The sequence below is a fragment of the Hyla sarda genome, chromosome 10 (genome assembly GCF_029499605.1).
Source record: "Hyla sarda isolate aHylSar1 chromosome 10, aHylSar1.hap1, whole genome shotgun sequence".
Taxonomy (NCBI): domain Eukaryota; kingdom Metazoa; phylum Chordata; class Amphibia; order Anura; family Hylidae; genus Hyla; species Hyla sarda.
In genome coordinates this window covers 121,155,177-121,227,265 of record NC_079198.1, presented here as the reverse complement: position 1 = coordinate 121,227,265, position 72,089 = coordinate 121,155,177, and the positions used below count along the sequence as shown (strand labels likewise).

The 72,089-nt window shown below is 45.0% G+C and overlaps 2 protein-coding genes across 4 annotated transcripts in view; one reads left to right on the top strand and one right to left on the bottom strand.

The window, feature by feature from the left end:
- MFN2 (mitofusin 2) overlaps nucleotides 1-28,483 on the bottom strand; it is a 71,422-nt gene extending 42,939 nt beyond the window's left edge. Inside the window, exon 1 of one of the 2 annotated variants that reach the window (XM_056541834.1) lies at nucleotides 28,232-28,483. The gene's annotated coding sequence lies outside the window, so the exon portion shown is untranslated. The remainder of the gene's footprint in view (nucleotides 1-28,231) is intronic. The other variant, XM_056541833.1, reaches the window with a different exon arrangement.
- Nucleotides 28,484-35,065: 6,582 nt separating this feature from the next.
- Nucleotides 35,066-70,559, top strand: SLC25A33 (solute carrier family 25 member 33). 2 transcript variants are annotated; one of them, XM_056541837.1, is made up of 7 exons: nucleotides 35,066-35,296; nucleotides 55,984-56,181; nucleotides 60,740-60,817; nucleotides 62,812-62,912; nucleotides 66,673-66,739; nucleotides 66,839-67,122; nucleotides 70,090-70,559. In XM_056541837.1, exons 1-7 carry the CDS (start codon nucleotides 35,253-35,255, stop codon nucleotides 70,290-70,292), a joined length of 975 nt encoding a protein of 324 aa, XP_056397812.1. In that variant the 5' UTR covers nucleotides 35,066-35,252; the 3' UTR covers nucleotides 70,293-70,559. The 2 variants fall into 2 exon arrangements, with proteins under 2 accessions (XP_056397812.1, XP_056397811.1); XM_056541836.1 differs by lacking the exon at nucleotides 35,066-35,296 and adding an exon at nucleotides 52,980-53,156.
- The last annotated feature ends 1,530 nt before the right edge of the window (nucleotides 70,560-72,089 follow it).

The following is a 72,089-nucleotide window of genomic DNA, read 5'->3' as shown; positions in this document are numbered from 1 at the left end:
TCAAAAAGAAAAGAATTTCCTCTGTAGCATAAAGCTGCTAAAAAGTACTGGAAGGATAAAGATTTTTTTTAATAGAAGTAATTTACAAATCTGTTTAACTTTCTGGCACCAGTTCATAAAAAAAAAAAAAAAAAAAAAAAAAGTGTTTTCCACCGGAGTACCCCTTTGAAGTTGCAAAATTGCAGTTTTCTTTTCATTTCCGGCCTCAAATAATATTTTTTCGGTGTTGTGACGTACATTTTATGGTAAAATTTAAAATATATTCACAAAGTACAAATGGTCGTGCAAAAAAACGAGCCCCCCATATCGGTCTGTGGATGAAGAGAAAAAAGGTAACATATCGTATTCCCTATCACTGTAGACACAGTGTGTAATGATGTACAGACCCTAAACCAGTGTTTGCCAACCAGGGCGCCTCCAGCTGTTGTAAAACTACAACTCCCAGCATGCCCGCACAGCCAAAGGCTGTGCGGGCATGCTGGGAGTTGCAGTTTTGCAACAGCTGGAGGCCCCCTGGTTGGAAAACACTGCCCTAAACATCCGAGTTAGCCTAGGTTAGTGATCTCATCACCCCTGTAGCTCTCCAACTTTTTGGTAACAAATGCTCCTGCAGTACCTATAACCTACCACAAGGTGTCCTACTGTACAAACAATGAACTTACATGAACTTGACTACTTTAGAATTCCCAATTCGAAATGTTGTCCCTTAAAGGGGTACTCCGGTGGAAAACATTTTTTATTTTATTTTTTTTAAATCAACTGGTGCCAAAAAGTTAAACAGATTTGTAAATTACTTCTATTAAAAAATATTAGTTCTTATTAGCAGCTGTACAGAGGAAATTCTTTTCTTTTTGAATTCCTCTTTTGTCTTGTCCACAGTGTTCTCTGCTGACACCTGTTGCCCGTATCAGGAACTGTCCAGAGCAGGAGAAAATCCCCCATAGCAAACCTATGCTGCTCTGGACAGTTCCTGACACGGACAGAGGTGTCAGCAGAGAGCACTGTGGACAAGACAAAAAAGAAATTCAAAAAGAAAAGAATTTCCTCTGTAGTATACAGCTGCTAAGAAGTACTGGAAGGATTAAGATTTTTAAATAGAAGTAATCTACAAATCTGTTTAACTTTCTGGCACCAGTTCATTTAAAAAAAAAAAAGTTGTTTTCCACCTGAGTACCGCTTTAATCCACAGAATAGGGGATGTCATTTTCTGAGGCTACATTCACACTACAAAATCTTCCGTCCGAAGATATTCCGGGAGAAGGTTCTGTCAGCTGCAGGCTTCGCCAAAATCCATCAGTGCTAAAACACATTCATTCTTTTGCTGTCCGGGTATGCTGGGAGTTGTAGTTTTCCTACAGCTGGAGGCACCCTGGTTATGAAACATAGTTCTAGGGCAGGGGTCCTCAAACTACGGCCCGCCGGGTGTTTTTGCCTTAGGACATCCCTGTGTTCCGAAAGATGCTTTCGGAACACAAGGATGCCTCTGTGAAGTCCCTGCGGCCCGCGTTTACTTAAAAAACGCGGGGACCGCCGGGAGCAGGCGCACGCAGCGACGTCACTGACGTCCCATGCGTGCGCCCATGGAAACCGAGCGCGGAGCAGCGGAGAAGAAGAAGCAAGGACGCGCACGCTGGTAGTAGGTAAGTGTTTACCGGCGGCGCGTCCCTTCGGTGTTCTGACCACCGACCCTCCGGTCCTGCTATGGCCGTAGCGGTAGTCGGAACACTGAAATGGGGCAGTACACAGGCATACAGTATCCAATTTGGGGGACTATACTGCCAGCCTAATGTGGGGGAACATACTGCACCTAATGTGGGGGAACATACTGCCAGCCTAATGTGGGGGAACATACTGCACCTAATGTGGGGGAACATACTGCACCTAATGTGGGGGAACATACTGCCAGCCTAATGTGGGGGACTATACTGCCAACGTAATTTGGGGGACTATACTGCCAGCCTAATGTGGGGGACTATATTGCACCTAATGTGAGGGAACTATACTGCCAGCCTAATGTGGGGGACTATATTTCACCTAATGTGGGGGAACTATACTGCCAGCCTAATGTGGGGGACTATATTGCACCTAATGTGGGGTAACTATACTGCCAACGTAATTTGGGGGACTATACTGCCAGCCTAATGTGGGGGACTATACTGCACCTAATGTGGGGGAACTATATTGCACCTAATGTGGGGGAACACACTGCCAACGTAATGTGGGGGACTATATTGCACCTAATGTGGGGGAACTATACTGCCAGCCTAATGTGGGGGACTATATTGCACCTAATGTGGGGGAACTACAACCTAATGTGGGTGAACTATACAGCACCTAATGTGGGGGGGAACTACTACCTAATGTGGGAGAAACACAAAAACAAATATAGGAGAGCGGACAGGATCGATATTTATATGCAGCCACTTTTCAACTTTCCAAGCGCAATTTTACTTACTTCGGTGAGAGGGGTTTTTTCGTCCTTAAACCCCCCTCAATCCGGCTAGCCTTCGAACAAGTTTGTTTCCACCACGCTGTCCAGATGTATGGCACACCGTCAATCGATCACTTCTTTTTCGGATCCGTCCGAAATTTTTCTTTAAAATCACTGCAATGCACTTAACTTAATTCAAAATTTCTGGGGGCTCTGCTGCCAGGAAATGGTTGTATTTAAGGGGGTGTCCTCCGCCGGGTCTGGGGAGGGCAGCTCACACACACCGGGATCCCCAGTAATCAGGCCGCTCAGGCGCGGTGTCCCCGGTATATATAGAGAGGCAGGGCTCCGGCAGCTGACAAGTGTATATCCCGTGAGGAGGAGCTTGTCAGCTGCCGGAGCCCTGCCTCTCTATATATACCGGGGACACCGCGCCTGAGCGGCCTGATTACTGGGGATCCCGGTGTGTGTGAGCTGCCCTCCCCAGACCCGGCGGAGGACACCCCCTTAAATACAACCATTTCCTGGCAGCAGAGCCCCCAGAGATTTGCGAAATTTTGAATTAAGTTAAGTGCATTGCAGTGATTTTAAAGAAAAATTTCGGACATATCCGAAAAAGAAGTGATCGATTGACGGTGTGCCATACATCTGGACAGCGTGGTGGAAACAAACTTGTTCGAAGGCTAGCTGGATTGAGGGGGGTTTAAGGACGAAAAAAACCCTCTCGCCGAAGTAAGTAAAATTGCGCTTGGAAAGTTGAAAAGTGGCTGCATATAAATATCGATCCTGTCCGCTCTCCTATATTTGTTTTTGTGTTTCTTCATTATATTATTCGGAGTGACGAGTCACTTGCCGAAGAGGATTGATGCGGAGAAAGGACTGATATAAGAGATCACTGGTTGTATCTACGGGCTTTTTAAAGTGTGTGAGTGGTTCTAGTAACCACTCACCAAGTGTAAGTGTGAATTGTACTGCACCTAATGTGGGGGAATTGTACTGCACCTAATGTGGGGGAATTGTACTGCACCTAATGTGGAGGAATTGTACTGCACCTAATGTGGGGGAATTGTACTGCACCTAATGTGGGGGAATTGTACTGCACCTAATGTGGGGGAATTGTACTGCACCTAATGTGGGGGAATTGTACTGCACCTAATGTGGAGGAATTGTACTGCACCTAATGTGGGGGAATTGTACTGCACCTAATGTGGGGGAACTGTATTGCCAACACTAATGTGGGGGAACTACAACCTAATGTGGGGGATCTATACTGCCAACCTAATGTGGGGGGAACTGTGCGGTGTACTTAAAGTGGTAGTCCACTAATAAGATATATAAGTGTGCATAGGAATTTATTCATGTTTTGTTATCTATAGTCCGGCCCTCCAACGGTCTGAGGGACCGTGAACTGGCCCCCCGTTTAAAAAGTTTGAGGACCCCTGTTCTAGGGCATACATCAGCTGATAAGTACTGGATGGCTTGACATTTTTAAATTAAAGTAATTTACAAATCTGTATAATTTTCTGACACTAGTTGATCCCAATTTTTCCCCCCCTTTTGAGTACTCCTTTATGATATATGCTTGCTGTCAGTGAATGGAATCATCTGTACAGAAGAAGAAGAATGCTGCTGACGCAATGTAACAAGCCCTGAATCTGTGGTATCAGAGCTGGCTCTCATGTTCTTAATGGAAGGTTTTCTCATTTCCAAGCGGAGTCTGGCAGAAAATTTTATTGCAGCAGAGTCCCATTGTTTTCAAAAGGATTCTTCTGCACCGTGCACATGTCAGAATTTCCATGGCAGAAACATCTGCCGCAGAATTCTTTCTGTGGAATCCGCACGGAATTGCATGGCATTACTAGCACCAGCATGTTCTGCCAGTGCCCCCAGGTCTGCGCAATGACTGCCGGAAATATTTCGGCCGGACATACCGCAAAAAAATAGCATAAGATTGGAGCCGGCTCTCATGTTCTCAATGTAAGTGTTCTAGTCACTGACAGCAAGCAAACTAATGCAAAAAAAAAGTAAATCGATTAATGTTTCATTTTATGAAAAATGTTATAATTTTTTTTATCTTAAAAGGTTGCACAGAAGAACACCGCACCTGTTCTATAGTTAGGCCGGGTTCACACTACGGAATTTCCACCTGCAATTCCGTTTTGAATTTGCAGGCAGAAATTCCGCTTACTAAAATGTATGGTGTAGTGAATGGTTTTTCCGTTCACAAATTCACACTTTGAAATTTGTGAAGCGGAATTTGTGAACGGAAAATCCGCTTGGAAATTTCTGCCTGAAGAATGGCATTGTTCATTCTTCAGGCAGAAATACTCGCGGAACACATTGCAGTCTATTGGAGACTGCAGTGTCCGCGCGGGTCCTGGCGCCGGCTGGCCGCACTCGGAATCTCCAGGTGGAAATTTTGAATTGATAAGACGCTAAGGCTAGGTTCACACTACGGAATCTCCGGGCATAAGGTTTCCTGCCCGGAGATTCCAAGTGCATCCAGCACCGACTGATTCAGACGGCGCCAGGACCGCGTGGACATTGCAGTCTCCAATAGACTACAATGTGTTCCCCGAGTATTTCCATCTGAAGATTGAGCAACGCCATTCTTCAGACGGAAATTTTAAAGCGGATTTTCCGTTCAGAAATTCTGCTTCCAAAATTCTGGAGTGTGAATTGGTGAACGGAAACCCATTCACTACACAGTACATTTTAGTAAGTGGAATTTCCGCCTGCAATTTTCAAAGTGGAATTGTAGGCAGAAATCCCGTAGTCTGAACCTAGCCTAAGATTTGTCGGGGTTAGGTTAGGTTCACACTATGGAATTTCCCCCTGCAATTCCTCTTTGAAAATTGCAGGCAGAAATTCCGCTTACTAAAATGTATAGTGTAGTGAATGGGTTTCCGTTCACAGATTCACACTCCGGAATATGTGAACGGAAACTCCGCTTGGAAATTTCCGCCTTAAGAATGGCGTTGCTCATTCTTCAGATGGAAATACTCGGGGAACACATTGGCCCTTATTTAGTGTGTTGTGTAGGTTTCTTTGTGGGTTTTAATTCCCTACAATTTATTTTCCACGGTATTTACTAAGGTTTCCCTACATTTTCCACTTTCCCTACACTTTGCTTTTTTTACACATGTTCTAATCTGTCAGGTTTTCCTCAGATCCAATCCACCACATTTTCTGCGGAAACCTTAGTAAATATGTTGGGTTTTTGTGAAAATGTCGGGAACACGTCCCTTTTCTGATACCACGCCCCCTTTCCCGGCGGTCACGCCCCCTTTTTCGGGTTTTCTTAGCAAAATGGAGTGTTAGTCGGGTTTTTTTAAATTCTGGCGCAAATTCTGGCGCAGACAGAATTTCTGGCGCAATGCCACAGAATCTGGCGCACAACCCGACAAAACAACCCGTCGGGTTTGCAATAGTAAATGAGGACCATTGCAGTCTATTGGAGACTGCAGTGTCCGCACGGTCCTAGTGCCGACTGAGGCTGGGTCCACACTACGTTTTGTCCCATACGGGAGCGCATACGGCAGGAGGGAGCTAAAACCTCGCGCTCCCGTATGTGACCGTATGCGCTCCCGTATGTCATTCACTTCAATGAGCCGACCGGAGTGAAACGTTCGGTCCGGTCGGCTCATTTTTGCGCCGTATGCGCTTTTACAACCGGACCTAAAACTGTGGTCAACCACGGTTTTAGGTCCGGTTGTAAAAGCGCATACGGCGCAAAAATGAGCCGACCGGACCGAACGTTTCACTCCGGTCGGCTCATTGAAGTGAATGGCATACGGGAGCGCATACGGTCACATACGGGAGCGCGAGCTTTTAGCTCCCTCCTGCCGTATGCGCTCCCGTATGGGACAAAACGTAGTGTGGACCCAGCCTGATTCAGTCGGTGCTGGCCGCATTTGGAATCTCCAGGCGGAAACTTTCTGCCTGGAGATTTCGCAGTGTGAACCTAGCCTTATGATTACACAGGGTTATTTGTCAGGTTCTCACCATGCGACATTCTCAAGCAAAACAAAGGCACACACAGAAGAAAAACACTCCATAAAAAATATACTGCATGTTCTTCCACACAACAAACCATAAATGCACTGTTCTTCCTGGTAGAATAGAATAAAGGTCATCCATACTTCTCCTCACTGTACACTATTCTTACATAACACTGACATTTCCAGGCTATCCTGCAGGGCCATAGAAGCCGCTTAACAGGGGTGGAACTATAGGGGGGCCGGGGCTTTGGTCGTACCTGAGCCCTGGACCTGAGGGGCCCAAAGTGCCCCTGTCCATGAGGAGACCTGTGCTACCAGTGTAAGGTTAGGTTCACACTACGGAATTTCCGCCTGCAATTCCGCTTTGACATTGCAGACAGTATATAGTATAGTGAATGGGTTTCCAATCACAAATTCACACTTCGGAATTTGTGAACGGTAAATCTGCTTAAAAATTTCTGCCTGAAGAATGGCGTTGCTCATTCTTCAGGCAGAAATACTCCCGAAACACATCGCAGTCTATTGGAGACTGCAGTGTCTGCGCGGTCCTAGCGCCGACTGATTCAGTTGGCGCTGGCCTCACTCGGAATCTCCACACGGAAATTTTCTGCCCAAAGATTCCGCAGTGTGAACCTAGCCTAAGGGTCTATTTACACAGTGGAATTTCCACCAGCGGAATTCCGCCTCAAATGAAAGCCCAATGGGATTCCGCACTCCCATTGACACTTCCGAATTTCCGCTTGCGGAATTCCGCAAGCGGAAATTCCGAAGTGTCAATGGGTGTGCGGAATCCCATAGAAGTGTATCGGGCTTTCATTTAAGACCCTTAGGTGACCAATAGATTCAGAATTGGGGCCCTGGAGCTTCAAATTCCACCTCACTTTTTATTAGATAGCACATTGTTTTGTTAGGCCTCATTCACACTACGGAATCTCCATGCGGATCTCATCTGGAGCAGGGCAACGTCAAAACAAGCCGACGCTAGGATCACTCGGAAAGTAGGTGGCAATGCATTTTAGAGGGGATTCCGCCGAAAGAATAAAGGGCGAGATTTATCAAAACCTGTGCAGAGGAAAAGTTGACCAGTTGCCCATAGCAACCAATCAGATCGCTTCTTTCATTTTTGAAAAGGCCTTTGAAAAATGATAGAAGTGATCTGATTGGTTGCTATGGGCAACTGGTCAACTTTTCCTCTGCTCAGGTTTTAATAAATCTCCCCCAATGGGAGGCTGCTGCACCATATTTTCCAAGCGGAATTCAAATTCGTAGTGTGAATGGGCCCTTAGTTTTGTGGTTTTTGGTATTGTGCATGCTTTCAGTAACGGTAGGTTTACATCTATACCACACATGGATGTACCAAAAAAGACCAATTTGGCTCAATGTCTTTGTGGTATACACTTTTGTCTGTGTTATACACTTGTATCCGTTTGTGTATGTTTGCGGACATTTTAAACATATCCTTTTTTTTTTTTTTTTTTCGTGGCGTATTAGAGTGGTATAAATGTGAACAAGCCCTAACAGAGAACAGCATAAAGGAGTGTATAGGGCAGTGTTTCCCAACCAGGGTGCCTCCAGCTGTTGCAAAACTGCAACTCTCAGCTATCCGGGCATGCTGGGAGTTGTAGTTTTGCAACAGCTGCAGACACACTGTTTGGAAAACACTGGTATAGGGATACCTTACCTCAGAGAACAGGTTGAATTTTAACCTGTTTGGTCTTTTGTTTGGTCAGAGATAAGCGGCACCACTTGTGCACGAGTCACTTATCTCAATCCCTTCTATTTATATAGCAAGTAAGCTGTAATTGCAATGGCAACTGAATGAAACCCTCTAAGAGAATCCAAACCAAAATGAACAACAAAATCCAAGTGGATTTCATTGAGGGTATCTGGTGCACAGAAATGTTCAGTAATCCATGCATGAGGTGTTTATCCCATAAGGGTACGTTCACATGAGCAGACCCACAGCGTATTTTACGCTGCGGTTCCGCTGCTGAAGGACCGCTGTATGGTGGCTTTACATGTGCCTGCTCGGAGTGGCAATACGCCGCTACGAGCAGACACACTGCGACGTGCGAGTCACCACGCGCGTGCGCAGTATACTCGAACATTACAGCTGCTCTCTGCCTAGCTCATGGAGCAGGGGGAGCGGCCGTGATGCGTGCGAGTACACCGTGCATGCGCGGTGACTCGTACATCGCTTCAGTGTATCTGCTCGTAGCGGCGTATTGCCACTTCGAGCAGGCACATGTAAAGTCACCATGCAGCGGTCCTTCAGCGCCGGATCTGCAGCGTAAAATACGCTGTGGGTCCGCCTGTGTGAACGCACCCTAAAGGAGTGTTTTCCAATCAGGGAGCCTCCAGCAGTTGCAAAACAAGTTTGCTCATTCTTTAGGCGGAATCGGCACCGAGTTATGGTCTGTGGAATGGTAATGTCGGGGTGCTCGGAAGCTCTTTATGGAATTTTTCCATCTGGAGTTTCCTTAGTGTGAACCTAGCCTAAGACTACATTTTTGGAGGCGTCTTTGGATTTCTCCTGACATTTGCCAAACCCAGACCACAAGATAGAGAAGTGTGATCCGTGGCTCCAGAGAACATATTTTAAGCAGTGACCTCTTACACTGGAGCAGTGTTTCCCAACCAGGGTGCCTCAAGCTGTTGCAAAACTACAACTCCCAGCATGCCCAGACAGCCAAAGGCTTGCTTTTTATGTCTCTGTGTCAGCAATGGGGTCCTCCTGGGTCTCCTCCATAGTGGGGTCCTCCTGGGTCTCCTCCATAGTGGGGTCCTCCTGGGTCTCCTCCATAGCGTTTCATTTCATTTAAATGTTGACGGATAGTTCGCTCGGACACTGATGCTCCCTGAGCCTGCAGGACAGCTTGAATATCTTTGGAACTTGTTTGGGGCTGCTTATCCACCATCCGGACTATCCTGTGTTGACACCTTTCATTCATTTTTCTCTTCTGTCCTCGCCCAGGGAGATTAGCTACAGTGCCATGGGTTGCAAATTTCTTGATAATGTTGCGCACTGTGGACAAAGGCAAATCTAGATCTCTGGAGATGGACTTGTAGCCTTGAGATTGTTGATATTTTTCCACAATTTTGGTTCTCAAGTCCTCAGACAGTTCTCTTCTCCTCTTTCTGTTGTCCATGATTAGTGTGGCACACACAGACACACAATGCAAAGACTAAGTGAACTTCTCTCCTTTTTATCTGCTTTCAGATGAGTCTGAGGTACAGTCAAGTGAAGACCTGAGAGTTGTCTGGTGTTCCTGAGGGAGACCAAGGCCTAGTCACTTTCCGTGGAACCCCCTACACGTTTTTGCCTGCGGTCGGGAAACCGCATACGGCCGAAAATGCAGCCGACCGGAGGCTGCGGTTCACTCCGGTCGGCTCATAGACATGCATTAAATACGGTTCCCCTATACGACTGAGTGCGGGCGCCGCTATTAAGCCCGCCCCCCCCCCCCCTCCTCCCATCCGTATACGGGAACCGTAGTTCAAATCGTAGTGTGAACCCAGCCTTAGTATTGTTTCTGCAAATTCAGCCAAAGGGTGACAAATTCTTTTAAGCGTCATATAGTACAGCTTGGAGGTGGCTTACTGGCATAAAATTGGCACCTCTAAAATCCCTGCACAAGGTGTTCTCCCTGTGCCCCGTACTGTGTATGCTCCCGGAGAGCTAACCATTAACTCAGGCTCATGTCTCCACTTCACTGCACAACGATCAATCTACCTGAAACACTGAAAACGAATCCTGCCTATTGTGTGAGGCCGAGGGCAGAACTGAGAGGTGCTGCAGCAGCCTGGTGAACCGTGTCCTTACCATGCTGAGAAGCGCTGGCATATTGCTAAGACTGGTGCATTCTATGCAGGAAATGGCAACACAACACCACTCATACTGTAAAGAATAAATTATGATGGTAACCGTCTACAGCAGTGTTTACCAACCAGGGTGCCCCCAGCTGTTTCTAAACTGCAGCTGTCGGCTGTCCGGGCATGCTGGGAGCTGTAGTTTTGCAACAGCTGGAGGAACACTGGTTGGAAAACACTGGTCTACTGGCAGGCTTTAGCTATTGTAACATTATTATTATTTTTTTTAACAATAATAGAAAAGCATGTTAATATGTGGTGTCCCAGCACCAAAGGCAGACCTGCAGCAAAGGTATTGTGCCTATTGAGGGACTTATGGCTGTGTTTATTATGTCCCAGAACATATGTATGTTGTCTGTGTGGTTGTAGCTTTGGGAGAGGAGCAGTGCACCCCATGTGACCCTGCCTGCCAATAGGAACCCTTAAATTCTTGTCCATATGGTATAGTGGGGGGGAGTTCCAAGTACCTCAGATCGAGTATAGGCTAACGGTGCCCTGGCGTCACTAAATGATAAAGGTATTTCCCTACACCAACCGTGGTACCACAAACATGGGTATCATTATAATTGTATTGGCCTACAGCGGTGGTCTTCAACCTGCGGACCTCCAGATGTTTCAAAACTACAACTCCCAGCATGCCCGGACAGCCGATGGCTGTCCAGGCATGCTGGGAGTTGTAGTTTTGCAACATCTGGAGGTCCGCAGGTTGAAGACCACTGGCCTACAGAATAAAGAGAACTTCTCAGTTTTACTGTATATATAGTGGCATTGAGGCAGGTTTGAGGGAAACAGGGAAGGAAACATAATAGTCTGGGTTCTCCCCAGAAGACAGCAAGGTGGCTGTGGGGGGAAGCAGGGGTCCTTGCGAGGAGCACACAGCCAGGCACGGTGAGTGACCCAACAATATATATTGTTGCACTGTACATTTTAGGGTTAAATGAAAGGTGTCATTAAAAAGTACAGTGACCCCCCCCCCCCCCGACCTACGCTGGCCCCGACATACGATCATTTCAACATACGATGGCTTCTCAGAGGCAGCATCAACATGCGATGCTTTTGTATGTCGGGGCCATCGCATAGACGGTTATCCGGCAGCGCAGACTGCTTCAGCTGCCACCGGATAGCCATTTACGGTGCCCCGTGTGGTCCGCTGACGATCACTTACCTGTCCTCGGGGCTCCGGCGCGTCCTCTTCGGGATCCCCTGCATCGTCGGCGTGCTCCATCGTCGTCATCACATCGCTCCAATAGGAGCTGCGTGGGTAGCGATGTGATGGCGGCGACGGAGAGCGAGGATGCCGGGGAAGCAGAGGCCTTGCCAGAGCGGCGGAGACACCCCGGGGATGCGGCGACAGCGATGGAGGGCGACATCCAGGGCAGTGGTGACGGTCCGGAGCGGCGGGGACACGTGAGTATAACCTCCAATACCAGTGGTCTTCAACCTGCGGACCTCCAGATGTTGCAAAACTACAACTCCCAGCATGCCCGGACAGCCGTTGGCTGTCCGGGCATGCTGGGTGTTGTAGTTTTGCAACATCTGGAGGTCCGCAGGTTGTAGACCACTGTCCTAAACTTTACAGTGCACCAATCCCTCAACATACGATGGTTTAAAAAAACGATGGTCCATTTGGAACGGATTACCATCGTATGTTGAGGGACGACTGTACAATTGGTCATGCAAAAAAAATAAACAAGCCCTTATGTGGGTCTGTGGATGGAATAACACGAGTTATGGCTCTCGAAAGGTGAGGAGAAAAGGGGCGAAGACCTTCTGAGGATCGAATTTTTTATGTCCTGGTAGAGGAAACCATAGTATTCATATAGGGTGTATTTTCTTTTTCTATACGTCAATGGTTTCTATATGTCAACACTATGTTTGAGTAAACCTAATAGTGGAATCCTGGGTGATAAACAATACAGAGGACAGATACAAAGTGCAGAGAGAAGCGACGGCCCATAGAAGCGGATGCATTGTTTATGTCGCTTCTCTGCAGGTTTTTAATAGCCGGAGGGTGTGCAGCTCCTCAGCCAATCACATCCCAACAAACAGCGAAGCAGATCAGGGTTCACACTTGTTTATCGCACTGCAGGGTCGTGGACGTGACCATAATATACAACTGGTTTTTCAGCAGTTGGGTTGTAACTTAGGTAAAAGTCCCCCGGGCAGCTTAATAGAGAAGCGAGAAAACATTGTGTTAAAAAAACACAAATTCCCAGATATGTGACCTATGACAGTGCTGCAAACAACACATGGATGCGTCATCAATAACATGTTTATCAGGCGACTAGAGAGCTGGGTCATTCACATATAGGAGAAGGCAGGGTTAGGCAAAAATTTCTACTTGAAAATTTCGAAATTCGAACTTTCCTGCTGTCTGCAGAATGTCCGCCCAGACGTTCCGCCGTGTGAACATAGCCTAAGCCGGTTAGGACCCTATTACACGATGCAATTAAAAGGAGATATCCAGTGCTGAAAAATGTTTCAGATCGCGGGGGTCCGATGGTTGGGGCCCCCCGTGATCTCCTGTATGGGGCCCCGGCAGCCTGCGGGAAAGGGTCGTGTTGACCACCGCACAAAGCTGCGGCTGACACGCCCCCTCAATACAGCGCTATGGCAGAGCCGGAGCGCTGCCTTCGGCAATCTCCGGCTCTGCCACAGAATTGTATTGAGGGGGCGTGTCAGCCGCGCGGTGGTCGGCACCCGCTATCTGGCCAGCGAGCCGCAGCCCCCGTACAGGAGATCGCGGGGGGCTCCAGCGGTCGGACCCCCCGAGATCTGAAACTTATCCCCTATCCTTAAGATAGGGGATAAGTTTTTCAGTACTGGACTACTCCTTTAATGGCCGAATTCGTCCGCCTGGCGCTCAAGCCATGTAAGGGCCCCTCTAAACAAGTGCCAAACTATGAGATTCGCTTACTTACTATAGAGCCTAAGTCTTCAAACTTTGGACCTCCAGCTTTTGCAATACTACAACTCCCAGCATGCCCGGACAGCCAACTGTTGTCCAAGCATGCTGGGCGTTGTAGTTTTGCAACAGCTGGAGGCACCCTGGTTGGGAAACACTGCTGTAACCCCATAGACTTCTATTAGTTAAATATTACAAATCCATTCAACTCACAGGGGTATAGCTAATTTATTTATTTTCTCTGCACTCATCTGATTGGTTGTGGTGGGTAACTATACCATTTCTCCATTGCACCAGTTTTGCTATGCTTTCCCCCTTGCTTATTTAAAGGAGTACTCTGATGGAAAACTTTTTTTTTTTTTATCAACTGGTGCCAGAAAGTTAAACAGATTTGTAAATGACTTCTATTAAAAAAATCTTAATCCTTCCAGTACTTATTAGCTGCTGAATACTATAGAGGAAATTATTTTCTTTTTGGAACACAGTGCTCTCTGCTGACATCTCTGTCCATTTTAAGAACTGTCCAGTGCAGGATAGGTTTGCTATGGGGATTTTCTCCTACTCTGGACAGTTCTTAAAGGAAAACTGTCAGCTTGCTCCCCCGCATTAACCAGTGGTACTATCTGGTAGTGCGGGGAACGCTGATCAGTTTGATGTTTACTGTGCTTGGATCCACAGCACCGATCGGCCGATATCTTCTGTTTTTGGTATATGCTAATTAGGTGCTAACTTGCACCGGCCAGGCTAACTGGCACTCTGACGTCAGCGTTTTTGTCCGCAGTGCCGCCCAGCTCATCAGTATTCCTCCCCTCCCTCCGCCTCTCCCTCTACTCCCCGCTTTGTAATGAAGAGAGAGGAATATTGATGAGCTGGGCGGCGCTGCGGCAAAAAACGCTGACATCAGAGTGCAAGTGTTAGGATTCGGCAGGCTGGATGTGGATCCTCTGTGTCAGAGAGGGATGGGCGTGGACCGTGTCGGTGGACCGGTTCTAAGTTGCTACTGGTATTCACCAGAGCCCGCCGCAAAGCGGGATGGTCTTGCAGCGGCGGTAGCAACCAGGTCATATCCACCGGCAACGGCTCAACCTCGCTGACTGCTGAGATAGGCGCGGTACAAGGGATAAGGCAAGAGCAAGGTCGGCCGTAGCAGAAGGTCAGGGCAGGCAGCAAGGATCATAGTCAGGGGCAACGGCAAGAGGTCAGGAACACAGAAATGGCAAACACAGTAATAGCTTTCTCAAGGCACAATGGCAACAAGATCCGGCAAGGAAGTGCAGGGGAAGTGAGGTAATATGGACAGGGAGGAGGTGGAAGCTAATTAGGCTGATTGGGCCAGGCACCAATCACTGGTGCACTGGCCCTTTAAATCTTAAAGAGCCTGCGCACGCACGCCCTAGGGAGCGGGGCCGCGCACGCCGGGACAGCACAAATGGGGAACGAGTCTGGTAAGCGGGCCGGAATGCGAATCGTGAGCGGGCGCGTCCCGCATCGCGGATCGCATCACGGCTAGGGACATTATCGCAGCGCTCCCGATCAGCGGGTCTGACCGGGGCGCTGCGAACAGGAGAACGCTGCGAGCGCTCCGGGGAGGAGCGGGAACCCGGAGCGCTCGGCGTAACAGCAAGTTAGCACCTAATTAGCATATAACGGAAATAGACGATTATGGCCGAACTGCGCGGCGGATCCGGGCACGGAAAGCATCAAACTGATCAGCGTCCCCCGCACCACCAGCCAGTACCGCTGGTTAGTGCGGGGGAAGCAAGCTGACAGTTTTCCTTTAAAATGGACAGAGGTGTCAGCAGAGAGCACTGTGCTCGTTATGTCAGCAGAGAGCTCTGTGTTCCAAACTGAAAAGAATTTCCTCTGTAGTATTCAGCAGCTAATAAGTACTGGAAGGGTTAAGATTTTTTAATAGAAGTAATTTACAAATCTGTTTAACTTTCTGGCACCAGTTGATTAAAAAAAAAAGTTTTCCACCGGAGTACCCCTTTAAGTCTCATTATTGGTTTTGTATCAGGCAAGCTTTGTGGGATTTAAGGAAATTGAAATAATATTTGAGCAAGACTCTGTTCACACTTATGTAGGACGCTCTGCAATGTCATCAAATGTAATGGCAAGAATAGGCGCCATCGCTATGAGAAGTACAGAGCTCTGATGGACACCATTAGAAGGTAATAGGGCACATCTGACACTGTAGAAATCTGTTGCACGATATCTGGCACAATGTTTTGGCTTCCACCATAAATATGAGTCTCATCATATCATCATAAGTCATAGAATCTGAATGCTACAAACTGGTGACTGCCGGTAGAGGCTTCGACTGCCACCTTTGCTCATATCACCCTATAATCCAATGGGTCCAGCACATACACTGTATGTAGGCTCTCTATGGTAGATTACAATTACTTATTCGGATACACGATAGGTAAAGAAGTGCACTGTGCAACTATTAGGCTAGGTTCACACTGTGGAATTTCTGGGCAGAATTTCCTCCGGAGATCGAGCCAGCGGCACTAGGACCGCACGGACTGCATTGCCGTCCCCATAGACAGCAATCCATTTCTGGTGGATCTTTTGGGAGATCTGTTTAGAAATGCATTGACATCTATGCAGTCCGTGCGATCCTAGTGCCGCCGACTCAATCTCTGGCAGAAATTTTGCCAGAGATTCCACAGTGTAAACCCAGCCATAGGGTCTATTCACATGGGGGAATTCCGCCTCAAATTAAACCCATAGACTTCTATGGGATTCCGCACTCCCATTCACACTTCTGAAATTACGCTTGCAGAATTCCGCTAGCGGAATTCTGCAAGCAGAATTTCATAAGAGTGAATGGGAGTGCAGAATCCCATAGAAGTCTATTGGCTTTAATTTGAGGCAGAATTCTGCAAGCGGAAATTCGGCCGTGTAAACAGACCCTTAGACTAGGTTCAGACTACGGAATCTCCAGGCAGAAAATTTCCGCCCGGAGATTCCGAGTGTGGCCAGCGCCGACTGAATCAGTCGGCGCTAGGACCATGCGGACACTCCAGTCTCCAATAGACTGCAATGTGTTCCGCGCGGATTTCCGCCTGAAGAAAGAGCACCGCCTTTCTTCAGGCGTAAATTTCTAAGCGGATTTTCTAAGCGGATTTTCTAAGCGGATTTTCCGCTTCACAAATTCCGAAGTGTGAATTTGTGAACGGAAACCCAATCACTACACTAGACATTTTAGCAAGCGGAATTTCTGACGGAAATTTTACGACTGAATTTCTGTCGGAAATTCCGTAGTCTGAACCTAGCCTTAGGCTGGGTTCACACTACGGAATTTCTGGGCAGAATTTCTGCTGGAGATCGAGCCGGCGGCACTAGGACCGAGCAGACTGCATTGCTGCCCCCATAGACTGCAATGCATTTCTGGGTGGATCTTTTGGGAGATCTGCTCAGAAATGCATTGCCATCTATGGGGACGGCAATGTAGACCGCACGGTCCTAGTGCCGCCGGCTCGATCTCCGGCAGAAATTCTGCCCAGAAATTCCACAGTGTGAATCTAGCCTAAGGGTACGTTCACACGCGCGGATTTTTTAGCGGGTTTTCCGCTGCGTATTTGAAAGTGGGCGGGCTTTTCTCGGCTGTCCGCACCCGATTTTCCGCGGCGGAATGTACACTGTGGAAAATCCGCCGCAAGCCCCATTGAAGTCAGTAGGGAATGTGGCGGATTTTCCGCAGCGGAAATTCCGCCGAGGAAAATCTGCTGCGGACAGCCGAGAAGAGCCCGCCCACTTTTAAATACTCAGCAGAAAATCCGCTAGAAAATCCGCGCGTGTGGACGTACCCTTAGGCTAGTTTCGCACTACGGAATCTCCGGGCAGAAAATTTCCGCCCGTAGATTCCAAGTGCGGCCAGCGCCGACTGAATCAGTTGGCGCTAGGACCGTGCAGACACTGCAGTCTCCAGTATTTCCGCCTGAAGAATGAGCAACGCCATTCTTCAGGCGGAAATTTCCAAGCGGATTTTCCGTTCACAAATTCCGCTTCACAAATTCCGAAGTGGGAATTTGTGAATGGAAACCCATTCACTACACTATTCATTTCTAGTAAGCGAAATTTCTGCCTGCAATTTCAAAGCGGAATTGCAGGCGCAAATTCCATAGTGTGAACCTAGCCTAAGGCTAGGTTCACACTACGGAATCTCTGGGCTGAATTTCTGCCGGAGATTTAGCCGGCGGCACTAAGACCGCACAGACTGCATTGCCGTCCCCATAGACGTCACTGCATTTCTGGGTGGGGCTTTTGGGAAATCTGCACCAGTACACTCTGCTCCATGCTGGGAGTTGTAGTACCTGCATTAAGAGACAGATCGCAGCGAGTATAACTTCTGACACCTGCTGCGATCTGTCTATTAATGCAGGTACTACAGCTCCCAGCATGGGCAGAGTGTACTCCATGTTGGGAGTAGTAGTACTTGTAGTTAAGGAAAGATCACTGCGGGTGTCACTCCTGACACCCGCTGTGATCCTCCGGTATAATGTACGGATGCAGCGGCCGGCGCTCTCCTATGGTCCCCTGCACGGCCGTATATATACACATTCTGATTTCTCACAGAGAGCTGTGATTGGCTGGAACCATGTGACCAATCACAGCTCTGCGGAAAATATGAATATGTGTATATATACCTCAGTGCAGGGGACCATAAAAGAGCGGCCGGGCCGCATCTATACATTATACAGGAGGATCGCAACGGGTGATCTGTCAGTAAGTACAGGTAACTACTACTCCCATCATGGAACAGTGTGTTCCATGCTGGGAGTAGTAGTACTACCTAAAAAATGTAAAAAAAAAAAAAGTGAAAAACACGCACACACTACATTTTTATTATTGTCGGCTACATTTTTAGCGCTTTACCCACTCACATAAATTGATCCCTGTTTAAAAATTTATAAACATTTCGTAATAAAAAAGATACATTTCGTTAGGTACAATTTTTTCCATCACTACTGTCTCTTTTTTATTAATTTTTTTTATGGTACCCTACGAAATTTTTATAAAAAAGATATCTCCCTAATTTTTTTGGATCGCTAAAGTCCAAAAAAGAATAAAAACCGCCTGCAAAAACGCTAAATTTAAAACAAACATGGCGTTTTTCTTGGCGATTTTGCTCTCCCATATACTTCTATGGGAGGAAAACGCCACGATTTCAGGGCAAAATACGCCAAACTAGGTTTTTGCAGGCGTTTTGAAAATCCAGCCTCTGAGACAGAAATTGCTGAAAAACGCCAAAAGGATTAAAAAAACGCCAAACTGAAAAACGCCAAGTGAATCTGGCATATTGCAGTTTACCATTGACTTGCACCTAACATCTGGACGCAGCGTTTTATCACTGAAAATTGGCGTTTTTGACAAAAAAAATCCTCAGTGGAGTTCCAGCCTAAAGACTCTTTTCTCATGGCCGCCCTGGTCCACATCACCGTCGTGTCTTCTCACCAGTCTGGAAACCTGACCTGTACCTGTTAGAATAACCCTACAGACTGTTGGTAGTGATGGGACGAGGTGACGTCGGTGCCCCTCCTCTCTGACATGCATTTTCTATATATAAACCCACATGTGAATAACATGCCGTGACCTATATAGACATTCCTCACTCTTCTAGGTGTGTCATATTCCTGCTCAGATCAACTTTCAAGGGAGAAAGACGAAAACAGCCAAAATAAGCAACACGCAGGTCACTATAGGTTACAAAATGGTATTAGACATATTATATAATAATGGCAGCATTTCCCATGAGCGATAATCTGGAATATGTGATCATTTTTACTTTATTGATGCTGGAGTGAAGAAATATACTTGGAGTATATAGGCAGAAACTACCAGCAATAGAATGGATGGAGACAGTCATGAGGAGGTCACATGGTGGGGAGAAACCGGAAGCCCCAGCAGAAGACCGGAGAATAAACATCATCATAATGAAAATAAGAATATACGAAGAGACAATAACATCACATGTGCAGATTATAATGTGACCTAGTTTAGGTTGAGCAGATGTGAGGATTATTTTAATATTTTTTAGAATTCCTCCTTTTTTTTAATCAGCTGAACAGACCCTGAATGGGCCGGAGCACAACTAACACCACCAGGTCCCAACAGATCCCATTTACTTGAATGGGATCCGTCAGGCGTCCAAAATTTTAGATGAGTTAAAAGTAAGTTAAAAATAGAACATGCAGTATTTTTGTCTCCAATGAACTCCTGTCCTTCCGATGGACTCAGCGGCGGAGCTCCCTTTAGCCTAGCATGGCGGCAACGTAAACAAGGCCTAAGGTTCGCAACACACAGCCACTGGCCATCACATGCAGAAATGGTTTCGCCCACATGTGGCAGCCACCGCGGTAAAACATGCCCTTAAAGGGGTACTCCACTGGCCAGCGTTTGGAAAATGTAGTTCCGAACCCTGTGTGTGCAATGCGGTAGTCGGCCACGCACCCTCATGACGTCATGCCACCTCAATGCAAGACTTGCATGGGGGGGGGGGGGCACAGCCGACTACCGCAGCGCACACACAGGGTTCGAAACTAAATGTTCTGAACGCTGGCCAGTGGAGTACCCCTTTAAGGGTATATTTACACATACTATATACGCTGCAGATTTTATGGTAGTAAATAAATAATAAAACCTACAGCATATATAGCATGTGTGAACATACCTTACAGACAGACACAGGGGAAGCTGTATAGGACCTCGGTGCAAGGATCTTACATACAGCATCCCAAATCTCTGCCTTCTGGACCCCTATAGCTGGTACTTTCCAGCACATTGGCTATTAATCCTCGCTTATTTTTACAGTTTGGGAGGTACACATATTTCCTGTACCTTGCACTCCATTGTGTCATCTTTCTTGGACCCGTTCTCTGGTATTACGCAGATAGAAGGTCCCCAACGTCACTTGCTCTATTGTTCTGTATTTCTGCCAGTGACACATTGTGACCCCTCTTCGGGCCATGCTGATCTATTCATGGTGTTATATACTTTCATGGGAGCTTTGCCATTGATCAATTGGCGCAACACATTGACCAACGTCCCTGGCAGAACCATGGGTGCGGGTTACACAAGACAATTTGATCCATGTTGTAACTTTTGCTACAAGGTGCAGTGATCTTTATCATATTTGTTCTATAGTTTACTTTTTAAGTAACAAGGCTGGCACCATGGGGCAACCAGGTGATTATGCCAGTTCATGGGCTTTCTTTTATATAACTAATAAATTAATCGTAATCATACATTATGCAAATGTTCACAAAATGTGGTGGCCCAGTACAGGAGGTGTTACCCCGTGCTCCTGCTGTCCTGTCAGGCAGCCTCCTTCTGTGTCCCCAAGGCCCCTGCACTTGTTTCCCCATTGTAAATATGTTTTACCATGTAAAGTGTTATAAAATATAATGTTGCTTTAAGAGTTCTACTGTACCATGTGATATGTCATGTGATTGTTACCCAGGAGGTACCAGTGACCAGGTGATCCCAAGAGTGACCTATAGGCTCCCTGCTAGTCTCCCCATATAAGCTCTGGGTGGAGCTTCTCTCTCTTGGCTCTTCGCTCTTCTGCTGAGGTCCAGTGCAGTCTTGTCTAGTGTGTGCGTCCAGAGTGTCTAAGACCTCAAAGTCCAGTCCTGCAGCCGCCATCAAGTCAAGTAAGATAAAGTCACAGCTTTATGAGTCAAGTCAAGTCAGTCCCTGTCATCTGTCAAGTCAGCATGGTCTGCATTTAATTATCCAGTCCTACTACAAGTCCCAGCAAGCCCTTAAGGTCTCTGAGTCACTGGTCACCTCCTTGGGCCCTGGCTGAACTGTATAGACTTTACCATCTGTCTACCCTCAGTAGAGCTACCATTGTCCGTAACTTGGCGTTGGAGTCTTTATTGCCCCCGTGCGTAGCCCAGGATCCAGCGGTATACCTTCGGGTGGTTATAGGCTAAACCACACCCTGGTGTCACAAATACAAGGGGTTAATGCCATCTGCCCCTAGGGTAACAACATCTGCCCTCATCACACCCCACCACCACAAATACATTTCTCCTTTTACAAAGCAAAGGGTCAAATCCTTGGCAAATTTCTGACAAAATCCATATGTAAAATATTTGCAGCAAAATCAGCAATGGATTTTTTTTTTGGTCCCATGTAGATGTGACGGCCACTGGGTGTTAGTAAGAGTACCGCTTCACATCGTAACGCCAGGGTACAGTTTTTCCGATCCACGGTCCTAAGGTTGGAGACAGCTTCTCCTGGGCCAGACACGATGAGCGAATAAACACACCGACATCCGGTTACGGATAACTGTCCTTACTGAGCTCGTGCAGATGGTAACACACAGACAGCTGGCCTTGGTGTGAGAGTGCAGGGTACCCCTTGTGAGCCTTGAAGCCTTGCTGAGACTTGTGGTGCTTTCACCAGATGAATTATAGACTGTAGGTTCTGGTAGCTAGGGTCCTTCCAAGGCACTGTAAACATTTCTGCAGGGTCCTGTATTCCTCCTGCGAGTGAACCTTGTAGGATGATCAGTAGAAAACTTGAAGCTGAAGTAGGCCTCTGCTCTTTTAGGGTCTCATTGACTCACATGGTCTCAAGGGGTTCACTGCTCACATTTTAAAAGCACAGTACACGTATTACAACCTATCTACATATACATAACAAAATTAATTTATAAAAATATATTACTTGATATGTTAAAGGAAATCTGTCACCAGTGTCACCTGCACCAACCCGTCGGTACCGACAGGTAGTACAGGTGACACTGATGACAACAGTACTTACCTTGTCCCGTTCCATGGCAGGGATCTCCGGTAATCTTCTCCGGTATCTTCGCACCGGGCACCGGCTTGGGGCACGGGCAGAGCTTAATGATGTAACCACTGCTGTTCCCAGGACCCAGCAGAGAGCAGCAACGGTGACGTCACTAAGCTCCGCCCATGCCCTAAGCCGCTGTTGCTTTCTGCAGGGTCCCGGGCAGCAGCGTTTACGTCATTAAGCTCCGCCCATGCCCCATGCCGGTGCCCAGAGCGAAGATACCGGAGAAGATTACAGGAGATCCCCGCCACGGACCGGGACAAGGTGAGTACCGTTGTCATCAGTGTCACATGCACTACCTGTCGGTACCTACAGGTTAGTGCAGGTGACACTGGTGACAGATTTTCTTTTAACATCATCTCTTGGGTAACTTGTGTGGGCTTAACAACCTGTGGTGACAAGCTGCCCGAGACAGTACAAAGGCCCTAGAGAGTCCAAAGGCCCGGGAAAGCCTGGTGCTGGGACACCACATTGTGTCAATTTGTGCCCTTCTGTTAACCTAGAAAGGGTTGTTCAGAATTAAAAAAAATAATATGACATCCAAAAACAGTGCCACACCTGTCCACAGGTTGTGTGTGGTACTGCATCTTAGCTCTATTCACTTTGATGGAACTGTGCTGTAATACCGGAAACAAACCAGAGACAGGTATAGAACTCTTCTTGGAAGGGAGAAGTCATGTTTTTCTAATCGCTTTAAAGGAAAATGGTCATCCCGTTCACCCACACTAAACCCAATACACTGGGTTATAGTGCGGGTGAACAGGAGACCGATGTGGGGTCTCTGACTACCATATGTACCTGCAGCCCGGAGCAGTGTCCCTAGGAAGGGCAGCTTCTTTCTTTGGTGAATTGTGCACTGGAGGCGGGCCCGCCGGGTGAAATTGAATATTTATGTGGCGCTGGTCACATGAGCGCTTGTGCCTATTGTGCCCTTACGTAACCAGCGCCCATGAATATTGAAATTCATCTGGCAGTGCGCAATAGGCAGAAGAAAGAAGCAGACCTTCAGAGGGACACCGCACTGGGTTGCAGCAGGTACGTATGTTAGTCAAAGACCCCGCATCTGTCTCCTGTCCACCGCACTATAACCCAGTGTATTGGGTTTAGGGTGGGTGAATGGGGTGACCGTTTTCCTTGAAATACAGTGACCCCCCGACCTACGATTGCCCCGACATAGGATCATTTCAACATACGATGGCCTCTCAGAGGCCATCGCATGATGAAGGCAGCATCAACATAAGATGCTTTTGTATGTCGGGGCCATCGCATAAACGGCTATCCGGCAGCGCAGACTGCTTCAGCTGCCACCGGATAGCCATTTACGGTGCCCCGTGTGGTCCGCTGACGATCACTTACCTGTCCTCGGGGCTTCGGCGCGTCCTCTTTGGGATCCCCTGCATCGTCTGCGCTCTCCATCGTCGTCATCACGTCGCTGCACACGCCGTCCCATCATCCAATAGGAGCGGCGTGCATAGCGACGTGATGGCGGCGACGGAGAGCGAGGATGCCGGGGAAGCAGAGGCCTTGCCGGAGCATCGGGAACACCCCGGGGACGTGGCGACAGCGATGGAAGGCGACATCCAGGGCAGCGGTGACGGGTCCGGAGCGGCGGGGACAGGTGAGTATAACCTCCAATACCCGTGGTATTCAACCTGCGGACCTCCAGATGTTGCAAAACTACAACTCCCAGCATGCCCGGACAGCCGTTGGCTGTCCGGGCATGCTGGGTGTTGTAGTTTTGCATCATCTGGAGGTCCGCAGGTTGTAGACCACTGTCCTATACTTTACATTGCACGGATCACTCAACATACGATGGTTTCAACAAACGATGGTCCATTTGGAAAGGATTACCATCGTATGTTGAGGGACCACTGTACTGTATTTAGCCATTTATATGCCTTTCCAACTTTCCAGTAAATCAGTATAGTTATGCAGCAATACATTAATTTTCCATCAACCCTTCAGAAAAAGACATATTATGCAGAATGTGTAACACAATTCCTATGTACTCCTATTTCTAGGAACATAAAGACTCTTACATAATTTAGAAAACTGACTTGTATGTGCGTGTACAACACCTGACTTAAGATACTCATAGGAATTAGAGAAATTATACTGGACTATGTCCTTGTGTCAGGGCATGCTAGCAGTTGTAGTTCTGCAATGGCTCTTGAGTAAGGCCGGGTTCACACTACGGAATTTCCAACCAGAATTCCGATCAGAAATTCCGATGAAACCGAATCCCATTGCTGGCAATGGGATTCTGCTGCACAGTACGGATTTTCAGTAAAGGACGTTGCGCCGCTGAAATTTCGGCACCAAAAAAAACCACCTCGCCAACACTGCCGTCTATGGGGACAGCAATGTTTCGTATTGCCAACTGAATCAGTCCAAACTCGGAATCTTCAGCCTAATTTTGTCTGGCCTGAAAATCCTGTAGTGTGAACCCAACCTACCTGAATGATATCAGGAATATACCATGTGATCAGCATACCCTCAAACACTGCACAATTTAATAGATTCTCCCTCCACACAATGGTTGGATTTGTGATGTCCCAGTACAGGTACACGGTCCTGTTCTACCTGTAGGCCCTGTCAGGTTGAGTCCCTCAGTGACCTGGGGGCTGTCCTGCAGGGTCTCCCCTTGTTCTCCTGTTGGTTTAATAAATGTGCGTATGTTCTTTTAATGCATAGACAGGATCCTATGTCTAGATGGTCTCAAGGACCTGTGGGAGGTCTCAAGGACCTGTATGTAAGTTGGTCACATGTTATGTTAAGTCACATGATCTATTATCACATGTACTCCCAGAGAGCACCAGCTTTAATCTATGACCCACAGCTTGACCAATGGGCTTTAGTCCAGCTCCCCCACTATATAAAGGGGGTGCCATCTGCAATTCCCTCTCTTAGCTGCCAGCTCTCTTGCTGTAAGCAGCTGTACCACCAAAGTCTTTGCTGAAGCAGCTACCAGTGATCTCAGGACAAGTGTTCAGCATCTGGAGTACCACAAAGCTACAAGTCTCCAGTAAGTCTACAAGTCTATGTCTGCTGTCACTGAAGTTAGTCAAGTCCTGCACATAGTACAAGTCAAGTCCTGCACATAGTACAAGTCAAGTCCTGCACATAGTACAAGTCAAGTCCTGCACATAGTACAAGTCAAGTCCTGCACATAGTACAAGTCAAGTCCTGCACATAGTACAAGTCAAGTCCTGCACATAGTACAAGTCATGTCCTGCACATAGTACAAGTCAAGTCCTGCACATAGTACAAGTCAAGTCCTGCACATAGTACAAGTCAAGTCCTGCACATAGTACAAGTCAAGTCCTGCACATAGTACAAGTCAAGTCCTGCACATAGTACAAGTCAAGTCCTGCACATAGTACAAGTCAAGTCCTGCACATAGTACAAGTCAAATTACAAGTCAAGTTTATTACAAGTATTGGTCGAGCAAGCTGCGAGGTCCACTGGGTCCTGGCCACCTCTCTGGGAATTCTGGCCTTAGCTGTGAAGATAATTCCATCTGTCTTCTATTCAGTAAAGCCTCCGTTTGACCATAACTGGTTGTGGACTCTTCATTCACTACGAGCCCGTGGGATAGCGGAGAATCTGAACGTGTGGTGTTCCGGAACCCAAAAACCACACTGGCGTCACAAACACATAGGGGTTAATACCATGCGACCCCCGGGGTTAATAACATCTGATCCCACCACTCTCACTATAACACCCGTGGTCCCGCCATTCACCCGGTGGGTCACCACAAATTATGTGGCAGTAATGTGCAGGCAATGTTCAGGTCACATTAGGCTATATTCACATGAATGTTTGGAAAACCATTTGCTCAATCCATTGAATCAGGGGGCTTTCCGCAGCTAAAATCATGAAAAATAATGGGGCATCTAACAGAACCCCGACATATTCTATTCAAAGTGACTGGTTCCATTGAGGCCCGCTGTCTAAACCTCCATCCCAGCCCCGTTATCAGCCGTTTTAACGGAGCTCTCTAACACTGATATGACGATAGCCGTACATTGTACAGTGGTCCCTCAACATACGATGGTAATCCGTTCCAAACGGACCATCGTTTGTTGAAACCATCGTATGTTGAGGGATCCGTGCAATGTAAAGTATAGGACAGTGGTCTACAACCTGCGGACCTCCAGATGTTGCAAAACTACAACACCCAGCATGCCCGGACAGCCAACGGCTGTCCGGGCATGCTGGGAGTTGTAGTTTTGCAACATCTGGAGGTGCGCAGGTTGAAGACCACTGGTAGAGGAAGTTGGACTCACCTGTCCCCGCCGCTCCGGACCGTCACCGCTGCCCTGGATGTCGCCCTCCATCGCTGTCGCCGCGCCCCCGGGGTGTCCCCGACACTCCGGTAAGGCCTCTGCTTTCCCGTCATCTTCTCTGTCTGTCGCCGCCATCACGTCGTTACGCACGCCGCTCCTATTGGATGACGGGACGGCGTGCGCGCGAAGTGATGACGACGAAGGAGAACGCCGACGATGCAGGGGATCCCGAAGAGGATGCGCCGGAGCCCCGAGGGCAGGTAGGAGACCATTACTGGAGCACACGGGGCACCGTGAATGGCTATCCGGTGGCAGCTGAAGCAGTCTGAGCTGCCGGATAGCCGTTTATGCGATGGCCCCGACATAGAAAAGAATCGTATGTTGATGCTGCCTTCAACATGTGATGGCCTCTGAGAGTGATCGTATGCTGAAATGATCGTATGTCGGGGCCATCGTAGGTCGGGAGGGGGGGGGGTCACTGTATTTATATGAGTTATATTTGTTGCTGTTTTGCCACAATGGAAACACTGCAGAAAAGAAAAAAAAAAAATAATGAATTTTGTGAATATATACAAATTTAATGCACTTCGCAATATTCACAAAATATCCTACAACTGTGCAGCCACAGATATCCCATAAGGACTCACAGAACCCTTATGGGACACACAAAGTTCACACACAGCGGCCCATTTTGCAGTTTTTGAACAGTGGCAACTAAGCATGGCTTTATCTTTATAGGTGTGCTCCAAAGGTACCTCAGCTACATATGTGGCCCCACAAGTGTCTCAGTCACAGATGTGCCCTTATATGTGTATTTGTCACAGGTGTTTTTCCTTTTAAAGGGATTATTCACAATTAGAACATAAACATACCATATATACTCGAGTATAAGCCGAGTTTTTCAGCATGATTTTTCGTGCTGAAAATGCCCCCCTCGGCTTATACTCGAGTGAACTCTCCGCCTGTCAATCCCTTCTCAGTGGTCTTCAACCTGGGGACCTCCAGATGTTGCAAAACTACAACTCCCATCATGCCTGGACAGCCATCGGCTGTCCGGGCATGCTGGGAGTAGTAGTTTTGAAACATCTGGAGGTCCGCAGGTTGAATACCACTGAGAAGGGATTGACAGGCAGTGATGATGAAGGGGGGATGATGACGGGGTGATGATGAAGGGGGGGGGGGATGATGACAGGGGGCGGTGATGACGGGGGTCTGGATGATTACAGGCGATGATGTATTTCCCACCCTAGGCTTATAGTCGAGTCAATAACTTTTCCTGGGTTTTTGGGGTGAAATTAGGGGCCTCGGCTTATATTCGGGTCGGCTTATACTCGAGTATATACGGTATGCTGATTTTTACCAGAAATTGTGACATTCTTGTCCTCCAGTCGTGTGTGGTATTGCAGCTCAGCTACCTTGAAGTAAATGGAGCAGAGTTGTAATACCACACATAACCTGAGGACAGGAATGGCGCTGTTATGGGAAGAAATCCAGAATAACCTCTTGAAGTGCCTTAGCCACAGATCTTCCTCACATGAGCACCTCTGCCAGAGTGTGAGGGTGTGATGCAGGGCAGATGGAATTACCCTAGGGGCAGATGGCATTAACTCCTTGTATTTGTGACGCCAGGGGGCGGAGTTTAACCGCTTTACCACCCAAAGGTATGCCGCTGGATCCTGGGCTAGGCGTGTGGGCAAATAATGACTCTGACACCAAGTTACGGAACAACGGCAGCTTTACTGAGTCAGACAGATGTAACAGTCTATACAGCTTGGCTAGGCCCAACGAGGTGACCAGTGACTTCAGAGACCACAGGGCTTGCTGGGACTTATGGTGGACTAGGACAATTTGCTAGCTGACTTGAGACAGATTGACTTGGAATGACTTGACTGAGACTGACTATATCCCGTTTGTAGCTTACCAGGTTTTGACTTGGACCTGGGGGGTAGTGGACTTGTGGATCCGTGGCTGCGTGGTAGACGTTAGGCCTCTTCTGGACTCCAGACACTCTCTGACAGGACTTGACCTTACTGCAACTCAGCTAAGCAGTAAAAGAGTGAGCAGAGGCTCCATCCAGGGCTTATATGGGGGAGACTCTGGAGGGATCCCATAGGTCACCCTGTAGGTCACATGGTCACTGGTATCTTCCTGCGTTATAATCACATGACAACAGGTCTTAAAGGCATAACACATTTTATATGCAATACACTACACAACACAGGCACTTAGGAATATACATAGGGTACAGGTGCAGAGGGGGCACAGGGGTCACTGTATGGAGGCTGCCTGACGGGGCAGCAAGGGTACAGGGGTGCAACTCCTGTACTGGGCCACCACACAATGTCGCCATTAGTTCCTCAGTGAAAGCTGTTCTCCATGGGGGAGATTTATCAAAACCTGTGCAGAGGAAGAGTGGTGCAGTTGCCCATAGCAACCAATCAGATTGCTTCTTTCATTTTGAAAGAAGCGATCTGATTGGTTGCTATGGGCAACTGCACCACTCTTCCTCTGCACAGGTTTTGATAAATCTCCCCCCATGAGTGTATTTGTTTACAAATTTGTCCCCCTCATAAGTACCACAGTTACACCTGTGCCCCCATAAGTGTGTAAGCCACAGATATAACCCCATATGTGTCATATGTATGCCCACAGGTGCTTCAAGTTAAAAATGTGCCCTCATAAGTTTCTCAGCCAAAGATGTGCCCCCGTAAGTGTATCAGCCACAGATATGACCCCGTAAGTGCCTCAGCAAGGGTAAAATCACAACAGTGACCCCGATTTACTAAGTTTTAGTAGAAAGTGTCGGTTTCTACATTAGTAAATCTGGGCCACTGGCGGCAAGAGATTGGCGCCGTTTTTTTTAGTCAGCAGTCACGATGTGTGGTTTTACGCTTTCAAGTGTGCCCCCATAGGTGCCCCTCAGATGGCTCTCCTTTAGTTCCTATTTTCCAAACTATGTTAAATAGAAGCAGGGAGGGGGATGCTGTTTTGCTGTTGGAATTCAGCCATAACAGGACACATTGATAAATAGACTGAAAGTATTCAGCCCTCAAGGTCCTCGGAGTCTCAGGGTACCTATGGCAACCAATCAAAATTCAGCGCTCATTCTTTCAGCAATGGTTTAAATATGAAAGTGGCAATATGGCTTCTATGGGTTACAATGCTAGGCCTGGTTGCTATGGGTTACCACTCTAGGCCTTTGGTATTTTTGCACGCCTAGGGCAGTGTTTTGAATATGAAAGCAGCAATATGGCTTCTATGGGTTACAATGCTAGGCCTGGTTGCTATGGGTTACCACTCTAGGCCTTTGGTATTTTTGCACGCCTAGGGCAGTGTTTTGAATATGAAAGCAGCAATATGGCTTCTATGGGTTACAACGCTAGGCCTGGTTGCTATGGGTTACCACTCTAGGCCTTTGGTATTTTTGCACGCCTAGGGCAGTGTTTTGAATATGAAAGTAGCAATGTGGCTTCTATGGGTTACAATGCAAGGCATGGTTGCTATGGGTTACCACTCTAGGCCTTTGGTATTTTGCAGGCCTAGGACAGTGTTACCTAGCTAGTGACACTCTAGCTCAGTGTTTTCCAAACAGTGTGCCTCCAGCTGTTGCAAAACCAAAACTCCCAGCATGCCCGGGCAGCCTTCGGCTGCCCGGGCATGCTGGGAGTTGTAGTTTTGCAAATACTTTTCGGAAAACACTGCTCTAGCTGTTACACAGGGCCTTTTCCTGCAGGGCCTTTGCACCTTTATGGCCTTACTACAACAAAACAGAGCCACCCTTGCAAAGCTGTGTAGCAACCAATATGGCTGCCATTACTTCTTCTTCAAGCAAGGTCATCACCCAGCTTTCCTAACATTCCGAACAAGCAGTCTGGGTAGTAATGCTTCTGCAACTCCGCTAGCATTGCATAACTGGGTAGATTGGCTTTTCAGAAGCCCGGGAAAGCATGTGATGGCTTCCATATTGTTAGTCACACACCTTTTCCTCAACCAGATCTATGATTTTTGCTTTCTGTGTGATCAAACTTTTCTGTAATAATGTGTTTATCTAGCGGTGATACACACCACATAGGGCATGTCAGTGAAAACCACATTGTGGAGTCGCACCGCTCAGCAGATTCTCCACATCGCCTGGCGGGGTAGAGCTGTCATTACTCTTTTAACCCTTTCATTGTGTTTTGGAGTAGGGATCAGGATAGTGAAAACTGCACCCACAAAAGCTAAGGTGCTGCCCATATTAACCCCTTAAGGACTCAGGGTTTTTCCGTTTTTGCACTTTCGTTTTTTCCTCCTTACCTTTTAAAAATCATAACCCTTTCAATTTTCCACCTAAAAATCCATATTATGGCTTATTTTTTGCGTCGCCAATTCTACTTTGCAGTGACATTAGTCATTTTACCAAAAAATGCACGGCGAAACGGAAAAAAAAATCATTGTGCGACAAAATCGAAAAAAAAAACGCCATTTTGAAACTTTTGGGGGCTTCCGTTTCTACGCAGTGCATATTTTGGTAAAAATTACACCTTATCATTATTCTGTAGGTCCATACGGTTAAAATGATACCCTACTTATATAGGTTTGATTTTGTCGCACTTCTGGAAAAAATCATAACTACATGCAGGAAAATTTATACGTTTAAAAATGTCATCTTCTGACCCCTATACCTTTTTTATTTTTCCACGTACAGGGCGGTATGAGGACTCATTTTTTGCGCCATGATCTGAAGTTTTTATCGGTATAATTTTTGTTTTGATCTGACTTTTTGATCACTTTTTATTCATTTTTTAATGGTATAAAAAGCGACCAAAATACGCTTTTTTGGACTTTGGAATTTTTTTGCGCGTACGCCATTGACCGTACGGTTTAATTAATGATATATTTTTATAGTTCGGACATTTACGCACGCGGCGATACCACATATGTTTATTTATTTTATTTTTTTTACACTGTTTTATTTTTTTTTATGGGAAAAGGGAGGTGATTCAAACTTTTATTAGGGAAGGGGTTAAATGACATTAACACTTTATTAACACTTTAAAAAAAAAAATGTTTACACTGATCTTTTACACAGATCACAGGCGTGTAATAACACGCCTGTGATCAGTGTTATCGGCACTTGACTGCTCCTGCCTGGATCTCAGGCACGGAGCAGTCATTCGCCGATCGGACACCGAGGAGGAAGGTAAGGGCCCTCCCGGTGTCCGGTCAGCTGTTCGGGACGCCGGGATTTCACCGCGGCGGTCCCGAACAGCCCGACTGAGCAGCCGAGTCACTTTCACTTTCACTTTGACCGCCGCTTCTTAAAGGTTAATACCACACATCGCCGCGATCGGCGATGTGTGGTATTAGCCGCGGTGATGAGCGCAGGGACCGACGCGATATGATGTGGGATCGCGGCGCGATCCCGCTTCATATGGTGGGAGCCGGCGCAGGACGTAAATATACGTCATGCCTCGTTAAGGGGTTAAAGGGGTACTCCACTGAAAAACTTTTTTTTTATTTATTTTTTTTTATCAACTGGTGCCAGAAAGTTAAACAGATTTGTAAATTACTTCTATTTAAAAATCTTAACCCTGACAGTACTTATAAGCTCTGAATACAGAGGAAGTTTTTTTCTTTTTGAATTTCCTTTCTTTCTGACCACAGTGCTCTCTGTTGACACCTCTGTCCATTTTAGGAACTGTCCACAGTAGGAGCAAATCCCCAGAGAAAACCTATCCTGCTCCGGACAGTTCCTAAAATGGACAGAGGTGTCAGCAGAGAACACTGTGGTCAGACTGAATTCAAAAAGAAAAGAACTTCCTGTGGAGCATATAGCAGCTGGTAAGTACTGGAAGGATTAAGATTTTTAAATCAAAGTAATTTACAAATCTGTTTAACTTTCTGACACCAGTTGATTTAAAAAAAAAAAATAAATAATGTTTTCCAGGGGAGTAAGTACCCCTTTAATGACAGAATTGGATGATGCTCCTATATAACCCAGTGGGGCTCTAAAGTTGTTGAACAAGTACAACTCCAAGCATGCCCATGATGAGAGTTGTAGTTATGCAACAACTAGAGAACCACAAGTTGGGGCACACAGATTTAAAGTTTTGGATTATTTCTTTTTTTTTTTTTTTCTAATTGACAATTCGCACCAAAATGTTTCAATTAACAAGTAGTGTAAGTGATATTTTTGATGTTATGTAAGTGATAAGTTTTCAGCCCAGAATACTGATAGGAATATATTAGCAGCATGGACCGCTACCTGTAAAACCATCATAATGCTGGTAAGAAGTGCCCTAATTTTACAGACTTTACAGGAATTTACAGGGGTTACAGTACTTCAAGCTAGAAGTTTTGGTAAATGTATAAGGGTACAAGCTTCACCCTTGTACTGCACTGTGCCACAACTCTCTCCGAGCCATGGTTGGTACAGCCGGGTCGAGCCATGAAGCTCTCATTGATATCAAATTTTGCATTTGGATTTTTTTTTTAATTATGTTTATGCTGTTGACTGTGCAGGATCAACACAACTATTTTTCATGTTTTTTTTTATTTATTTTATTTGGAAAATGGGGGGGGGGGGAAACATGTCTTTCCCTTATATAGATTAATGTAATGCATATGTGTTATATTGATCTATTATATGGGCGCACTATTGGAACAGCCTGCCATAGGCTGTGTCAACCCCCGCAGGAAGCTGTGGCCGACACACCTGCTCCATGCATCTCTATGGAAGAGGCGGAGATACCTGAGAGCAGCGATTTGGCTCTGCCATAGAGATGCATGGAGGGGGTGTGTTGGCCCCACTGAGGAGGAGCCCAACAGCGCCATGTGGGAATTTCCCACAATCTGACACCTATCCCCTATCCTTAGTACAGGGAATACATTCTTCTATCCTGGAGCACTCCTTTAACTGGAATAGGATGGGTGGATGGATAGATTGATACATATGGGATAAATATATATATATATAGATAGACATGGGATAAGCAGATAGATAGAAAGATATGGGATATATTAGATAGATATTGGATAAGAACATAGATAATACATATGACATAGATAAATAGACAGACAGACAAACCAAAAGCAATGGCACATCACTCCAATATCAGTATTATTTACTCATGTCACAGCAACGTTTCAGTTCCTCTATGGAACCCTTTTCAAGCATGATAGATAGATAGATAGATAGATAGATAGATAGATAGATAGATAGATATGAGATAGATAGATAGATGGATAGGAGATATATATGAGGTAGATAGATAGACAGGAGATGGATAGATGAATATGAGATAGATAGATAGATAGATAGATAGATAGATAGATAGATAGATAGAGTTTTCTACATCATGGAATAAATTCACCGTTTTTGGATTACATTATCGTGGTGTGCTGCCTTTATCCATTGCATATTTAGTAAGAACCGGAGCACCGAGGTTCAATAGGCTTGCACCCATTCCACTATTCTGGACGTGCTGCTTTTTATGGACTTTCTAGATAGATAGATACAAACAGCAAGAGGTAGGCAGCACAGCCAAGTAACAGGGTGCAGGCAAAGAACACAGCCCCAGTCGCAGACTGTAGATAGATAGATAGATATGAGATAGATAGATAGATAGATATGAGATAGATAGATAGATATGAGTAAGATAGATATGAGATAGATAGATATGAGATAGATAGATAGATATAGATATGAGATAGATAGATATGAGATAGATAGATAGATAGATAGATATAGATATGAGATAGATATGAGATAGATAGATATGAGATGGATAGATATAGATATGAGATAGATAGATATATTGATAGATATGAGATAGATAGATATGAGATAGATAGATATAGATATGAGATAGATAGATAGATAGATATGAGATAGATAGATAGATAGATAGATATGAGATAGATAGATAGATAGATATAGATATGAGATAGATAGATAGATAGATAGATATGAGATAGATAGATAGATAGCTATAGATATGAGATAGATAGATATGAGATAGATATGAGATAGATAGATATATAGATAGATGTTACATAGATAAATATTAGACAGATAGATGTTACATGGATAAATATTAGACAGATAGATGTTACATGGATAAATATTAGACAGATAGATGTTACATGGATAAATATTAGACAGATAGATGTTACATGGATAAATATTAGACAGATAGATGTTACATGGATAAATATTAGACAGATAGATGTTACATGGATAAATATTAGACAGATAGATGTTACATGGATAAATATTAGACAGATAGATGTTACATGGATAAATATTAGACAGATAGATGTTACATGGATAAATATTAGACAGATAGATGTTACATAGATAAATATTAGACAGATAGATGTTACATGGATAAATATTAGACAGATAGATGTTACATGGATAAATATTAGACAGATAGATGTTACATGGATAAATATTAGACAGATAGATGTTACATGGATAAATATTAGACAGATAGATGTTACATGGATAAATATTAGACAGATAGATGTAACATGGATAAATATTAGACAGATAGATGTAACATGGATAGCTGCTGGCACATGATGGAGGACACGGTAGATGACAGTGGATCGTTCTGTCCCCTCCTGTCATGTACATAGCTGATCACGTGACGTGCCCCCTCTTTTCCAGCATGATGCAAACTTCTGCAAGCCAATCAGTGACGTCACGGACAACGCCCCCTCCGTGCCCCCTGTCTCCGTCGTGTCTCTGGATGAGGCGGTGTAGTAGCCACGCCCACTCTGACGTCAGTCTCGGGCCGCACACCTTCGCCCCTCCCCCGGGGTTGTGACGTGATATCACCAGCCGGCTGCGAGGAGAAAACCGGCTTCTACCGGCCAGCGGGACACAGCGGCGGAGAGCGGCGGGGGCATGAGAGACTGAGCGGACACCGGCCTATCCGTCCACTGCCGGGGACATGGCTCACAGCAAGGACACCCTACTGCACCTCCTGGCTGGAGGGTAAGAGCCCGCGGGGTGTCCTGCTCATTATTACGCTACAATGCTTTATGACATCATATATCACACCATTACACTCTGTCATACAGCGCATGTGCCGGCACTGCTGGGACTAGTAGTTCACCAGCACAAAACCTTCACTGTAGGGCAGGTGTATGGTCACTGCTATAGTGTCTGACCATGACAGGTTATAATGTATGGAGGATAGTGATATAGTGGAATATAATGTATGGAGGATAGTGACATAGTGGAATATAATGTATGGAGGATAGTGATATAGTGTAATATAATGTATGGAGGATAGTGATATAGTGGAATATAATGTATGGAGGATAGTGATATAGTGGAATATAATGTATGGAGGATAGTGACATAGTGGAATATAATGTATGGAGGATAGTGATATAGTGGAATATAATGTATGGAGGATAGTGATATAGTGGAATATAATGTATGGAGGATAGTGATATAGTGGAATATAATGTATGGAGGATAGTGACATAGTGGAATATAATGTATGGAGGATAGTGATATAGTGGAATATAATGTATGGAGGATAGTGATATAGTGGAATATAATGTATGGAGGATAGTGATATAGTGGAATATAATGTATGGAGGATAGTGATATAGTGGAATATAATGTATGGAGGATAGTGATATAGTATAATGTATGGAGGATAGTGATATAGTGTAATATAATGTATGGAGGATAGTGATATAGTGGAATGTAATGTATGGAGGATAGTGATATAGTGGAATATAATGTATGGAGGATAGTGATATAGTGGAATATAATGTATGGAGGATAGTGATATAGTGGAATATAATGTATGGAGGATAGTGATATAGTGGAATATAATGTATGGAGGATAGTGATATAGTGGAATATAATGTATGGAGGATAGTGATATAGTGTAGTGTAATGTATGGAGGATAGTGATATAGTGGAATGTATGGAGGATAGTGATATAGTGGAATATAATGTATGGAGGATAGTGATATAGTGGAATATAATGTATGGAGGATAGTGATATAGTGGAATATAATGTATGGAGGATAGTGATATAGTGGAATATAATGTATGGAGGATAGTGATATAGTGGAATATAATGTATGGAGGATAGTGATATAGTGGAATATAATGTATGGAGGATAGTGATATAGTGGAATATAATGTATGGAGGATAGTGATATAGTGTAGTGTAATGTATGGAGGATAGTGATATAGTGGAATGTATGGAGGATAGTGATATAGTGGAATATAATGTATGGAGGATAGTGATATAGTGGAATATAATGTATGGAGGATAGTGATATAGTGGAATATAATGTATGGAGGATAGTGATATAGTGGAATATAATGTATGGAGGATAGTGATATAGTGGAATATAATGTATGGAGGATAGTGATATAGTGGAATATAATGTATGGAGGATAGTGATATAGTGGAATATAATGTATGGAGGATAGTGATATAGTGGAATATAATGTATGGAGGATAGTGATATAGTGGAATATAATGTATGGAGGATAGTGATATAGTGGAATATAATGTATGGAGGATAGTGATATAGTGGAATATAATGTATGGAGGATAGTGATATAGTGGAATATAATGTATGGAGGATAGTGATATAGTGGAATATAATGTATGGAGGATAGTGATATAGTGGAATATAATGTATGGAGGATAGTGATATAGTGGAATATAATGTATGGAGGATAGTGATATAGTGGAATATAATGTATGGAGGATAGTGATATAGTGGAATATAATGTATGGAGGATAGTGATATAGTGGAATATAATGTATGGAGGATAGTGATATAGTGGAATATAATGTATGGAGGATAGTGATATAGTGGAATATAATGTATGGAGGATAGTGATATAGTGGAATATAATGTATGGAGGATAGTGATATAGTGGAATATAATGTATGGAGGATAGTGATATAGTGGAATATAATGTATGGAGGATAGTGATATAGTGGAATATAATGTATGGAGGATAGTGATATAGTGGAATATAATGTATGGAGGATAGTGATATAGTGGAATATAATGTATGGAGGATAGTGATATAGTGGAATATAATGTATGGAGGATAGTGATATAGTATAATGTATGGAGGATAGTGATATAGTGGAATATAATGGGATAGAGGAGGAGAGTGTAATATAATGGGATAGAGGAGGAGAGTGTAATGGGATAGAGGAGGAGAGTGTAATATAATGGGATAGAGGAGGAGAGTGGGATATAATGGGATAGAGGAGGAGAGTGTGATATAATGGGATAGAGGAGGGGAGTGTAATATAATGGGATAGAGGAGGAGAGTGGGATATAATGGGATAGAGGAGGGTAGTGTGATATAATGGGATAGAGGAGGAGAGTGTAATATAATGGGATAGAGGAGGGTAGTGTAATATAATGGGATAGAGGAGGAGAGTGTAATTAGAGTATAATATAGTAAAGCCTAATGTTTTATATACTTGTGTAATATAGGATAGTATAATACAATACAGTGTAATACTGTAATATAATGTGATAAAGGATAGTGGTATGAATATAATATAGTATAGTGTAATTAGAGTATAATATAGTAAAGCCTAATGTTATATACACTTGTGTAATAAAGAATAGTGAGAGTTTAATATAGTATAATACAATACAGTGTAATTCTGTAATATGATAAAGAAGGATAGTATAGAGCAGTGGTCTTCAACCTGCGGACCTCCAGATGTTGCAAAACTACAACTCCCAGCATACCCGGACAGCCAACGGCTGTCCGGGCATGCTGTGAGTTGTAGTTTTGCAACATCTGGAGGTCTGCAGGTTGGATAATCTAGTAAAGTATAGTGTAATATAAGAGTATTATATAGTAAAGCATAATGTTATATACAGTTGTGTAATACAGAATAATATAATAGTGTAATATATGATAGTATAATACAATGCATCTGTTCTATACTGTAGTATGATAAAATATGGTGTAATATAATGTGATAAAGTATAGAGCAGTGGTCTCCAAACTGCTGCCCTCCGGCTATTGCAAAACTACAACTCCCAGCATGCCCAGACAGACTGCTAGGAGTTGTAGTTTTGCAACATCTGGAGGTTCACAGTTTGGAGACCACTTGTATAGTGTTATATAAGTCTAATATATAGTAATATGTGTGTGTGTGTGTGTGTGTGTATGTATATATATATGTGTGTGTTGTGATCTACTGTAGTATAATATAGTGTAATATAAAATAGTATATATAATAAAGCCTAATGTACTATAACAAAGGATAGAGTGATACAATGCAGCATGGTATAGTGCGGTATTCATGCTGCCGGATGACTCTGTGCCAGCTCCTCCTTAGTCATGCAGTCAGGTGGCATCAGCGCCGGTTTCTATGTGGAGCCATCTTTGCCTGTCCTGGCATTTAACCCCTTCTCCGCCATCCTGCACGCTTCTCCATCACTGTCAGGGCGGCTGCAGGGTCACAGGGAGGAGGCCGGGCCCTGACAAGGTCACTTGGAGATTATAGACACACGCATGGCGGTGGGGAGGGGTGTGCGGATATAAGAGAGGGTTACTGCTTCTGCTGAGGCTCTGTTACTCTGTATCCGGTGATCACTCATTTATATGGGGATGTTATTACCTGTTGTTGTGACTTTGAGCTTTGAGAGTTTTTTTCTTTCAGCTACAAATAAGTTTTGGTCTTCAGAAAGATCCTTAGGGTTGTGACAAGTAATACAGAATCAAGATGCTGAGGTTGCAAAGGGTTAAACACAAAAAGCTGCATACTGATTTCCTTGGTATAGTGTACACAGTGATGTCACAGTACAGGGATAATACACACAGTGATGTCACAGTACAGGGATAATACACACAGTGATGTCACAGTACAGGGATAATATACACAGTGATGTCACAGTACAGGGATAATATACACAGTGATGTCACAGTACAGGGATAATATACACAGTGATGTCACAGTACAGGTATAATACACACAGCGATGTCACAGTACAGGGATAATACACACATTGATGTCACAGTACAGGGATAATACACACAGTGATGCCACAGTACAAATATAATACACAGTGATGTCACAGTACAGGGATAACATACACAGTGATGTCACAGTACAGGGATAATGTACAGGGATAATACACAGTGATGTCACAGTACAGGGATAATACACAGTGATGTCACAGTACAGGGATAATACACAGTGATGTCACAGTACAGGGATAATACACAGTGATGTCACAGTACAGGGATAATACACAGTGATGTCACAGTACAGGGATAATACACAGTGATGTCACAGTACAGGGATTATACACAGTGATGTCACAGTACAGGGATTATACTCACAGTGATGTCGCAGTACAAGGATTATACACACAGTGATGTCGCAGTACAAGGGATAATACACACAGTGATGTCACAGTACAGGGATAATATACACAGTGATGTCACAGTACAGGGATAATATACACAGTGATGTCACAGTACGGGGATAATATACACAGTGATGTCACAGTACGGGGATAATACACACAGTGATGTCACAGTACGGGGATAATACACACAGTGATGTCACAGTACGGGGATAATACACACAGTGATGTCACAGTACGGGGATAATACACACAGTGATGTCACAGTACGGGGATAATACACACAGTGATGTCACAGTACGGGGATAATACACACAGTGATGTCACAGTACGGGGATAATACACACAGTGATGTCACAGTACGGGGATAATACACACAGTGATGTCACAGTACGGGGATAATACACACAGTGATGTCACAGTACGGGGATAATACACACAGTGATGTCACAGTACGGGGATAATACACACAGTGATGTCACAGTACGGGGATAATACACACAGTGATGTCACAGTACGGGGATAATACACACAGTGATGTCACAGTACGGGGATAATACACACAGTGATGTCACAGTACGGGGATAATACACACAGTGATGTCACAGTACGGGGATAATACACACAGTGATGTCACAGTACGGGGATAATACACACAGTGATGTCACAGTACGGGGATAATACACACAGTGATGTCACAGTACGGGGATAATACACACAGTGATGTCACAGTACGGGGATAATACACACAGTGATGTCACAGTACGGGGATAATACACACAGTGATGTCACAGTACGGGGATAATACACACAGTGATGTCACAGTACGGGGATAATACACACAGTGATGTCACAGTACGGGGATAATACACACAGTGATGTCACAGTACGGGGATAATACACACAGTGATGTCACAGTACGGGGATAATACACACAGTGATGTCACAGTACGGGGATAATACACACAGTGATGTCACAGTACGGGGATAATACACACAGTGATGTCACAGTACGGGGATAATACACACAGTGATGTCACAGTACGGGGATAATACACACAGTGATGTCACAGTACGGGGATAATACACACAGTGATGTCACAGTACGGGGATAATACACACAGTGATGTCACAGTACGGGGATAATACACACAGTGATGTCACAGTACGGGGATAATACACACAGTGATGTCACAGTACGGGGATAATACACACAGTGATGTCACAGTACGGGGATAATACACACAGTGATGTCACAGTACGGGGATAATACACACAGTGATGTCACAGTACGGGGATAATACACACAGTGATGTCACAGTACGGGGATAATACACACAGTGATGTCACAGTACGGGGATAATACACACAGTGATGTCACAGTACGGGGATAATACACACAGTGATGTCACAGTACGGGGATAATACACACAGTGATGTCACAGTACGGGGATAATACACATAGTAAAGGTCACAATATACACTGTGACCTCACAGCGCAAGACAGAAAAAACGTAATGTTTCCACCATGCAGATATAACGCAGCGATGTCACAGCTTTTATAATAATACAGAGTTGTATTCTGGCACAGGATGAGGAGGACGTGGTAGATATAGTAGATTGGTAAATGGCCGCTGATCTTTCTGTCTATTACACCATACAGCTATAAAATGTGCTCCCCCCATCAGTGTAACATGACCTCCTCTCACCCAGCATAGTGCAACCTTCTGCATCCCTATCTGTGATGTCATGGACAACGCCCCCTCCGGGCCCCTCGCCCTATGTGACGCCCTCTTTCCTGACTGCACGTTATGTCTGAGGGGACATGGGGCCCCTTTAGTAGTTGGGCCCCATAACCATTGCTATACTTGATTTACTTCTTCTTCCAGTCTTTTTTTCAGTGGTCTCCAAACTGTGGACCTCCAGCTGTTGCAAAACTACAACTCACAACATGCCCGGACAGCCAACGGCTGTCCGGGCATGCTGGGAGTTGTAGTTTTGCAACAGCAGAAGGTCCCCAGTTTGGAGCCCAGTGTGGTGGATCTGGCCATAGTGATTTTTCATTCATTCATTCATTCATTCATTAATTTCTCGCTATTGCGCCATCCACAGGGCGGCCATGTGTTACAGTAACCCGCGAGGAGCCTCATGTGACGGCTGCTCCAGCCCTGGTGGTGTCGTGTCGCAGGGCGGGCTCAGTGTTCCGAATTCCTTTTGATGCTTCATTTTATTTTTTCTCACCCTTTTTAATTTGTTTTACTTTCCAGTGACTCAGGCGTAATTTCCGCCCGCGCGGCACTTTGCATCTCTTAACCCTTTATGTGCCGCATCTCTCTGTTATCTCTGCCTTCTCTCTCTTTTCGCATTACTTCCTGTGCTGCAATTTAGGTTAATGAGATTATCCTTTTATCTTATCGACGCAGCCAATGATGGTAAAGCCGCTTCTATGCACCCGCTGCCGGCCTTGGATGTGACCCGCGTCACCTGTGCATTGGTCACCTTATTTCCTGGTATGACCTGGCGTGCCAGTGCAGGGATGATACTCGCTCGGCTGGCACCTCCGTGATGGCATCTCTGTTCTTTTCCTATCTTGGGGGTTTTTCCAATTTAATAACCCCTTCTAGCGCCGCCGATCTCGCCAGTGCCCACCTTGCAATTCCAGGGGTGGGTGTACCAACTATATAAGGGGTGAAGGCAGTCAAGTTGCCAATGGGGCACAGGGACCTCTGTGCCAGGATGTAAAAGCCTCCTCTGCACCCCCTTTGCTATGCCAAGTTGCCAGCCTTCTCTGTTTTTTTCTTCAGGGCACTGTTATGTATCCCGAGACCTTACACTTGTTGCAGAACTACAGCTCCCAGCATGCCCTGACACCGCTCTATCTGGAGGGGCACAGGTCACATGAGAATTTCTGGAACATCTCCCTCACCCCCTCATTCTGTGAGTAAGTGGTGAGGGCAACCAGTTCTTGAAGTGCCAGGCCTCTGGTATATAGAACGTGTTTCCCAACCAGTGTGCCTCCAGCTGTTGCAAAACTACAACTCCCAGCATGCCTGGACAGCATTTGGCTGTCCAGGCATGCTTGGAGTTGTAGTTTTGCAACAGCTGGAGACACCCTGGTTGGGAAACACTGTTAGATCAGTGTTAGAACATTTAAGGAACACTCTCTGGGCCATTGTTTCCCAATCAGTGTGCCTCCAGCTGTTGCAAAACTACAACTCTAACTCTAGTGCAGTGTTTCTCTAACTACATCTCTAACTCTAATGCAGCTAACTCTAGTGCAGTGTTTCTCAACCAGGGTGCCTTCAGCTGTTGCAAAACTACAACTCCCAGCATGCCTGGACAGCCTTAGGCTGTCCGTGCATGCTGGGAATTGTAGTTTTGCAACAGCTGGAGGCACACTGGTTGGGAAACACTGACCCATGGGGACTATAAAAATCAGGTTGCTGATGTTGCAGGCTTTATCTTCCCCCTGTGCCAGTTTGAGATTAAATCCTGCACCTTTTGAATCAAGTTTTGCAATCTATAAACACTGCAGCTGTTACAGAACTACAACCCCCAGCATGCCCTGATGCCGCTGTAACTGGAAACGCACAATTTTGCAGATTTTTACATGATGAGATCACACTAGAATTCCTGGAAGGACCTCCAGATATTGCACATTACTCATGCACCAATACTGTGCAGTGTCCATTTCCGGGAGTCGTAACGGTCTGGATCCTTCTAGTGCACATTGTGTCCCTGCGATTATATAACAACACCCCCCCCCAGTATGTGTGGACGAGGCTTATATAACCTCAACGCTGTGCAGCCGGCCCCCCTGCCTCACAATGGTCAATGTACTGTGCCTGATCCCATCTGCTTTCCCGAGAGATGAGCCTGGAACATTCAGCCTGATGATGATGATGATGGCGGCTCGGGTCATATGTGTGTGCACGTACACTTTGGAACTGCTGAGCCTCAGGGTATCGGTTCCTTCCTGTAGATAGTGAAATGGATATTTGCTATGCTATGCCCATGCTATTTGTTCTTATGGTTAGGACATTGTTTCCCAACCAGTGTGCCTCCAGCTGTTGCAAAACTACAACTCCCAGCATGCCCGGACAGCCAAAGGCTGTCCGGGCATGCTGGGAGTTGTAGTTTTGCAACAGCTGGAGGCAAACTGGTTGGAAACACCTGGATTTGTGGCTTATCCCAATAAAAAAAAAAAACAAAACAGCTTGAAGACTAGACCCATGCAGCGCCTTGCAGTACTAGAACTCTCAGTTTGCATGAAGGCCTTTAAAGGGGTACTGCGGTGGAAAACGTTTTTTTTTTTTTTTTCTTTTTTTAAATCAACTGGTGCCAGAAAGTTAAACAGATTTGTAAATTACTTCTATTAAAAAATCTTAATCCTTCCAGTACGTATTAGCTGCTGAATACTACAGAGAAAATTCTTTTCTTTTTGGAACACAGTGCTCTCTGCTGACATCTCTGTCCATTTTAGGAACTGTCCAGAGTAGGAGAAAATCCCCATAGCAAACATATACTGCTCTGCTGACATCTCTGTCCATTTTATGAACTGTCCAGAGCAGCATATGTTTGCTATGGGGATTTTCTCCTACTCTGGACAGTTCCTAAAATGGACAGCAGAGGTCAGCAGAGAGCACTGTGCTCATGATGTCAGCAGACAGCTCTGTGTTCCAAAAAGAAAAGAATTTCCTCTGTAGTATTCAGAAGCTAATAAGAGGAAGGATTGAGATTTTTTTTTAATAGAAGTAATTTACAAATCTAATAACACAATAGTAGAGGTCCGAAGAAGCGCATGCGCGCGATCTGGCCCGTTACCTGAAGTGCTCTCTGTCTCCCCGCTCCCCTGCCTGTCAAGTCTTCCACGTCATGGAATAAATGGAATCTGCTATACACGGTCAGTGCTCCGCTACTTTTTTTCTACTATTGTGTTATTAGATCCAAGATGCTATTAGATCCAGGTGCTTGAATAGGAAGGTGCGTAGCTACTCTCTTTTATGTTAATTTACAAATCTGTTTAACTTTCTGGCACCAGTTAATTTAAAAAAAAAAAAAAAAAAATTTTTTTTTTTTTTTTTTTACCGGAGTACCCCTTTTTTTTTAAATCCTACAACTTTGTCATGTCACCGAATCCTCATGGTCGTGTAACGTGGTTTCCGCCAACTTATCAGAAGTCACGGGTAAAAAGACAGCATGGTGGAAATTGGAGTGTAGAATCCCATTGCACGGCTCAATGCTATGTATATGACACAAGGTTGCAGAAGGGCGCATTTCGTGTATCGCAAATCTTTTATATTCCTGTTTGGGGCATTATAATATGTTGCCACAACAAAGCAACGCGAACGGCCGGGTTGGTTTCGTGGCCGCACCTGCCACTCCTACTTTTTTTTTTTTGTGTCAGTGAGGCATGACATCTGTGTGCGATATATTTTATTTTATTTTTTTTTTTTAGGTGCTTCGCTCAAAATTTGGCCAAATAGTTTGGACCATTTAAAAAAAATAAAAATAAGTGTATAAGAAATTTCTAAAAAAACATATATATATATATATATATATAATATATATATAATTTTTTTTTTTTTTTATTATTATTCCTTTTGCTGGACCAGGCAGAGGGGGTAGCTAAACTGAGAACCCCCGCCCCTTTAAACATTTCTGGGGTGGATAGGGAGTACCCTATACTATAATCTACTACAGTGTTTCCCAAGCAGTGTGCCTCCAACACTGATCTACTGTGATGGTGCTTTGGAAAAGTAATCCCCAATCTGTGGCTCTCCAGCTGTTGCAAAACTACAACTCCCATCATGCCCTGATAGTTGTAGTTTTGCAGCAGCTAGGGAGCCACAGTTTGAGCATCATTTCTGTATTCGGTGCAACCATTGCAGCCTTTCCCAGGGCCAAGGTGCCTAAGGATACAGCAATGCCAGGAGAAGAGATGTGTGATGGCATCTAAGGAGTGTATGTACCATGCAGCTGCCAGGGGGGGCAGTATATTGATTTTAACTGTGCGGCATATAACATGGTGATGTTCAGTCCTCAGCGGGTCTTCAGTGCATTGTATAGTGTGGTCTGCGGTTAGGCACAGGGTGAGGAGGAAGGGTGTGATGGTGATACTACGATTAGCCCAGGAAGTGACTGGAGACAGGCTGCCGCGGCTCTACCTCTTCCCTTACTGTAATTGAGTTGACTACTGCAATGCTAGTGTTCTGGTCAATACTGTACAGTCACAAGATAACCTTTTCAATCCCTCTAATCCGGCATTTGATAATCCAGCACTTGTCTGCGATAACAAACTGCAGGAGTGCCATAAAGCGATCCACGGGGGATGGGACAGAAATAACCCAGTTATAAGCCAGGAAGGTATTATAGGGCAACATTCTAATACAGTACAGGGATAATACACAGTAATGTCACAGTACAGGGATAATATACACAGTGATGTCACAGTACAGGGATAATATACACAGTGATGTCACAGTACAGGGATAATATACACAGTGATGTCAAAGTACAGGGATAATATACACAGTGATGTCACAGTACAGGGATAATATACACAGTGATGTCACAGTACAGGGATAATACACACAGTGATGTCAAAGTACAGGGATAATATACACAGTGATGTCACAGTACAGGGATAATACACACAGTGATGTCACAGTACAGGGATAATACACAGTGATGTCACAGTACAGGGATAATACACAGTGATGTCACAGTACAGGGATAATATACACAGTGATGTCAAAGTACAGGGATAATATACACAGTGATGTCACAGTACAGGGATAATACACAGTAATGTCACAGTACAGGGATAATATACACAGTGATGTCACAGTACAGGGATAATATACATAGTGATGTCACAGTACAGGGATAATACACAGTAATGTCACAGTACAGGGATAATACACAGTGATTCCACAGTACAGGGATAATATACACAGTGATGTCACAGTACAGGGATAATATACACAGTGATGTCACAGTACAGGGATAATATACACAGTGATGTCACAGTACAGGGATAATATACACAGTGATGTCACAGTACAGGGATAATACACAGTGATGTCACAGTACAGGGATAATATACACAGTGATGTCACAGTACAGGGATAATATACACAGTGATGTCACAGTACAGGGATAATATACACAGTGATGTCACAGTACAGGGATAATACACAGTAATGTCACAGTACAGGGATAATACACAGTGATTCCACAGTACAGGGATAATATACACAGTGATGTCACAGTACAGGGATAATACGCACAGTGATGTCACAGTACAGGGATAATACACACAGTGATGCCACAGTACAGGCATAATACACACAGTGATGTCACAGTACAGGGATAATACACAGTGATGTCACAGTACAGGGATAATACACACAGTGATGTCACAGTACAGGGATAATACGCACAGTGATGTCACAGTACAGGGATAATACGCACAGTGATGTCACAGTACAGCGATAATACGCACAGTGATGTCACAGTACAGGGATAATACACACAGTGATGCCACAGTACAGGGATAATACACAGTGATGTCACAATACAGGCATAATACACACAGTGATGTCACAGTACAGGGATAATACACAGTGATGTCACAGTACAGGGATAATACACACAGTGATGTCATAGTACAGGGATAATACGCACAGTGATGTCATAGTACAGGGATAATACGCACAGTGATGTCACAGTACAGGGATAATACGCACAGTGATGTCACAGTACAGGGATAATACACAGTAATGTCACAGTACAGGGATAATACACAGTGATTCCACAGTACAGGGATAATATACACAGTGATTCCACAGTACAGGGATAATATACACAGTGATGTCACAGTACAGGGATAATATACACAGTGATGTCACAGTACAGGGATAATATACACAGTGATGTCACAGTACAGGGATAATACACAGTGATGTCACAGTACAGGGATAATACACAGTGATGTCACAGTACAGGGATAATATACACAGTGATGTCACAGTACAGGGATAATAAACACAGTGATGTCACAGTACAGGGATAATATACACAGTGATGTCACAGTACAGGGATAATACACAGTGATGTCACAGTACAGGGATAATACACACAGTGATGTCACAGTACAGGGATAATACACACAGTGATGTCACAGTACAGGGATAATACGCACAGTGATGTCACAGTACAGGGATAATACACGCACAGTGATGTCACAGTACAGGGATAATACACACAGTGATGCCACAGTACAGAGATAATACACACAGTGATGCCACAGTACAGGCATAATACACACAGTGATGTCACAGTACAGGGATAATACACACAGTGATGTCACAGTACAGGGATAATACACAGTGATGTCACAGTACAGGGATAATACACACAGTGATGTCACAGTACAGGGATAATACACACAGTGATGTCATAGTACAGGGATAACTGCTATGGACATTGCTGTGTAGTCTTTATATGTTATGAATTCTTTCGGCTGTAACTTCCTCATTTCCTTCTCACGCAACGTTCCCACCAATCGGCTGAACGTTCCTACAGGAGTCGCTGACAAGGATTTCTGCCCTTCATGCCATTCGTTTTCTTACATCGTCTGTATACATTACACATCATACGGGTGAAATCCGCATCCGATTCCACATTGAGGTTGGGTTCACATGGGACTGAAATGCAGCAGATTGCGTTACGGATGTGGCACTGCTGTCACTGAGGCTCTGCATGATGCCATGGTGGCACTGCCAGCTCTTGGGGAGGTGGTTATTTCCCTGTATTTTTTGTTCGGACGATCCACATTCACCATCTTCTCCTTCTTCTCGGTAACAGGTCAGGACACAGAAGGGTTCATTGAGAACATTTGCCGTCAGCGAGCTGGTGCAACGTTGCATCATGTCCCCGCAGCTAAGACGTGAACTTTGTGCACACTTGGGCATTGTCCCTTAAAGAGACAGCGACAGAGCAGAAAACAAAGGCAGAGCCTGAGTCAGTGTAGGTGGCAGGGGATTAGTTATTCAAGGGCAAGATACGATCTGACAGGCGTCTGTTCACACCTTTTTAGATTTTAGATTTTTTTTTCTTCTGCATTACAGTGTTTTTCAACCAGTGTGCCTCCTGCTGTTGCTAAACTACAACTCCCAGCATGCCCGGCCAGCCGGGCATGCTGGGAGTTGTAGTTTAGCAACAGCAGGAGGCACACTGGTTGAGAAACACTGCTATATTGGACATGAGTATATAATGTGGTAGTGTTGCCATAGGAGGCCAGTAAAGTTCAGCTTGAGTGCCGTCAGCCATGTTGGTTGCCACCCAGCTTTCCCAAACACTGATATACCTATGACTGTGTATAGGTGATGTATGTTTTATTACTTTTCCTGACTAATTGCTTCTTTTTTTCTTCCTTCATCTTATGCCTTTCATTTCCTTCCAATGAAATATTTATTATCCGGCGTTAAGAGGATTGGAGCGCGGGAGGCTCATTTGTCCGTAAGGTCATTGCCAGAGTGATTGGGGGTGTTAAAGCAACGGAGAGAGAGCGCGAAAGTAAGGCCATGTTCACATGGCAGAATTTGAGTCCTATTGTTTTCAATGGGATTCTACTGCACCTCACACACGGCGGAATTGCGCACAGCCGAAACATCTGCCGAGGAAATCCCGATTCCTACCTCTGTAGAAAGAACTGACATTGATCGAATTTTCCGGTCAGACATTCCGCAAAAATTCTGCCGTGTGAACATGGCCTAAGAGAGCGTTCAGTCCGTAGGTTTCTGTATATGAATGATGAGGCTCCAGAGCAAAATTCAAAATGGATCCCCGCTTCTGGTGCTGTTTAATTCCCATCTAGAGACAAGATGGACATGTTTAAGGGGGTCCCCCTAGACTGATTGGCAGCCTGAGCTACTAGTACATGCTTGCACTATTATTAGGGCACTATATGCTGAGGATCATCATGATGGAGGGGGGCAATATTTGTGTAAGGGTAGGGTCACATGTAACGCATCCGCAGCGTATTTTACGCTGCAGATCCGCCGATGACTCGACCCATAGTGAACCTCCAGCTGTTGCCACCCCATAGCCCTGCCTCTCCCTGCCACCTTACCTGCTCGCAGCAGCAATCTGCCGCTCTGAGCAGCCACACAGGGGCCTGTGAGTCGCTGGGCGCATGCGCAGTGTACTCAGACAGCTGGAGGCACACTGTGGGTCGGGTCACCGGCGGATCCGCAGCATAAAATACGCTGCAGATCCGTTACATGGGACCCTACCCTTAGACTGAGTATACTAGCGTCTATCTAGTCCAGAGCAGTGTCCTCTGGGGATGGAGTAAGAGGCACCTATAGAGGCCCCTACAGAGCCCCTAAATACCACACAGAACCCTGCTATTGCACAATGACAGATCTCCCTAGTGTCCAGTCAGTGTTACATTGTATCCTGTGCACAGAAGGTGGTTGCCCCTAGCAACCATTTAAACTGTACTGGATACATCTACTTTGTAGTTGCCCTCTTTCTAGAACTGTCTGCCATGCTGTTGCGTTACAGATGTTTCAAAAAGCACTAGCATGCTGGGAGTTGTAGTTTTGAAACACTGGACAGTCTGCTGCAGTTAGGGCATGCTGGGAAATGTAGTTTTGCAACAGCAGGAGAGCCCGCAGCTGTCGGGCCATACTAAGAGTTTTAGGTTTTTCATCTGCTAGAGAGCTTATAGCAGTCCGGGTCTGCTGGGAGTTATAGTTTTTTTTTAAATAGTATTACAATAGTTGGAAAGCCACATCAGGAAACATGGGTCTACATTGTCTCCCAACCAGTGTGCCTCCAGCTGTTGCAATATTTTAACTGCCAGCATGCCTGGACAGCCTTAGACTGCACGCTGGGAGTTGCAGTTTTGCAACAGCTGGAAGCACACTTGATGGGAAACACTGATTTTGAGCTTTAGACCTAGACATCATAGACCAGTGTGCCTCCAGCTGTTGCAGAACTACAACTCCCAGCATGCCCTGACAGACTTCGGTTATCCCGCCATGCTGGGAGTTGTTGTAGTTGTGCAACAGCTGGAGGCACACTTGTTGGGAAACACTGAAATTGGGCTATAGACCTATACACTATAGACCAGTGTGCCTCCAGCTGTTGCAAAACTACAACTCCCAGCATGCCCTGACAGCCGAAGGCTGTCAGGGCATGCTGGGAGTTTGTTTTGTAACAGCTGGAGGCACACTGGTTGGGAAATACTGATCTTGAGCTATAGACCTATAAACCAATGTGCCTCCAGCTATTGCAGAACTACAACTCCCAGCATGCCCTGACAGACTTCGGCTGTCCCACCATGCTGGGAGTTGTAGTTTTGCAACAGCTGGAGGCACACTGGTTGGGAAAGCGTGGTCTAGAATAATGTTTAAAATCAGGTTGCCTGTGACCTGTCCCCCTGTAGGTTTGGGGTGCAGATACCAGGGTTTTGGAGCGAACAGTTGTTTTGCCATCCCAGAGATTTGCGCTGAGCCAGGTCTGCAGGACGTCACGTTGGCGGCTCGGGGCCAGCCATGCAACATGTTAATGCAGATGGTAATAGACAGCGGTGTCCGTGGCGACAGAACGATTCCAGAGAATGCTATTAGGCTTAAAAGCCTCTGCCGCGGATTTCACTTGCAATTTCGGAAAAAAAAGTGGGCGGTGATTGTGATAATGGAACATCTCGCACACAACCCCCCCCCCCGCCCCCCTTCCCCGGCGAACTGCGTCCACATTATCCACTGTCAGCAAGAAAACCAGTCAGCAGAGAAGCGGCTATTGCGTATCCTTCTCCATACACATCCAGAGCTGCGTCTGCAAATCTGCTGCTTTTCCTCCAGCAAGTGCAATCTTGGTCCTGTGACTGCGGACTGAATTGAAGCAGCAGAATGGTGAATGCAGCTCTGGATGTGACTAGAGTGTAAAATGGGGGAACAATACACTGTATTGTGTGCCAGCAAACCCCAGAATGCACCCTGCCCATGCCATGCTGCTGTGTTAGCGGTCCTGGACTCAAAGTTGCCAGGCATGAACTTTTCTCGGACGTAGAGGAAGAAAAACGTGGATTTAAATAGACAGACATGTGATGGCGACAGCTGCTGCCGGGACTGTGGTCTCGCTGTGCAAACACTTTGTGCCCGGCGGTCACGTAAAAGTCGCTCATGATGTGCAATGTGATTCATCGGCTGATGTCACCGAGGAGACAATGGCCAAATAAAAGTTTAGGTTTCACGCGGCATCACTAGGGGGGCATATACATGCTACAGCAGTGTTTCCCAACCAGTGTGCCTCCAGCTGTTGCAAAACTACAACTCCCAGCATGCCTGGACAGCCTTCGGCTGTCCAGGCATGCTGGGAGCTGTAATTTTGCAACAGCTGGAGGCGCACTGGTTGGTAAACTCTGCCTTTGGTTATGTTCACATGGCGTCATTATTGCAGAATGTCCGCCTGGAACATACTAGGACAGCTCGGAAATAAGCCGTCTCCATAGACGTCAATGCATTTCCGAGCGAATTCTGCACATTAAGTGGATTCTTGCGTCGGAAACATCCACCGCTAAAATCCTGGACTTGGCCAGAGGATAACGTGTTCCTTGTTCTGTATCAACAAACTTAAAGGGTACTCCGGTGGAAATGTTTTTTTTTTTTTTTTATTCTTTGTTTTTAATCGACTGGTGCCAGAAAGTTACACAGATTTGTAAATGACTTCTATTAAAAACATCTTTACCCTTTCAGTACTTATTAGCAGCTGTATGCTACAAAGGAAATTCTTTTCTTTTTGAATTTCTTTTTTGTCTTGTCCACAGTTCTCTCTGCTGACACCTGATGCCCGTATCAGGAACTGTCCAGAGCAGGAGAAAATCCCCATTGCAAACCTATGCTGCTGTGGACAGTTCCTGACATGGACAGAGGTGTCAGCAGAGAGCACTGTGGACAAGACAAAAAAAAAAAAAAAAATTCAGAAAGAAAATAATTTACTCTGTAGCATACAGCTGCTATAAAGTACTGGAAGGGTAAATATTTTTTTAATAGAAGTCATTTACAAATCTGTTTAACTTTCCGGCACCAGTTGATTTAAAAAAAATAAAAAATAATAATAATAATAATAATAATAATTTTTTTTCCCACCGGAGTACCCCTTTAAGTTAAGATTTCAATTGAAAAAACAAACAAACTGTTTCAAACTGCTTTAAACCTCTTCAACTGTTCAACTGCCATTTCGCTTCATCCTTTTGGTTACGACACAAATCCCGCTACCAGAATATTAATGAAGTCCTTTTTATACAACTCTGGTTCTTGTCTTGTCATGTTAGTAGGAAAAAACATAAAAAACTAAACACAGACGACTTGTATGAAGTCATATGAATCCTCCCACGGCTCCTTCCAAAAAAAAGAAGTTCTTTGGCAGCCGCCCCAGTGCAGGTAACCATGAAATTCTGGTGAATAAAGTTCTTGGAATAAGACATGGAGGACAAAAAACACAACAAAAACACAAGAGTAAAGGTGCAGGATCAGCGGGCTCACCCCAAACACTGGAATAAAGGGGGTAGGACAATGATGGGTGGGGGTGAACCTGGGACAGAGGATGACGCTTTGTTTCCCATCAACTGACTAAAGTTAAAGTAAACTTTTTAATTTTATTTAAAAAAATTTTTAACTGTTGAAGTAAAACTTAGTAGGACAAAAGGATCTCTTTAAAACTCGGCTGACCCCTAGAAGCAGCTGCTGGTGGTGTTAGTACATAGCTGGTGGCCTTCTTTACCTTCCCTGTTTTAGTTGTGGAAAAAAGATGTTCCCCCTTTGAAAAGTACCTGTCATATCCCATAAAAAAAATGTTACTCAGTACCTAATCCTGATCATGTGCATATAAGTTTTTATGTGCCTAGCGCTTATATTTCCCTCACAAATACCTTTTTTCTGTTGCTCATTTTGTCTTTCATCCTGTGCTCTGAAGGGGGGGGGGGGGGCGTGCCCATCTCTTCCCCTCACTCACCATGCATTCACTTCCTCCCTGAGTCTGCTGTGCTGTGTCTCTTCATCCAATCACTGCAGGCTGTTCTGAAACCTCCTCCTCTCTGTTTTCATGCGGCAGTCTGATAGGACAGAGGAGCGCTAGTCCCGCCCTCAATTCCTTAACTTTCTTCCAGCCTGTGCTAATGCCAGACAGGATTATGTTTCAAGTCTTGTCTGCCAGCCTGGTTGCAGGGGATTCAGTGCCTAACAACCATGGTCTTTTCAATGGGGATGCTGGACAGTATGTTGTTGCAACCAATCTGTCTGTACTTAGAGCTGTGGGCAGAGAAAGATTAAAGGGGTACTCCACCCCTAGACATCTTATCCCCTATCCCACCGCTGGGGACCCCCACGATCTCCGTGCTGCACCTGATGTTCGTTTAGGGCAGTGGTGTTCAAACTGTGGCCCTCCAGATGTTGCAAAACTACAATTTCCAGCATGCTCGGACAGCCTTTGGCTGTCCGGGCATGCTGGGAGTTGTAGTTTTGCAACATCTGGAGGGCCACAGTTTGAAGACCGCTGGTTTAGAGCGTCAGGTTCAGCGCCGGAGGCTCAGGACATCACTGCCACGCCCCCACAATGCAAGTCTATGGAAGGGGGTGTCACGCCCCCTTCCATAGACTTATATTGAGGGGGCATGCCCGTGACGTCACGAGCCTCCTCTCCCGTATCGCCAGTCATCTGGCACGGAGCGAAGTTTGGGGGTCAGCGGCAGCACCCCTGTGATCACACATCTTATGCCATATCCTTTTGGATAGGGGATAAGATGTCTAGGGGCGGAGTACTCCTTTACCCTGGCCGTGGGTGTATATCTAAAGGGTTGCACAGATAGCAGGTGCCCTGGTGCTATATAAGTATATATCAGTGTTATAGGTGGGAGCTCTGTTATAGATTTTGCACTGGGGCCTAGGATCTTCAGGTTACCCCTCTACTCTCTCCTATATAAGTATATATCAGTATTATTAGGTGGGAGCTCTGTTATAGATTTTGCACTGGGGCCTAGGATCTTCAGGTTACCCCTCTACTCTCTCCTATATAAGTATATATCAGTATTATAGGTGGGCGCTCTGTTATAGATTTTGCACTGGGGTCTAGGATCTTCAGGTTACCCCTCTACTCTCTCCTATATAAGTATATATCCGTATTATAGGGGGGAGCTCTGTTATAGATTTTGCACTGGGGCCTAGGATCTTCAGGTTACCCCTCTACTCTCTCCTATGTAAGTATATATCAGTATTATTAGGTGGGAGCTCTGTTATAGATTTTGCACTGGGCCCTAGGATCTTCAGGTTACCCCTCTACTCTCTCCTATATAAGTATATATCAGTGTTATAGGTGGGAGCTCTGTTATAGATTTTGCACTGGGCCCTAGGATCTTCAGGATACCCCTCTACTCTCTCCTATATAAGTATATATCAGTATTATAGGTGGGAGCTCTGTTATAGATTTTGCACTGGGGCCTAGGATCTTCAGGTTACCCCTCTACTCTCTCCTATATAAGTATATATCCGTATTATAGGGGGGAGCTCTGTTATAGATTTTGCACAGGGGTCTAGGATCTTCAGGATACCCCTCTACTCTCTCCTATATAAGTATATATCAGTATTATAGGTGGGCGCTCTGTTATAGATTTTGCACTGGGGCCTAGGATCTTCAGGATACCCCTCTATTCTCTCCTATATAAGTATATATCAGTATTATTAGGTGGGAGCTCTGTTATAGATTTTGCACTGGGGCCTAGGATCTTCAGGTTACCCCTCTATTCTCTCCTGTATAAGTATATATCAGTATTATAGGTGGGCGCTCTGTTATAGATTTTGCACTGGGGCCTAGGATCTTCAGGTTACCCCTCTACTCTCTCCTATATAAGTCATTATAGTGAGTTATTCTTTTACCCAGTTACATGGAGTCCCCCATAGACTCGTGTCACCCAGGCGCCTACAGTGATTTTCCAGCACAACGTAAACACTTTGGGGACGATGCTCTGGAACATTCAGTCTCCAGCTCATTCTGTACTCTCCGTTTTTGGCATCTTCCTCCATAACATTTAACCTCTCGCTTGTCCTTACTTCCCACGCTGATCTGTAAACATTGTTCTCAGCGCTTTCTTATGACCTTGCGTGAATTCTTTATCGCTAGATGGGGACATCCCTGTTATGAGAATTCTTTTGTTTAGACTCTAACCACTATTTTCTGTCATGGTGGTCACCTATTAACCCCCTCTTCTCTCTGCAGGTGTGCGGGTACGGTGGGCGCCATTGTCACGTGTCCCTTAGAGGTGATCAAGACCCGGTTACAGTCCTCAGGAGTCGCCCTCCAACCCGTTTACTATTCTCAGGTTCAGCTGGGGACCCTCAGCGGAGGAGGAGGAGGAGGAGGAGGAGTCGTGCGGCCCGCCACGTCTGTCTCCCCCAGTGTGCTGCAGGTTCTCAAGTAAGTCCTTGTGCACATACACACTCCATGGATTTGGTCAGTCCCGGCTGCCGCAGCTTTGCTTTCCGATATAAATGTTTTGCTTTGAAGACGAAACCGGCTACAGCAGCTTTCTGCAGATCTTCAGATTTATCGGTGAAGCAGGTTTACGAGGTACATGTTACATAACGGCAGAGGAGGCACAGATCAGAAGTAAGGTAGCATGGGCAACCTGTAAGACCTCTAGAACAGGGTTTCCCAACCAGTGTGCCTCCAGCTGTTGGCAAAACTACGCTCAGCATGCTCGGACAGCTGAAGGCTCCACCCATTGAAGCAGACAGGCTCTTGTCATCAGCTGACTAGTGAGGTCATGTTTCGCATTGCAACCTGGGAAAAATCTGAGACAACAGTCATTTTGTATGCTGTTAAAAATTAATCTTGGGGTGAAAATCACAGAAGTATTGTGAGAAAACCGTCACACACAGGTACAGACACTAAATTATGAACTACACTAACTTTACTGCCCCTGTAGCATAGTCAAATAAAAAAAATCCTGGAATACCCCTTTAAGCTGGCAATACATCGAATATAGTTTCCAACCAGTATGCCTCCAGCTATTGCAAAATACAACTCCCAGCATGCCATGGCATCCTTTTGCATGCTGGGAGTTGTAGTTTTTCAACAGCTGGAGGCACACTGAATGGGGAACACAGAGCTAATGTGTATGGTGTCCTCCCAAACCCTTCCTGACAGGTAGGAGCATGTAGGATTTTAATGGCCTTATCCTTATTTTCTTGGGGAAGTAAGTTGCCACCAGACACCTCCCCCCATTCAGAACGCATGCACGCTCAGCTGACATTAGCAGGCATGTGTAAAGGGGGGATATCTGGAGAGAGAGCCATCAGCTTAAATGGGCACTGTCAGATACAAAAACTTTTGATATGTTGTAAAGCATGTATAACCAATAAGTTTTGTAATCGCTTTCATTAGAACATTTTCAGTAATTCATACTTAAAAATCCAGTCAAACAACTGCCCCCCCTGCCTGCTTGGACACATACTAGTCCTGCTGTGTCCATGAGTCATCACCTATGTCATGGACACACCTCCTTGATTGACAGCTGTGAGTGCAGGGCTCAGAGCTGGAGGAAAAATCCTCCCACTGTCATCATGTGTCCCTCTACTGTCAGTGAGGACAAGCTGGGAGTTGTAGTTTTGCTAATGCTAGGGGAGATGTGAGCAGACCGCATACTGAGGGAGGGGGCGGAGACCTGCACAGTGAGGCCACGCCCCCTCCCTTTGAGAGGAATTAAGCTAAATTAAAAGTGTAATAAAAAAATAAATAAAGGTGCTAGACACATAAAAATTAGATGTACATGGTCAGGATTAGGCACTGAGTGATATATTAAAAAATGTTTTGTTTTTTTTGTTGGATCTGACGGGTACACTTTAACTACCTATCTTATGTGTATGACCTGCGTAAATCTGTGGTTTCTAAACTGTGGCTCTCCAGCTGTTATAGAACCACAACTCCTAGTGTGATAGGACACCCTTAGGGGTCTGAAATGCTATAGGTAGACATAGAAGACACTTCGAAAATGCAGGATTTCAGGCGCTGACCAAGGAAAAGAAGCTGGAGCCAGGTAGGTAACGAACAGGTTTATTCCCATGCGACGTGTTTCACCGCGCTTGCGCGGTTTCATCAGGCATGCTGCCTGATGAAACTCTAATGTTGTAAGGCCATCAGACGCTTCTTTCTGCTACAGCCATCTTGCAAACGATTCCCAAACTCTGTCTCTGCAGCACATCGCACCTATGTTATCACCCATAACGGTGCCCTGGGGCTATCGTTTCACGTTTGGTATCTGTGCCAGTTTCGTCTGTCGGGCCCTTCATCGCCCTCTGTACAGCGTTTTGCTGATTCACAGTAACAGGCGGCAACCTGTTCTCCCAGAATATTACAGACTTATTGGAAATGTCTTATCAGTTCATCTCAGCTTTACACAGAACAGACAGGTGACTCTTCCATCATCAGCTCCTGACTCTTCCATCATCAGATGTTTCACCGTTGGTTAAAGCAGTGGGGCCTCCAGCTGTTGCAAAACTACAACTCCCAGCATGTCCGGACAGCCAACGGCTGTCCGGGCATGCTGGGAGTTGTAGTTTTGCAGCAGCTGGAGGCACACTGGTTGGGAATACTAGGTTAAAGAGTAAATATTCCCCCCTCTATACCATATGGCCGTCTATTGGCTTCTGTTGGATATGGCCGTAAATTGTCCCTTAAAGGGCTACTCCGATGGAAAACAAATGTTTTCAAATCAACTGGTGTCTAATAGTTATACAGGTTTGTAAATTACTTAAAAATTCTTAAAAATCTTAATCCTTCCAGTACTTATCAGCTGCTGTATGCTCCAGAGGAAGTTGTGTAGTTCTTTTCTGTCTGATCACAGTGCTCTCTGCTGACACCTCTGTCCGTGTCGGGAACTGTCCAGAATAGGGGCAAATCCCCATAGCAATCCTCTCCTGCTCTGGACAGTTCTTGAGACAGACAGACAGGTGTCAGCAGAGAGCACTGTGGTCAGACAGGAAAGAACTAGACAACTTAGTATTCAGCAGCTGATAAGTACTGGAAAGATTAAGAATTTTTTTAAATAGAAATAATGTACAAATCTGTTTGTTTCTGGCACCAGTTGATTTGAAAACCTTTTCTTTTCCACCGGAGTACCCCCTTTAAGACAGGTCAGGGAGGCAATAGCTTGATGCTCCAAGAGCTACAAATCTTGATAGTAATGTCATTTTGTTGGGCCAGCTTCACATATATCAGGCGGAGATGGCATTTAAAAAAAAAAAAAAAAAAAAAAAAAAAAAATTTTTAATCCCAAAACATTGCATACAGCATGATTTGGTGCAGGCATGCCAAAGGGCAGATATATTGGAAACTGCCATACATCCGGAGCAGTTCCCTATTTCAGCCTGTAGGGGGACACCAGATCCAACTGGTTGCATCCAGCATTCCAGTTCAGGTCAGTTCCCCCCTAAACCCCATACCCCTCCCAAACCCCCCGAGGAGTGCTGGCCATTAGGCCTAAGCCCCACACCCCTGTTTAGGTTAGACTGTAGCCCTATCAGTTTACACCGGAGGCTGATTTCGACCACCCGCCCCCCCCCATTCCCTCTATTAGCAGCTTATGGCAATAAGGGATTTAGCTATACAGGATTCAGAGGTAGCAGGCGCACTTTAACCCACGGAGCAGGATGTCCACACATTTATGGAAGTGACATCACTTTTGGGGAAATTCACTTTAAACTCCAGCTTCCTGGTGTCACACCTGTACTGGGACATTGAGTAAAAACGAAAATTACATAATAAACTTTGCATAAACGTTATTTGATATAAGTGAATGAGCATCACATCCTGGATGAGAGCATTAGAGCTGGTGTACACATGGGTGTGAATACTTTTATCCAACATCACCCTAGTATTGTGTTTCCCCCAAGCTGCGACTGTTCAGTTGTTGTAAGACTACAACTCCCATCATGCCCTGGCAGCCTTCTTGTCTTCTCTATTATTAGGGGTACTCCGGTGGAAAAACTTTTTTTTTTTTTTTTAAATCAACTGGTGCCAGAAAGCTAAACAGATTTGTAAATTACTTCTATTAAAAAAAATCTTAATCCTTCCAGTACTTATTAGCTGCTGAATACTACAGAGGAAGTTATTTTCTTTTTGGAACACAGAGCTCTCTGCTGACATCACAAGCACGGTGCTCTCTGCTGACATCTCTGTCCATTTTAGGAACTGTCCAGAGTAGGAGAAAATCCCCATAGCAAACATATGCTGTTCTGGACAGTTCCTAAAATGGACAGAGGTGTCAGCAGAGAGCACTGTGCTCGTGATGTCAGCAGAGAGCTCTGTGTTCCAAAAAGAAAAGCATTTCCTCTGTAGTCTTCAGCAGCTAATAGGTACTGGAAGGATTAAGATTTTTTTTTTTATAGAAGTAATTTACAAATATGTTTAACTTTCGGGCAGCAGTTGATTAAAAAGAAATAAGTTTTCCACCAGAGTACCCCTTTAATAGTTGCAAAGCTACCATCATGCCAAAAGTTGTAGTTTTTGCAACAATACAGCAGTTTTCTTCAACCTGTTACAGAACTACAACTCTCATCATGCCGAGTGATGTAGTTTTTGCAAGAATAGAGCAGTTTTCTCATTCCTGTAGCAAAACAACAACCCCCATTATGCCAGGAGTTGTTGTTTTTGCAACCATAGAGCCTTCTCCACCCATTACAACCCCCATTATGCCCTGACAGCAATGATGGGAGTTGTTGTTTTGCAACCATAGAGCCTTCTCCACCCATTACAACCCCCATTATGCCCTGACAGCAATGATGGGAGTTGTTGTTTTTGCAACCATAGAGCCTTCTCCACCCATTACAACCCCCATTATGCCCTGACAGCAATGATGGGAGTTGTTGTTTTGCAACAGTTGGCGACAACATAGTAAATTCCTTACGAAACCACACCATGGATTCCTCTAGTTTTATTAAAGCTTTTCCTTATTTAATTTTTTTTGTCTTTTCAGATCCATCCTTGAAAAAGAAGGACCAAAATCTCTCTTCCGGGGACTGGGTCCTAATCTAGTCGGTGTGGCCCCTTCCAGGTAAGTGGAGGATAATCTGCCTTAGTGGTCAGAAGTAGAAGTGCAGGGGGCTGTCTTTTTTTTTTTTTTTTTTTTTTTTTCCCCCCTTACCTGTGGCCCTAATCTTTGTCTCCCAACCAGGGACTAATGCAGTGTTTTCTAAACAGGGTGTCTTAATCTTAATCCTTCCAGTACTTATCAGCTGCTGTATGCTCCAGAGGAACTTGTGTAGTTCTTTCCAGTTCGACCACAGTGCTCTCTGCTGACACCGCTGTCCATGTCAGGAACTGTCCAGAGTAGGAGCAAATCCCCCATGGCAAACCTCTCCTGCTCTGGACAGTTCCTGATACAGACAGAGGTGGCAGCACAGAGCACTGTGGTCAGACTGGAAAGAACTACACCACTTCTTGTGGAGCATACAGCAGCTGATAAGTACTGGAAAGATTAAGATTTTTTAAATAGAAGTAATTTACAAATCTGTTTGTTTCTGGCACCAGTATTTATTTTCCAGAACTACAACTCTCATCATGCCAAGTGTTGTAGTTTTTGCAAGAATAGAGCAGTGTTCTCACACCTGTAGCCCCCCAGCTGTTGCAAAACACTAATGCAGTGTTTTCTAAACAGGGTGTCTGCAGATGTTGCAAAACTACAACTCCCAGCATGCCCGGACAGCCGTTGGCTGTCCGGGCATGCTGAGAGTTGTAGTTTTGCAACAGCTGGAGACACCATGGTTGGGAAAACACTGGACTAGTGAGTGAGCACAGCACCCAGGGCTACTTTTCCCTTCTACGGCCATTGACTTTTCGTTGTTTCACCCCGTTTTTATATGACTTTGCCCTCGGCAGTCTGTTATCTGTAGGTGATAAGTGCACAGTCCGCTCCTATATCTCACCTCCGTCTTCTGAACAACAACAAACATCCTCTGAACTCTGCCCCATATCCGATCACTGCACAGCAGAAGGGTTGTTATGTAGGAAAGGGGGTCTCCAAAATGGGGGGATACATAAGAGCTAATGTACTGAATCTGCAAATAATGGGGATTCGTATTGTATGCACAGGACTGCTGCAAGGATTCTTCCCACTCTAGGCAAAAGCTAATTTTGCCGCCCTCTTGACTCCGCCCACTGGCCAAAATTGACACGACCCACGCTGGTTGTCTAACTTTCTTGCGGGAGGCAGAGCAGCACCCCCCATCAAGAGGGCGCTCTAGGCAGCTGCCTATTTTGCCTATAGGCAGAGCAAGCCCTGGGTATGCATGTCATTTTAACACTTTCATCACAGTTACCTCAACAGCAGAATAGTGAGTACAGCTCTGGAGTATAATACAGGATATAACTCAGGATCAGTACTGGATAAGTAATGTAATGTATGTACACAGTGACCTCACCAGCAGAATAGTGAGTACAGCTCTGGAGTATAATACAGGATATAACTCAGGATCAGTACTGGATAAGTAATGTAATGTATGTACACAGTGATCTCACCAGCAGAATAGTGAGTACAGCTCTGGGGTATAATACAGGATATAACTCAGGATCAGTACAGGATAAGTAATATAATGTATGTACACAGTGACCTCACCAGCAGAATAGTGAGTACCGCTCTGGAGTATAATGCAGGATATAACTCAGGATCAGTACAGGATAAGTAATGTAATGTATGTACACAGTGACCTCACCAGCAGAATAGTGAGTACAGCTCTGGAGTATAATACAGGATATAACTCAGGACTGGTCTTCAAACTGTGTGCCTCCAGCTGTTGCAAAACTAAAACTCCCAGCATGCCCAGGTGGCTTTGTATCAGCTGGAGGTCCACAGTTTGGAGACCACTGGTAAAGTGTATTGATATCAGGCATTTGTCAGGCCCCCTGAGCCGCCCCTGCACCTTTAAGCCCATCTGTGGTGCTGGCGAGGTTTGGCTCTGGCTCCGTTACAGCGCACATGTCAGCTGCTCGTGTTTGTACACAGTCTGTTCTGCAGTCGCACAGGATCTATCATCTCTTCTTTTTCCGCAGGGCTGTCTACTTTGCATCGTACTCAAAAGCCAAGGAGCAGTTCAATGCCATATTTGTCCCCAACAGTAACATCGTGCACATGTGTTCTGCAGGATGCGCAGGTAAAGGGGCTGGATTTATCATATTGCGTTGTATTACCGATGATTGATGACCGCCACGCAGCTTATGTCCTTACATTACCCTTGATCTCAAGAACTTTTTTTTTTATTTTTATTTTTTTTTAGACTTAAATGAGAACTCCAGTGTTTTTTTTTTTTTTTTAAGAATAAATAAGCATCTACTTGCCCACATATTCATCTAATTATATTCATTTTGTAGGATAAGTAATGTAATGTATGTACACAGTGATCTCACCAGCAGAATAGTGAGTACAGCTCTGGAGTATAATACAGGATATATACAGGATATAGGTTAGGGCTGGCCACTGGAAGGGGTACTTGCTGTCCTTGGATCAGGCAAAAGCATTTGATCGGGTTAACCATGAGTACCTCTGGTCTGTTCTTCTGAGATATGGCCTGCCGGGGGGGTTTGTTGATTGGCTTAAGACCTTGTATGTAGGGGCAGAGAGTTTCCCGCTTGTGAATGGTTGGATTGGCCGCTCTTTTGAGGTTGGGTCTGGCGTCCGTCAGGGTTGTCCTTTGAGCCCGTTGCTGTACGTGTTTGCAATTGATCCTTTCCTTAGGAGGATTGATTGTGGACCGTTGGCGGGGGTGAGAATGGACCTGGCGGTGCCGGATTCGGCTCTGAGGGTGGTAGCGTATGCTGATGATGTCACCGTGTTTGTCTCCTCACAAGAGGAAGGCCAATGGGTGATGTCAGAGGTGGACCGCTACTCGGAGGCATCCGGGTCCAAGATCAACCGGGTTAAGTGCGAGAGTCTCTGGCTGGGAGGGGGAGATCCTGGTTTTGATCTCCCGGACGCCCTTCCAGAGCCCCAGGAATCTGCAAAAGTTCTCGGCATCGAATTTGGCCAAGGGGATTACCCCAAACAAAACTGGGACAGCAGGCTTAAGATCGCCGCTCAGAAGGTGGATCAGTGGAAGGGTTGGTCTTTGACCCTCGGGGAAAGGGTTAACCTGATCAAAACATTCCTGCTCCCTTTACTGATATATCTGGGCAGTGTATGCATGTTGCCAGAACCTCTTTGGACCCGGGTCTACAGTGTGTTCTTCCAGATGTTATGGGGGAACAGACTGAACCTAGTGAAGAGGGAGGTTACTTACCGTACGAGGAGACTAGGGGGGTTGTGTATGGTCAACCCTGTGGTATTCCTAGTGAATACCTTTCTTAAGACCAATATAGCAAACCTCTGGTCAGAGAGGGCTCCTCCGCGGGTATCCTCCTGTAGGGGATGGTTTCGGCCTTTCTTCCAGGAATGGGAGACAGGAGGGCAAGTGAAGGATCTTCGCACACCACACGGACATCTCCCGGCTTATGCTACCCTGGTTCTGAAGGTTATTCGTCGGTGGGGTCTGGGGATGTGGGAGATTAGGACTCTGTCGAGGAAATTCCTTGACAAGAGGGTCCTGTCTTCTCATTTCCAGAGGCCATTGGCGCTCAAGGACTGCCCAAGTCGGGATCTGGAGGTGGGTTTAGAGCTTTTGAATTCTATCAGGATCCCCTTGAAGTTTTTGGACTTGACTTGGCGCTGCTTCCACGGGAAACTGTGTGTGAGGGACAATCTGAAGTGCAGGAGTTCTGATGACCGGGGATGTCCCCGCAAAGAGTGTGGAGGCATGCTGGAAAGCATGGAGCATTTTCTGCTTCATTGTCCCTTTAACACAGAGGTTTACACCAGGGTGGGCGCTTCCATTGGATGGCCTTGGCTGGCCAGTCTCTCCTATGCGGAATGGGCCTATGGGGCATTCAGAAACCTTGGAGGCTGGGACCGGTGCACTTTATTCCTAGTCAGCTCAGTGGTTAGGTACTACACGTGGAACGCACGGTGTTTAGTGTCGACGCAGCGTAAAATCCTCCCTGTGGATGTGGTGGTTAGGAACATTCTCGGTGACCTGGTGAAGGTGCGTTCTCTGGAGTACGAGAGGCTGGGTGCTGGCAGGGCCTCTCGTCTATGGAGGGGCTCTGCCTTTAAAGTGCCTTAGCCTGTTGTCTCCCCCTGGTGGTGGGCTGATGCTGGCACATTAGTCTTTTTGTTTTGAGCAGTTGGTTTATGGTAATATAGGGCTTGCAGGCGCTGAACTTGAGCTTTAGGGGTTTGTTGTTTGGCTTATAGTGTTATATGTATTTGTTATTGTATTTATTGTTGTAGTCTATTTGTATACTTATGTATTGTATATATTGTTAGTCTGTGTATATTTTATGTAATGTATATATTGTATATATTGTGTGATGCCACCTGGGGTTTGGGTTTAGTTTAGGTTGGGTGGTGGGTTAAAAAGGGGGGAGGGGGTTTGTATGGGACTTTTATATATACAGAAAATCCTGGACTGGTTCATGGACGTCTGGTAACATGTACTGGGGGCATGGGATGCGGGACCAGCTCAGGGCCAAAAAAAAAAAGTGGTGTTATTTTGTTTGTGTTGGTTTTTTATTATTTTGTATATATTACTATTATTGTTGTTGTTATTCTTTTTGGTATATTATTGGTATTGGGTTTTTGGTATTGCAACTGGGCCAGGAAATTCACATTTAGTATTAGTGTATATTAGTGTATATAGTTTATTAGTATGGTATGGGTATTATGGGTATTATAGGAATATGTCTTTTGTAAATATTGTATATATTTGTTTGTGTGCAGGAATGAGTGTGGGGTGGACCGGTGTTGTATTTTATGCTATGGTGTTTGGTTTTATGATTCGCTATATTGATATGTTCTGTCGGATATGGTATGTTTATGTTTTGTAATTTTTTTATTGTTATGTTTGAAATTTTAATAAAAGATCTACAGGATATAACTCAGGATCAGTACAGGATAAGTCATGTAATGTATGTACACAGTGACCTCACCAGCAGAATAGTGAGTACAGCTCTGGAGTATAATACAGGATAACTCGGGATCAGTACAGGATAAGTAATGTAATGTATATACACAGTGACCTCACCAGCAGAATTGTGAGTACAGCTCTGGAGTATAATACTGGATATAACTCAGGATCAGTACAGGATAAGTAATTTAATGTATGTACACAGTGACCTCACCAGCAGAATAGTGAGTACAGCTCTGGAGTAGAATACAGGATATAACTCAGGATCAGTACAGGATAAGTAATGTAATGTATGTACACAGTGACCTCACCAGCAGAATAGTGAGTGCAACTCTGGGGTATAATACCTGCCCAAATGCATATTGTAGGAGCCGTCTGGTAGCAGTAACCTATAGAAAATCTACATGTGGTGCATTGGTTGATTTCCGGCTGGTAAATGGGTTTGTAAAGCAAGTAAGAAAATACCATTGTATATGTGGAATTACTTTTCACACTCCACCTCCCCATAATAATCCATCCATGGAGTTTCTTCTTCCTTTATCTCCGCCATTACCATTTAGCAGCCCCCTCCGGCCCCTGCTCTGCAGTAGACTGCTGCCTTCTCTCCGCAGAGCCTTTCACAGCATTGCAGGGATGCTCCGCTCTGCAGCACATTGATCCATTGTAATAATTGCAGTGGTGGCTGAATGTGCAGCATAGAAGAGCTGTGGTTGTGTAACCTAGAGATAAGAACGTTTGTGGCTGCACACTGCCCCCTAATGTCACACTGGGGAACTACAATCGATCACCTTCTTACTGCAGTATATTAGTAGAGATCTAGTAGATTACAGGATATTTTCTTGCCTTTATTTACTGGTACACTTTTTATAATTAATGACATTGTTCTATAAGGATCCGATTTGCTTCTGTCTTGCAGCTTTTGTTACAAATACAATGATGAATCCAATCTGGATGGTGAAAACACGAATGCAGCTTGAGAGGAGGTAAGGGCTATAGATGTCAGTGTTTTACCATTGGCTTCCCACTTAGTCTACCATTCACATACTTACCCTTTTGCTATCCCCCTTGTCTCGTGTTATTAGGGTGGGAGGCTCCAAGCAGATGAACGCGCTGCAATGTGCCCGATATGTCTACCGGACCGAAGGCATCCGAGGCTTCTACAGGGGGCTCACCGCCTCGTACGCAGGGATCTCTGAGACCATAATCTGCTTTGTCATATACGAAGGGTTAAAGAAGCGCCTGGAAGAGCTGCACCTGTCTGCGGCAAATGCCAGTACTAGAGAGAAGATGTCGGCCAACTTTCTAGGGTTAATGCTCGCTGCCGCGTTCTCCAAGGGATGTGCCTCCTGCATCGCTTACCCACACGGTAGGTTTAGTATATCAGCTATTTACTATGCTAAGAGAGATAATATCTGGAAACTTTTCTATGCCCTATGGCGGTGTTTCCCAACCAGGGTGCCTGCAGCTGTTGCAAAACTACAACTCCCAGCATGCCCGGACAGCCAACGGCTGTCCGGGCATGCTGGGAGTTGAAGTTTTGCAACAGCTGGAGGCGCCCTGGTTGGCGAACACTGTCCTGTGGACTGCCATATTATGTCTGGTGCAGGGCCTAAGGGGACGGGGCATGCCACAGGGATTCTAAGGACATGTTTACATCGTCCATGGCATCTGTATAAGAAATCTGAGGCATGTCCTGGGATCTCTGATGCAGATTTTCATACAAATATTTGTATGCAAATAATTGCATATTTGCATACAAAAGGGCTGATATCAGCGTCCCGGCCTCAGTGTCTGTCTTTGCATGAAAACACCTCATATAGATTTTCAGATCCACACCAACAATACTGTGCGCATTTACATTAAAGGAGATATCCAGTGGTGAAAAACGTATCCCATATCCTATATTGAAATCTGCAGCTTTAAATCCTGCGCATCAAATGGGTAGTCCAGTGGTGAATTTAGATTTAGATTTTTAGATTTTAGATTTTTAGTTGCAGTATTTCCGCTATGGAAAATTCGCCGCAGACTCTCTACTTCAATGGTATTTGTTGGAGAAGAGTGAACTTACAGTAAATTCGATTCGTCACAAACTTCTCGGCTCAGCAGTTGATGACTTATCCTGCATAAATTAGTTCCGTTTTCAGGTGCTCCGGTGGCTGGAGACTCTCATATAGGACTGTATCCACCTTTTCCAGCCCACCGGAGCACCTGAAGGCTGAACTAATTTACGCAGGAAAAGACATCAACTGCCGAGCCGAGAAGTTTGTGACGAATCGAATTTACTGTAAGTTCGCTCATCTCTAGTATTTGCCTAAATGTTGCCACAGAGAGCCCAACCCCATTCAAACTTTCAATCAAATCTGCCCGTGGGAATGAGTCCTAGGGGTGCGTTCACAGGTGCGTATTTTCTGTAGCTGAATTCCATGTGGAGCAAAATATGCAGCAGTTCCTGTATGTAGGAACAAAGGAAGGCTGCCAGCAGCATGCTGGGAGTTGTAGCTTTTTTACAGATAGAGAGCATACAGCATTCATGGCATGCTTGGGGCTGTAGAACTAGAGAGTTTGAAGCAGTCAGTGCATGCTGGGAGTAGTAGGTTTGCATCAATTAGAAAGCTTAAATGGGAACTCCAGTGGAAAACACATGTTTTCAAAGCAACTGGTGCCAGAAAGTTAAACAGATTTGTAAATTACTTCTGTTTCAAAATCTTAATCCTTCCAGTACTTATCAGCTGCTTTACACTACATTATGAGGAAATTATGAAGTTCTTTCCAGTCTGACAACAGGAACTGTCCAGAGCAGGAGAAAATCCCCATAGAAAATTTGCAAGACAAAAAAGTAGACCAGGCACTGCAAGGGTTAATATGCTAAACTGGATAGCTATGGGTGAGTTGCCTGTCTTATTATTCTTATCTTTTTTGGACTTGCATCCCCTCTCATGCTCTGGACAGTTCCTGACATGGACAGAGGTGTCAGCAGAGAGCACTGTGGTCAGACTGGAAAGAACTTCTCAAATTTCTCTGTAGTATACAGCAGCTGATAAGTACTGGAAGGGTTAAGATTGTTTAATAGAAGTAATTTACAAATCTGTTTAACTTTCTGGAGCCAGGTATGCAGCAGCTGGAGCGCTGGAAGCAGTCACTGCATGCTGGGAGTAGTAGGTATGCAGCAACTCGAGCGCTTGAAGCAGTCTGTGCATGCTAAAAGTAGGAGATTTGCCACAACCAGAGAGTTTACAGTTATCACAGCATGCTGGGAGTTGTAGTTTTACCAAAGTTTGGAGATAACAGCCAGAGCAGAAGCATAAAATCCAGCAATGCCAGTAGAAGTTACCGTCACATGAGCCTGTTGTGCCCATCAGATGCTCCGACAGGCTAATACAGTGATCCCTCAACTTGCAATGGCCTCAACATACAATAGTTTCAACATACAATGGTCTTTTCCGGACCATTGTAAGTTGAAACCAGACTCAACATACAATGCTACAGACAGTCCAGATCTGTGAAACTTGTCAATGGCCGGAAGAACCGACCAATCAGAATGGGCATTCACTGGTAAAACCCCTGTATAACTGAAGCGTATGCACTGACTGGTGTCTGGTAGCGCCCCCTACAGTACAGGGAGGTATTACATGTTCTGTACTCTTTACCTGTATTACTGAAGTGCATGCACTGACTGGTGTCTGGTAGCGCCCCCTACAGTACAGGGAGGTATTACATGTTCTGTACGCTTTACCTGTACCAGGATTAGCTGCTCCTTTGGACACCAGGTGAGGGCGACTCCATGTTACTTTTTTAGGACACTGTGTACTGTACAGGACCCTGAAGAAGCTCCTGTCCTCTACATAGACCACTGTTTCCCAAGCAGGGTGCCCCCAGCTGTTGCAAAACTACAACTCCCAGCATGCCCGGACAGCCTTTGGCTGTCCGGGCATGCTGGGAGTTGTAGTTTTGCAACAGCTGGAGGCTCCCTGCTTGGGAAACACTGACATAGACAGTGATTTACAGCTCCCAGCAGATCTTTCTTACTTTTATATGTAAGGACTTACTTTATCTACTAATTTTTCTTTTAATTCTCACTTTTTCCTATTTTTGGATGACATTTTGGTGGCTTCAGAACCAATTACCAGGTTTCCATAGAGTTCCGGACTAAACATACAATGGATTCAACATACAATGGTCGTCCTGGAACCGATTAATATTGTAACTTGAGGCACCACTGTATACTGCATACAACCTGTTAATTTGGGTATTTTCTAGGTGCAGGTTACTAGTCTGTACCTGTGTAATGTTCTTCTATGGCCGCCACTGACCCCCATCCTATTTTCCCTCACAGAGGTCATCCGCACGAGGCTTCGAGAAGAAGGCAGCAAGTACAAGACGTTCTGTCAGACGGCGCGGCTGGTGGCGCGGGAGGAGGGCTACGCAGCCTTTTACAGAGGACTTTTAGCTCAACTTTTCCGGCAAATTCCCAACACGGCCATTGTCCTGTCTACGTACGAACTTATAGTCTATTTTCTCCGTGATAAACCCAAGTAGAGCGGGGGCGCAAAAGGCACAATGGACACTGACCAAAACGAAAGACTGCTGTACTGTAAAGGACGCGGGACGCCCCGCCGCGCCCTTCTCAACACCTTTTCTGGGAAGTTTAAATTCTCATTCACATTTAGTAGTTACTTTGTATATTTTGTTATTTAAAAACAACTTGCAGAGTCCCGATCCCACCGACGCTGCGAGTAACACCATCCCGCTATTTAAAGGGGTGCTTCACTGGAAACTTCTTTTTTTTTTTTTTTTTTTTTTTTTTTTTAAATCAACTGGTGCCAGAAAGTTTAAACAGATTTTCTAAATTACTTCTATTAAAAAAATCTTAATCCTTCCTGTACTTATTAGCTACTATATACTACAGACAAAGTTCTTTTCTTTTTAAATTTTCTTTGTCTGATCACAGTGCTCTCTGCTGACACCTCTGTCTATTTTAGGAACTGTCCAGAGTAGGAGTAAATCCCCCATAGCAAACCTATCCTGCTCTGGACAGTTCCTAAAATGGACAGAGGTGTCAGCAGAGAGCACTGTAGTCAGACAGAATTCAAAAATAAAATGACTTTCTCTGGAGCATACAGCAGCTGATAAGTACTGGACGGATTAAGATTTTTTAATAGAAGTAATTTACAAATCTGTTTAACTTTCTGGCACCATTTTTATTTAATTTTTTTTAAATAAACTGTTCTCCAGCGGAGTACCCCTTTTTAATATTCAGCCTCGGCTGGGGCGGTATTTTTCACGAGTTGCATCTAATTTATATCTATAAAGAACCGGAGTGGAAGAACCAAAAAAAAAGTTTCTGGTCTCTGTGCTGATTTCTTAAACCTAGATGTTAAAGTCGGGGGGGACGACCTTGTTTGCCATAGAACAGTGGTCTCCAAACTGTGGACCTCCAGCTGCTGCAAAACTACAACTCCCAGCATGCTCCACAGTTTGTAGACCACTGATACAGTAATTCAGCTGTTGCAAAACTACAACTCTCAGCATGCCCGGACAGCCGTTGGCTGTCCGGGCATGCTGGGAGTTGTAGTTTTGCAACATCTGGTGGGCCACAGTTTAGAGACTTTGGCTTGAGATATTTTTGGAATTAAAGTGGTATTCCAGGCCAAAACTTTTTTATATATATCAACTGGCTCCGGAAAGTTAAACAGATTTGTAAATTACTTCTATTAAAAAAAAAAATCTTAATCCTTCCAATAGTTATTAGCTTCTGAAGTTGAGTTGTCGTTTTCTGTCTAACTGCTTTCTGATGACTCGCGTCCCGGGAGCTGTGCAGTTCCTATGGGGATATTCTCCCATCATGCACAGCTCCCGGGAAGTGACATCATCATTGAGCAGTTAGACAGAAAACTTCAGAAGCTAATAACTATTGGAAGGATTACGATTTTTTAATAGAAGTAATTTACAAATCTGTTTAACTTTCCGGAGCCAGTTGATTTATATTAAAAAAGGTTTTGCCTGGAATACCCCTTTAAGGAAGAAAATTTAAAAATTTTGAAATCACAATTGCTCTATATTGTCTCTCAAATTACTATCCCAGGTGTATATGGACTGCAACCATAGGGTACAAACTCATCCTACTAAAATGCATTGATGGGGTTATTCTGGATAAGAAAAACAGAGCTGAAAAAAATAATAATAATTATAATATAGTTTTGCGCCTCTACTCAGGTTGTGTGTGGTATTGCAGCTCAGATCCATTGAAGTGTCTGGAGCCGAGTTGTAATGCTACACACGACCTGAGGACAGGGGTGGCACTGTTTTTTTGTTTTAAGAAATCAGCTGTTTTTC

Coding starts and splice junctions, on each gene's coding strand:
- SLC25A33 (XM_056541836.1), top strand. CDS start 53,086: ATGAAGTCATATGAATCCTCCCACGGCTCCTTCCAAAAAAAAGAAGTT. Junction 53,157..55,983: donor TGGCAGCCGCCCCAGTGCAG/GTAACCATGAAA, acceptor TTCTCTCTGCAG/GTGTGCGGGTACGGTGGGCG. Junction 60,818..62,811: donor GTCGGTGTGGCCCCTTCCAG/GTAAGTGGAGGA, acceptor CTTTTTCCGCAG/GGCTGTCTACTTTGCATCGT.